Below are 71,512 nucleotides of genomic sequence, written 5' to 3' on the forward strand. Positions count from 1 at the left end.
ATGAGAAATATGCAACTCCCGTTTGCCGAAGGAACACTTTGGGTACTACCAAACGTCACAACGTAACTGGGTGATTATAAAGGAGTACTACAGGTGTCTCCAAAGGTACATGTTGAGTTGGCGTATTTCGAGATTAGGTTTTGTCACTCCGATTGTCGGAGAGGTATCTCTGGGCCCTCTCGGTAATGCACATCATTATAAGCCTTGCAAGCAATGTGACCAAATGAGTTGGTTACGGGATGATGCATTACGAAACGAGTAAAGAGACTTGCCGGTAACGAGATTGAACTAGGTATTGGATACCGACGATCAAATCTCGGGCAAGTAACATACCGATGACAAAGGGAACAACGTATGTTGTTATGCGGTTTGACCGATAAAGATCTTTGTAGAATATGTAGGAACCAATATGGGCATCCAGGTCCCGCTATTGGTTATTGACCGAGAATGGTTCTAGGTCATGTCTACATAGTTCTCGAACCCGTAGGGTCCGCACGCTTAACGTTACGATGACAGTTTTATTATGAGTTTATAAGTTTTGATGTACCGAAGTTTGTTCGGAGTCCCGGATGTGATCACGGACATGACGAGGAGTCTCGAAATGGTCGAGACATAAAGATTGATATATTGGAAGCCTATGTTTGGAGATCGGAAAGGTTCCGGGTGAAATCGGGATTTTACCGAAACACCGGGGGGTTACCGGAACCCTCCCGGGGGTTAATGGGCCTTAGTGGGCCATGAGGGAGAAGAGGAGGGCCGGCCAGGGCAGGCCGCGCGCCCCCTCCCCCCTAGTCCGAATAGGACAAGGAAGGGGGGGCGGCGCCCCCCTTTCCTCTTTCCCCTCCCCCCTTTCCTTCTCCACCAAGGCAAGAGGGGGGAGTCCTACTCCCGGTGGGAGTAGGACTCCTCCAGGCGCACCCCAAGGGGGCCGGCCGCACGTCCCCCTCCCTCCTTTATATACGGGGGCAAGGGGGCACCCCATAACACACAAGTTGATCTACGGATCGTTCCTTAGCCGTGTGTGGTGCCCCCCTCCACCATATTCCACCTCGATCATATCGTCGCGGAGTTTAGGCGAAGCCCTGCGCCGGTAGAGCATCATCATCGTCACCATGCCGTCGTGCTAACGGAACTCATCCCCGAAGCTTTGCTGGATCGGAGCCCGGGGATCATCATCGAGCTGAACGTGTGCTCAACTCGGAGGTGCCGTACGTTCGGTACTTGGATCGGTCGGATCGTGAAGACGTACGACTACATCAACCGCGTTGTCATAACGCTTCCGCTTACGGTCTACGAGGGTACATGGACAACACTCTCCCCTCTCGTTGCTATGCCATCACCATGATCTTGCGTGTGCGTAGGAATTTTTTTTGAAATTACTACGTTCCCCAAGAGTCACATACCAAGCAACAATTCCCTGAAACAGTTTCGGAAACGGAGCTTCGAGCAAACAGATTGAAATCTGCGGTTTCGGGAGCAAGAACACGAGAGAGAGAGAGAGAGCAATGGTGATTTTTTTCTGGAGGAATGTGGTGATGTGGGATGAAGAGATAAGTGAGAAGGCCCACGTGGGGACCACAACCCACCAGGGCGCGCTTGGGGGTCCTGCCCACCTGGTGCATCTCCCTCTGGTATTATTTGCACCAAAAATTCATAAATATTCAGAAAAAATCGTATTAAATTTGCAGAGCATTCTGAGAACTTTTATTTTCGAGTCATTTTTTTGCACGGAAAACTCAGAAAACAAACAAAGCATGGCATTTTATTTTATTTAACTAAGAAAAATATAAAACAAAAGGTAGGGACAGAAGGTAGTGATCACTAAATTCTTCAACTTCGTACCTCTGAAAAATGATCCATTAATAGGGTTTATCAAGTCTTATTAACAACCACTTTCGATTAGCATGAAACCGAAGAACTTTCGTAAATCACTAAGTTACCTCAACGGAGATATGAATGTCCCCAACAATAAGCATCTCATATTTCTTTTTAACAGTAGGTAGAGGTAGTTGAAAACTTCCAATAGTGATTGTTGGAGATTTTTCAATAACATTTATATCATTCACTTGGAATTGTTTCTTCGGAAAGTGCACGGTATGATCATTACCATTAATATGAAAAGTTACCTTGCTTTTATTGTAATCAATAACAGCTCCGGCAGTATTCAAGAAGGGTCTACTAAGGATAACCGACATGTTGTTGTCCTCGGGCATCTCAAGTATAACAAAGTCAGTCAAAATAGTAACATTAGCAACAACAACGGGCACATCCTCACAAATACTGATAGGTACGGCAGTCGATTTGTCAGCCATTTGCAAAGATATTTCACTAGGTGTGAGTTCATTCAAATCAAATCTTTTATATAAGGATAAAGGCATAACACTAACACCAGCTCCCAAATCACATAAAATAGTTTTCACATAGTTTCTTTTAATAGAGCAAGGTATAGTTGGTATTCCCGGATCTCCAAGTTTTTAGGTACTCCGTCTTTAAAAGTATAGTTAGCAAGCATGGTGGAGATTTCAGCTTCCGGTATTTTTCTCTTATTGGTGATGATGTCTTTCATGTACTTTGCATAAGGAGGCATTTTTAAGATATCAGTCAAGCGAGTACGCAAAAAGACTGGCTTCAACATTTCAGCAAAGCGTTCAAATTCTTCATCATCTTTCTTTTTAGTTGACTTAGGTGGAAAAGGCATAAGTTTTGAACCCATGGTTCTCTTTCCTTACCGTGTTTTCTAGCAACAAAGTCTCTTTTATCATATCTTTTATTCTTGGGTTGTGGGTTATCAAGATCAACAGTTGGTTCTATCTCAACAGCATTGTCGTTCTTTATTATTCGTTTGAGTTTCTTCATGAACCTCATCATTATCTTTTTCATTATCAGAAGGTTGTTCACTACCAGATTGAGTTTCAGCATCAGAGATAGAAACTTCATTATCATTACCAGGAGGTTTTTCTACTTCGGGTTCACTAGAGGCATGCGAAGTCCTATTATTTTTCTTGTTCTTTTTCTTTTTAGAAGGACTAGGTGCATCAGTGTTAATTCTTTGAGAGTCTTGTTCAATTCTCTTTGGGTGTCCCTCAGGATAAAGTGGTTCCTGAGTCATTTTACCTCCTCCAGTTGCTACTCTAACAGCAAAATTACTTATATTATTGTTCATTTCATCAAGCAACTCTCTTTGAGATTTAGCAACTTGTTCTAATTGAGTTTGAACCATAGAGGCATGCTTTCCTACACCTCTAACATCATTTGAGATTCTAAATAACAAGTCACTTAAGCGAGCAATCATATCAGAGTTGTATTTCAATTGTTTGATAACATTTGCATTGAAGTGATCTTGATTTCTAGTGTAATTATCAAACTCATAAATGCATTGACTAGGATGTTTATTACGAGGATCATCACTATCATTGAATTTCATTAAAGATTTTACCTCTACCACCTCAGGTGGTGGTGGTGCTTCAAGCCCATGTATTTCTTCAATAGGTTGTAAATTTTTAACATCCTCTGCTTTAATACCTTTTTCCTTCATAGATTTCTTTGCCTCTTGCATATCTTCAGGACTGAGATATAGAATGCCCATCTTCTTTGGAGTGGGTTTAACCGGTGTTTCAGGAGGAGTCCAATCATCATAAATTTTCAATATGTTATTTAATAATTCTTCAGCTTGCTCAATAATTCATTCCCAGATAACACAATCAGCACAACTATCTAGGAAATCCTTAGAAGCATCAATTAGTCCATTATAGAAGATATCAAGTATTTCATTTATCTTAAGAGGATGATTAGGCAAAGCATTAAGCAATTGGAGAAGCCTCCCCCAAGCTTGTGGGAGACTCTCTTCTTCAATTTGCACCAAATTAAATATTTCCTGCAAGGCAGCTTGTTTCTTATGAGCAGGGAATTTTGTTCCAGAGAAGTAATAAATCATATCCTGGGGACTACGCACACAACCAGAAGCAAGAGTATTATACCAAGCTTTAGCATCAGCCTTTAATGAGAACCGAAATAATTTGAGGATATAGTAATAGCAAAAAGGGTGGCTATGTCATTCAACTTAGTAAGATGTGCCACAATAGTTTTAGTTTCATAACCATGAAAAGGATCAGATTCAACCAAAGTAATTAACTGTGGGTTGACAGAGAATTCATAATCCTTATCATCAATAAAGATAGGCGAAGTAGCAAACTTAGGATCACATTTCATTCTAGCATTCAAAGATCTTTCTTTATACTTGCATAATAATTTTTCTAGATCATCTCTATCCCTACAAGTAAGAATATCTCTAGTTGCCTCCTCACTCATAGCATAACCTTCCGATACCTTTGGCAATTCATATCTAGGAAGGTTAGTTCTAGTAGGTGTTTCAAGATTTTCAGTTTCAAGCTCATCATCAGTTTCAACAATATCATGCTGTCCTACTCTAGCAATTTGTTTATCTAGAAATTCACCTAGTGGCACATCATCATCAAGCAAGGTACTAGCATCACCATGAGTAGCATTCATAGTAGGAGTAGCATCATCAACAACTTGTGACATGTCAGAATTAATAGCATGTGGTGGTGTTGCAATTTTACTTATAGCAGAAGGTGAATCTAAAGCGGAGCTGGATGGCAGTTCCTTACCTTCCCTCGTCTTAGAGGGAAAAATCTTAGTCTTAGCATCCTTCAGATTCTTCATGGTGATAATATGATAATAATCCCAAGTGACTCAACAAATATAGCTATGCTCCCCGGCAACAGCACCAGAAAAAGGTCTTGATAACCCACAAGTATATGGGATCACAAAAAATTTCGAGGGTAGAGTATTCAACCCAAATTTATAGATTCGACACAAGGGGAGCCAAAGAATATTTGGAAGTATTAGCAGCTGAGCTGTCAATTCAACCACACCTGGAGATTAATTATCTGCAACAAAGTGATCAGTAGCACAGTAGTATGATAATTTTGATTGTAGTAGCAGCAATAGTAATGGTAACAGTGATAGGAATATTTTTGTAGCAAGTGTTGTAGTAACAACAGTAGTAGTAACTTAGCAGAAATAATATGTAGGAAAACCGTAGGCATTGGATCGGTGATTTGTTGGATGATATTCATATGAGACAGTCATAACCTAGGGCGATACGGCACTAGCTCCAGTTCATAAATATAATGTAGGCATGTATTCCGTAAATAGTCATACATGCTTATAGAAAGAACTTGCATGACATCTTTTGTCCTACCCTCAAGTGGCAGCGGGGTCCTATTGGAAACTAAGGGATATTAAGGCCTCCTTTTAATAGAGTACCGAAACAAAGCATTAGCACAAGGTGAATACATGGACTCCTCAAACTAAGGCCATCACCGAGAGTGGTCCCGACTATTGTCACTCCGGGGTTGCCGGATCATAACACGTAGTAGTTGACTATAACTTGCATGATCGAATCTAGAACATGGATATAATGGTGATAACATAAACGGTTTAGATCTGAAATCATGGCACCCGGGCCCAAAGTGACATGCATTAAGCATGGAAAAGTCATAGCAACATCAATCTCAAAACATAATGGATACTAGGGATCAGGCCCTAACAAAACTAACTCGATTACATGATGAATCTCATCCAACTCCTCACTGACCAGCGAGCCTACAAAGGAATTACTCACTCTCGATGGGGAACATCATGGAATTGGCGATGGAGAAGTGTTGGTGATGACAAAGATCGCAGACCCCCCTCTCCGGAGCCCCAAATGGACTCTAGATCTGTCCTCTCGATGAAGAACAGGAGACGGCGGCGGCTCCGTCTCGTGAAACGCGATAATTCTTTCTTCCTGAATTTTTTCTGAAAAAATAGGATTTTATAGCGTTGGTTTCAGGGTCTGCGGGGCCACCAGGTGGGGACAACCCACCTGGGCGTGCCTGGAGGGGGTGACATGCCCTGGTGGGTTGTGCCCACCCAGGTGCCCCCCTCTGGTGGCTCTTGGCTCCGGAAATTCTCTTTTATTGTATAAAAAATCCTCACAAAGTTTTTCCATTCTGAGAACTTTTATTTCTGCACAAAAACAACACCATGGTAGTTCTGCTGAAAACAGCGTCAGTCCGGGTTAGTTTCATTCAAATCATGCAAATTAGAGTCCAAAACAAGAGGAAAAGCGTTAGGAAAAGTAGATACGACGGAGACATATCAGAGAACCACGGGGTGGCGGCGTTGGGGCCTGACGGGGCAACGCAACGGCAGCCCGTTGCTCGACCGGTGCAGGGGCGTGCTGAACTCGAGGACGATCAGCACGGGACCCGTGGAGGCACGCGCAACCGACGGTCCAGGTCGGTCGCCTGGCGTAGATGAGGCGGATCACGGTGCCGAGTGGATGATCAAGCCAATCACGCGCAAAGTCGGGGACGCCGCTCGATGGAGGCGGGATGGCAGCGGAGTCCAAGATGAGGCCGACGATGACGGACGGCATGGGTCGACGTGCGGACAAGCACATCAGCGCCGGCACTCGGGCCGCCAAAACAGCGCCGGCACCCGGGCAGCGAGGCCTGAGCGACCAACGTAGCAGCAGCGCCCGAGCTAAGGCAGCCGACGAGCCTAACGCAGCCGGGGACAAGGCTGGAGAGGCAGACCGCAGGGCCGCCGTGCAGACGCGGTAGAGGCGGGTGGCCTGGATCGATGGGCGGGCCGGTGCACGTACGGCGACTATGATGGGCCGCCGGGTCGGGGCGATGCAGTTGTCCCGGTCGGAGATGGCGGTGACGGCCGGCGTAGATCGACGAGCGGGCCGGCGAGCGGACGACGGCAGTGAGGGGCCGCATGTCGCGTGAGGCCGCCGTGTCGGTGAAGAAGCCTGTCAGTCGTGCCGGTGTCGGAGTAGAGGCGCACGAGGGTCGACAGTGGCGGCGGGCGATGCAAGCCGATCAAGCATAGATCAGAAGACCAAAAAGAAAACGTCGATCAAAGCGACTGGCGAGAGAGAGAGAAAATCCGGATCAAAGGATCGGGAACAAGACACTCTAGGGCAGCCGGTCAACATGACCAGCGGACGAACCCTAGGTACGGGCGGCGCGGCCCCTAGCAGCGGTTATGGAGGCCGACCGCTCAGGGGCGGCGTGCGGGTGCGGAAGCGGTGGCGGCTAGAGTTTAGGATCGAGGTAAGGCTGATACCATGTTAGAAGGGAAAAAAGAGAGATTGTTGCGAAACATGATGGATGTATTATTGAGCCTCGAGGGCGAGTATATATTGAGTACAAGACTTGAAGGGCAAGACGCCTCTCCTAGAGATAAGGTAGGAGACGGATTACAAATTCTAAGCTACCAAATACATGTATCCCAAATATATCTCTCTCAAAATCATGGCTACGTCACCGCGCATTGGAGATGCCTAGTCACACTTAACCTAAGGGATGACATAAAATCTTAGACATGTGTTTGATTATTGCCACATTTATGGCTTGCCATACTTTTTCTAACAACATGGTTTACATGTCATAGGCTCAATTTTTTGTTAAATCTTGCCACACTTGTGATGGCCATTTTGGAGCTGTGAGGTTCTAGGCCTTGCAGTGCCATACTTTGCTACACATTCTTGGCAAACTTGACTAAGGTTAGTTCGATAAAATGGTAGTCACAAATCGGCAAGGCTAAGGAAATTTTGTCGTACTTTTTCAAGGTATGTGATGTGAAACCCTATTGGCAAAAAAACATCTTGACTAAGGTGAGACTTGAACCAAACATCCTTCTAAGTTGGTCAAACTTGACCAACTTTAGGCGTGACAACCTAGGACAATCTTAGTCACAAACTAAACAGTTCCTTTGTTCGCCACACCTTTTGTGGCAGCCACGGTTTGTCTAAGGTTAATTGTGCAAAATTAGTCATGAACCAATAATCAATTGTTCACTATCGGGTGCAGAGACCACCCGACGGGAAGAGATGCTTTTAAGGCCGGCCATAGTGGTGGTATCTTAGCCGGTACCATGCACTCGAGAATAGCAAACATGCTGATGTGGCAGACAATTAAAGACGAGTGAGGGTTAGAATAACATTGGTAGACACCGTATTATAACTAACTAGTTGTTGGGGCGTCACCCTGTGGCGCCGCTTGAGAGGAAGTTGTGCGCACATTTTCATTTAAAAAAATACAGAGTCCTCGCCTCTGTTTAAAAAAAACATCTCAGAAAAAAAAAATCTTCACTTTCATCTAAAAAAGAAGTAAAAAAATTTATCACCACAGTGTACCAGCGAGTGCCACTTTGCATAACCCTCCATTTAAAAAATACCAGTAGTTCTCACCTTCATCTAAAAAGAAAAAATACATTTAAAAAATAATCCACACCTTTATCTAAAAAAATTCCAAAAGATTTCTCACCGCGGCCAACCAGCTTGCGCCACGTGGCATAGCTGGTTGGCCGCCCTTCACACGTAGCTTAATGGGTTTAATAATATGCTATTATGTGTCATGCATCACAATAAATAATGTCATCTATGATACTACTCTATAATACTATCCACTATAAATGTAGTATTATATACTAGTGTCATATGCATGATACTAGTATATGATACTCCCAGTATCCTAATAATCTAAAACTTATTGTGTATAATAAGATATAACTCTCTTTATCTTAGGATTGTACGAATCTGAAATGTTTTACGACAGAGAAAAATAACCTTGTCTTGAGTTTGACATACGAGCCATATCAAAATTAAGAAACAATATCTGTCTATTATTCCTCATTACTAGACTTGCATATCAGCATTTTGACCAGATGGTATCTCTACTCCTAATGTCTCAGTTGGTAGGTCGCGTTTCGGGTTTTATTTTCGTCCCACCATTTTCGTCTGATTTTTTTTCGCTGATTTTTTTCGACGGTTTTCTCGTCCCTTCCCCGCACGTACCAAAAAAACAGCCAGCGAGGCTCCCCTCGATCTATGTATTCTATCCTACGATCTCTCAAAGACGCCCCAACCCCCAATACGAGCTGCCACCGAGATACGAGTCGATCCGCCGCCGAGATACGAGTCGATCCGCCGCCGCCGAGGACGGTGGCCGCCGCCGCTGGCCAGGCTCTCCACGATGTGCGCGCCGGGGCGCCGCTCCCGCTCCCGAGCATAGCAGCAGCGGCGGAGCCCCGCCGCCGGCGAGCTCTCTCTGGCGGAGGAGGGCGGGGGCGAGCTCGCCGTCTCCCTCGCGCTCAACAATCTCTTCTCCCACGCCGTCGCCCGCTTCACGGCCTACTTCGGCCTCATGCTCCCGCATCGACCGGCTCTTCGGCGCGGAGGACGTCCATCAGGCGGCGGGCGAGATCTCCGGCCGGGATGGGCCACTGCCTCCACCATCACCGCCTCTTCGTTGCCGCCGCCGCCGACATGTGCGAGGGATGCCTGTCTTCTTCAAAGAACGAGATGAATGAAGGATGCAGAGGAGACAGGCTCCATGGCGTGTTCCTGCTGTAAAGCTCTCGACCTCTCGTACAGGTACACGTTTCTTCTTCACGCGAGTTTGAAAACACACATACTACCGCGAGCCGGAGATCCATCCACCCAGTTATGGATCCATCAGGTACAAGCCACTAGCCACCAGGTAATAGAGATTTCCCCTCTGATTTAGTTGGATTGGGGGAGGCTAGAGAGGCTTGCTTGTTGTTGTGTTTTCTGCGTGAGAGAGCAGAGAGAACTGAGAGATCACATGGATCCAGTGTACAGATGAGCTTTTGGTGTGGGGGTGGTGGTGGTGGTTGAGGTAGCAGGGAGAGGATGGTCACTAGATGGAAGAGTGCAGGGAATGTTGCTTGCTACTGCTACTGCATGTGCTATTGTGTTATTTTGTAATATTTCTGAACTGTTAGCGATATTGCCGCAGTGAGATGAGCTTATTTTGTAATATATGGTCTTTTCCAGTGCATTGCAAAACTAACTAATAGTTTGTGATCTGACACCCTGGTAACCTCATGATTGGGTGGTGCATGCAGGGCACACCTCCGAGCTAGCCGATGCTTAGTATACCAGTGTTCTGCTGCATCCGGTGCGACCTCAAAGAATACCTTCGTCTAGCTGGCCGTTGAGCACCTTAGGGACGACGAGGTGCAGTGCCTGGGGTGTAAGCAGTTCAACTACACGATGAAGTGAGTAAAGGGGTTAAGACGGTTGCGTTGTGCGTGCGCTGCTTGCTTGCTGGTGAGTGTCGCCTCTGTGACTAGGTGTTCTTTGTTGTCTATGCCCTCTGTAGTTTAAGGTGTTTGTTCTTTTATGCAATGCTCGCTCGCCCAAAGTATGTACGATCTTTACCATAGTACATTAGCTAGCTATAGGAGATGACATCTTTGTGCTTTTCTTCTTCCTGAACACGCATATGGATGTTTGTGCATTGGAACGGCATGTCTTTCGGATCAACTGTTCCCTGCTCTGACTTCGCCTTTTAATTTGACTGAATATCTACTTACGCTCTCCAAGATTGTTCCTGTGAGTTTCTTTAAAACCTATTTGTGCACCCAGCTAGATCATACAGTTGTTAATGTATGGAGTTTTTTATTGGGTCTGTTTATCTCAGGGCTCTGACGCGCCGATTTCGTTTAGACAATTTTTAGAGCCAGTATTTACTCCAGGGAATACTCTTTATATTGTTCAATCTCGGTGTAGGTCTAATTTCTCGGAAACAGTTTCAGTCAATGCTGGGCCGAAACCTCTTAAACTCATTAAGTAGCGTTCTTGGAGAGTTGAAATCTCATTTCATTGATGATGTATTGCGCTGCGTGTTGGTTAAGATGAAGCAAGGAGAAAACCATTGACGATGTATTGTGATGCATGTTTCAGTCAACTTGTTGGACAACTGTACACGTATGTGTTTTTTCAAGCCCACTGATTTCAGCCTCTCCGTCTCCTTCAAGCCGGTGAGTAATTAATTGGTTAACTGAACATACTATTTGAGAAGGGACAAGGGAAGAAACCTCAACTATTCCCCTTAGTTCATGTTGTCTCTACAATTTACAATTGTATATGTAGTGCTACCTGAATTAAATTCTGGCAACTAAGCTCATGCAGTGCTTAAGATTAAATGGGATATAATGGAAATGCAGATGAGAAGTTCAGGGATATTCCTGGGAGTGCCTATTATGTGGCTCCGGAGGTGCTGAAGCGGATATATGGAGCCGATAATTGCATATGGAGTGCTGGAGTTATACTCTACATTCTGCTGTCTGGCATTCCTCCTTTTTGGGCAGCAGGGCAGGTGCGTTCTCTGGCTGGTTATGTCAATCAATTTTGGGGCTGTGATGGATGCAAAGACTGGAAGGTGAATATAGTTATCCTACAGGAACCCTCCCTTGGTTTTAATTACCTGAGAATGAGTAAGGTCTATTTGATGTTGTTCTTCAAGGTTCTATTCATTTCTCATTTGATCCCTGGCCATCAATTTCTAACGGGGATAAAGAATTACTCCCTCCGTTCCTAAATATAAGACCTTTTAAATATTTTAATATGGACCACATACGAAGCAAAATGAGTGAATCTACACAATAAAAATGTCTATATACATCCATATATAGTCCCTATTGAATTATCTAAAATAGCTTATATTTAGAAACGGAGGGAGTACAACAAACGGGAGAATCAGACATAACTCTGTTATGTGAGTAGAGAACGTGAGTGCATATGCTTATTGGGGTCGGTCAACATGGTTCAGTTGGCATAACAAGCTCCAACGGACACAACTTTTCATGAATTGAATTGATTGAATGCCCTTAGTAAGTTCTCGATAGAATTACCTCTTCTTACAAGGATGAGAAACTTAAGTGTTTTTCATTTATTTTGTGCAGATCCTCCTGTGAAGCATAAATTTCATTGTATCCAAGGAGATATCAAATGCTGAAAACATGGGACTCAAAATGTATAGAGAGTCGGAGACACTGCTAAACTGTTATTTATGGGTGTCTACCAAATTCACTATCAACCACTGTTGTAGGACCGGCGGTATGTTAAAATTTATTTTGGTTTTATTAGTCCATGTAGAGATGCTATGCTCAGCTATTGATTTGACACTTGTGATATCCAATTACACTCCTGTGGCTTGTATGTTGCTCAAAGATGCTCACAAGTCTGATTGGGAACGTTAACCTTACTCTTAGGGACCATTATTTGAAACAGTACTCTGTCTACTACTCCCTCCCATGATATAGCTTAAAAAATGTTCTTATATTATGGGACGGCGGGAGTATATGCTAAGTTGTGTACTGATGTATAGATATCTGATTTTGTTCATTTTGCATTAGGTTGGGAGGACATATACTAAGAGCTATATATGATGATTCTATAAAAGATAATGTACTGGAAGACATGAGAACTTTCAGTATGCTACAGTGTAAAAATATTTGGAATATGGTATGGTTTGCCGGACCGGAACCAAAGCAAGAACGAGAAGGAGCTTAAGTAGGGCCATGTCGGGGTGTCGCCACAATAGGAAATTGTCGCTGGTGCTAGATACCAGGGGAACCAAAAAATCTTTTTTCTACAAAGGTAACGAACTTTTTGGGTCTAGAGGGACCAAGATGAGCAGGCCATCAACATCCTATTCCTGCTTATCTTTGTTTTCTTTGTATCTGTATTATTAATCTTGGTTTCAACTGGCGTGTTGAGTGCAATCTTCCGGGTGCAATCCTCAAATATGGGATGTCGTACTAGCCTTAATTCAACATCTGGAATGGCTTATGATGGCATGGAGTTCCATCATTTCGGCTGCTTGCGGCGGGGAGTGTGGCCGGTGCTTGCGGCAGCAGCGAAGCGGCGTGCGCGAGCGCAGTGTAGGCAGTGGCCAAAGGCTCATCGGCCGCTGCGAGTACGCCGTTGGCACCAGGTTCATGACATTGTAAAAAAAATCTTGATTCAATATTCTTTCGTCATTATTCCTCTTTCATGTTCTTGATCCTTGAAGATACTTGCTAGATTTCTAGCTGATATTTTTTGGTAGTATAAGCTCGATGTATATGGCCTGAATATGACCTGATTCAGAGTACATTGTGTTCTGAAGCTTTTTACTGTATGGTTCTCTCTTGAAAGAATTCAAGCCATTGTTCAATGGGAGAGAACAGTTGTAATCCTGAAATAAATGTCGTACCTATTCAACAGCTGACACAATTGCCACTGAGATCATTATTTTCCTTTTTTTCAGGTTTTCAACATCACAAATTTCATACTAATGGAGTGGAGCTACCAAAATATCTATTGAGGTAAAATCACTATATACATATTGTTTTCCCCCATTGCGTCAGGCGACACGCATCTGTTGCAAAGAAATAGGCATCACCTGCGTGCTTGCTTTTGTTCGTTTCTAGCCGGCAAGAATCCATCGAGTCTTCCTCTATGTGTGCAACCTTGCCAGCATGGGAATCAATCAAGGTAGGGGCAGCCAACGTCAAGTATGTGCAGTCTTGCCGGGATCCAATCTATTGACTCCTTCAGCCAGCTTTGCACTATGTGCACGACGTCCATGCTCGAAAGCACTTTGCAAGTGGACCATGCACGGCTCCACCGGCCTTGCGTCAACAATTCAAATCCTTATCTTATACTTCCTCTGTCTGAAAAAGCTTGTCCCAAGCTTGTCCCTTAAATGGATGTATCTAGCACTAACTTGGTGCTAGATACATCCATTTGAGGGACAAGCTTTTCGGACGGAGGGAGTACTACTAGATAGACACGTACTTTTTTTATGCAATTCTTAATTTATAGAAGCAGAAGAACTGATTATGTGAATTGAATATATAATCCCATGTGTAGGTGCTATCCAAGTGTTGTGATTATTTAGCACACATAACTTGCAGGGAGATAACTCTATAGTATGAAGACTTTAAAATACGAGTGCGTGTCGTTGGTGTTTTTGAAACCATCTTCCATCACGTCTAATATTTTTGTATTTCATAATAGTAATTGTTCAGCCTTTGACTGACATATGGATGATATTTGTAATATATATCTTTCTTCCATATGACGGTAACATTATGATGAAGGTGGAACCATAGAGAGATGTGTATTTTTAATTGAGATATTTTCAGGAGTACCTTTGTGAAGCTGATATATCTTTCTTTTACAAGATATGGTTGCACTTGCTTCATCTACATAGGCTGTCTGGAATGCCATGAGGCCGGGATTGGTGTAGGAAATCTTCAAAGCTATTATATTGGTCTCAAGAAACTTGCAATACATCAATGCATTATTATTTTTAATTTTTTTGCTGACACCACAGCTACCACCTCTTCACTAAATGACAGAGGTTGCCAGCAACTGCACATGGAAAGATTTAATGTTATATTATGTCTACTAATCAATAAGGAGGGAGATCAAATTACTGCTCTCAAATATTCACCTGATTGATTTTGAAAAGAGGGTTAAAAAATGGTGTTATGAATGAAGATGGATGGGGTTGAGGGCTGGGAGAAAGATGTTGTATTGCAAGAAGAAGTTGGTTAAGAAGACTGACGATTATGAGAATGAAGGACACAAACTTTTGAATTAGACCAATTGTTTGATCGATCATTTTTGTTCTCTTGAAAACGATATATGGTCAATTTTAGTATTCTGATGTGATTGAAGAATATAGGAGGGACAAAGAGATGTGCTATTGCCAGGACAGTTATGACTCTCTATTAAGGTATTCAGATATGATTCTCCATGGTCATGCTTCTCCTGTTCACCTGGAAGTTTATTGATGGGAGGGAAGCCACTTCTGCTTTGATGATTTCTTGGAAGTTCAGGTTAAAACACTTTCGCTCTTAAAGTCTGTTTATCAATTCTTTGGATAACCTATTTAATGATTGGTTTTGATTTTCATACAGCTAGGTGAATTTACAATACAAGTCAGATTATTTGCGAGAGAATTTCATTCCCTAGAATCATTGTCATTCTTGTTGCCTACAAGGTACTTGAAGAAAATGCCCGAGACATATTTTAAGGAGTATAATTCAGCACTAAGGCTATTATTACAACGATGGAATCTTTGTTGTGGTAGTTATGTCTCCAAATGCGTCGATCCCTATCGGCTACTGAAGTAAACTTATTTATTTTTTCTGTGTCGATTTCTATTGGCTTACTGATAGCTTATTTATTCTTTTCGAATTTTAATTCCTTGATCTTTGCCTCTGCCCATCTCCATATCACACAGAAGGTGCTCAGTGCAATGCATCATGCAGTGATTCCATGATAGGAATTAGGAACTGCTCATCATTTGAATGTTTCTACAATTTTCCTGCTTGTTAGAACATGTTTGATGTACTTACACATTAACAAAAATGACCTGTAACATTCATGAAAATATTTGGGTTTGGTCATCTACTTTTTTACTGTTTATTTACTCATGAAGATAGCAGATGTTCCTGTTTTTAAATATAGTTATCTGTGCTTCCAGTTGGTAGAGATCAAAGTATTAACTCGCCGATGTAGGGAAAAAGAGCTCTTTTATAGACACTACTAGCAGTGGATACAGGGTGAGCCTTTTTGAAATTGTTTGGGGGGCTTGGGGGGCACGGCTGGGCCATTTTTTGCCCTTTTTGCATCGCCGGCAGAGAAAAAAGGCTCCTCGGGGGGCCGGCTGGAGATGCTCTAAGTATACAGTAGCATATTTGACAGATGAGCATTGGAAACTCTTCTAAATCTGTGTTTAGCATTTAACAATGAACTATGTAATTTAATCAATAGACTCACTTCAGTTGCCATGCTAACTGAAAATCTATAAGTCAAATGATGCGACTGTCAAGTGGAAGTTACTTATATTTTTTCTTACGTCACTTGAGAAGTTTCTTTTTAGCAAGCTTATTTAAGTGCAGCCGAAGTGTACTATGTTTTTTAGACGATCTCCATGTTTTCTATTGAGATCAGAGAGCGGCTGAAGTAGTGATGGGACTACACCATTTTTAGGTTCTGAAGGCAAAGCTTCTTACAGAGTTAGTCACATTTGTCAGTTCTGTGAGTAGAAGAAATCTTGATAGCTTGTTGCTTCTGCTCAGTGTGCTTGGTGCATAAATTGATTGCTTGCTGCAAATGTTGTTTAGTGTCCTATTTCATGGTAGCTGCGGATGCTATATATTTGGTGATTTTGTTGCCGGTATTTGGAGTGCTAGGAGAGTTTCTAAACTACTGTCACGGCATTATAGATAGGATAGTGAACCAATGTGACATATGTATAACATTTCATGTGAGATTCTTTGCAACAAACAGCATGAGCGAGCGGTCCATATATTATTTTCATCAAGCCGTACAATTTTTTGGTTAGGATAGAAGGGTTGTTGGTTGCTTCAAGAGTTAATAACGAGGGCCCCAGCGAGAAATGTCCTGTTAAGACGGGAATCCGAGCGGTAAGTGGAATGTCCGACAAGAAAGGTAAGTGTGCGTCGTGGGGTGGGGTTTTCGTGTTGGGACCGCATGTTGGGATAATATATGGGTTGGATTTGGGGGGGGGGGGGTCCGGACTATCCAGACGGTTAAATTTTGTGGAGCTTGCTTAATGTCCTAACATGCTCGGATGTATGAGGAATAAGATTTTACCTTGGATATGACCATTTGTGTGATTTATTTGTATGCATTGTAGCCCGGGGGGACTATCCAGACGGTTAAATTTTGTGGAGCTTGCTTAATGTCCTAACATGCTCGGATGTATGAGGAATAAGATTTGACCTTGGATGTGACCATTTGTGTGATTTATTTGTATGCATTGTAGCTCGTAGCAACGCACGGGTGTACTACTAGTGTTCATAACTCTGTAGTCACTGCTTTTAGAGTACTCCTCCAGAGTCCGCTTTCTCTTGACGGAAGTGAGCACAAATGCACAATTTTTACATTTGCATCCATCCTGAATGGACTAGTGGAGGAGTCGAGAAATAGAGACCTAACCCGTGCTTATTTTTACAAAACACATTTCATGATGTTTCAGGCCAAATGCAGAATCAATGGCACAATTATGGGATCATTCTCATTCCTGGATAGGTGGCATTCGTTAGATGAATGGAAGCCGGCATGGTTCATCGTCTGTAACCCCAAGAAGCCCTGCTTTTTCATAGGACTCGATACAATCCACGAGTGTCTCCTCCATCTTCCTTGGTTTCCACCCTAAATTCTTCAGCTTGTCCGAAGTGACTCCAACGTTAAAGTCCACATCAACCATCCTGCCAACCCAAAATTTCGTAATGAAAATCCTTCGTAGTATATGATAAGCAAGCTATGACATGGTGTTGATAGTCTTGATGCCATGACACTTACTTGTCTGCATAAGTGTAGCTAGGGTACATGTTCTTCATGATTGCCAGCAAATCCTTTAGGTCCACTTGGTCCAGTGAGCATATGTATCTCTCAGATGGCCCTGCCTTGTTGTACAACAGGAGCAATGCGTCGGTAACATCGCGAACGTCTACGATGGGAAAGAACTTGTTGTTCATCATGTCAGGGCCTCCTGCGATCGGACATATGATGGAACTACATTAGGCATAAGGATGTGTATTTTAAAAGGTCATTCTCTGAACTTCATTAAAACCGGGGGTGTCTTATTACACTATTAATATAAAAGCCGAGGAGCTCCTCCGACGTCAATTTTTGTTCTGAACTTCATCGCTCTGCTGCACTTCGACAACAAAAACAGCAAAATGGAAGGAAAACAACCGGCTTTGGTTTCCAAAAGTACTAACCACTAACCACATGTGATGTGTAGGGCTGGAATTCGAGCCGAGTCGAGCCAGCTCGGCTCGACTCGCTAGAGCTCGTTTCGTTAACGAGCTAGCTCGACTCGACTCGTTGTTATAACGAGCTCAAATCCAAGATTGGCTCGACTCGTATAACTCGCAAGCTGGCTCTTTTAGCTTGTTAAGCTCATTAAAGATATGAACATAAAACGCTCATATATTATAAAATGACTATGTATATATTAAACATATATATCACTAAACAATAGTAATTTGCTTGTAACGCATGAGTCTGGGCCTTCAACGGCTAGGCCTTGTGTTGTGTGCCTGGGACATAGGGTGCTGAATGGCTGATCTTTTTTTGTATTGGGAGTGGCTGATCTTTTGTACCGAGCCTAACGAGTTACACGAGTACTCGTGAGATTGGCTCGTTTAACTTGGTCTATAAACGATCTTAAACTAAAGCTCGGCTTGCCTCGTTATTCTTCGAGTTCGAGCCGATTCGAGCCGAGTCACGAGCTACTCATTTAGCTCGCGAGCTTCGAGCTTTTTTTCCAGCCCCAGTGATGTGCAATGTACAAAATGATTATGTATCCTTGTGATAGATGAGCTGAGGAGTGGAACCTTTTATCATGTAGACGAGGACCTTGCTGCTGGTATTGACCGCCACATGCTGCAATAGAGGGCCGAAGACCAGACCAGGGCAAAGTGCGACGACGTGCAGCCCGTTCTTCTCTCCGTATTCCAGGGCCGAAGACCGGACTATCCAGACGGTTAAATTTTGTGGAGCTTGCTTAATGTCCTAACATGCTTGGATGTATGAGGAATAAGATTTTACCTTGGATATGACCATTTGTGTGATTTATTTGTATGCATGGTAGCATGGGGGGACTATCCAGACGGTTAAATTTTGTGGAGCTTGCTTAATGTCCTAACATGCTCGGATGTATGAGGAATAAGATTTGATCTTGGATATGACCATTTGTGTGATTTATTTGTATGCATTGTAGCCCGTAGCAACGCACGGGTATACTACTAGTGTTCATAACTCTGCAGTCACTGCTTTTAGAGTACTCCTCCAGAGTCCGCTTTCTCTTGACGGAAGTGAGCACAAATGCACAATTTTTACATTTGCATCCATCCTGAATGGACTAGTGGAGGAGTCGAGAAATAGAGACCTAACCCGTGCTTATTTTTGCAAAACACATTTCATGATGTTTCAGGCCAAATGCAGAATCAATGGCACAATTATGGGATCATTCTCATTCCTGGATAGGCGGCATTCGGTAGATGAATGGAAGCCGGCATGGTTCTTCGTCTGTAACCCCAAGAAGCCCTGCTTTTTCATAGGACTCGATACAATCCACGAGTGTCTCCTCCATCTTCCTTGGTTTCCACCCTAAATTGTTCAGCTTGTCCGAAGTGACTCCGACGTTAAAGTCCACATCAACCATCCTGCCAACCCAAAATTTCGTAATGAAAATCCTTCGTAGTATATGATAAGCAAGCTATGACATGGTGTTGATAGTCTTGATGCCATGGCACTTACTTGTCTGCATAAGTGTAGCTAGGGTACATGTTCTTCATGATTGCCAGCAAATCCTTTAGGTCCATTTGGTCCAGTGAGCATATGTATCTCTCAGATGGCCCTGCCTTGTTGTACAACAGGAGCAATGCGTCGGCAACATCGCGAACGTCTACGATGGGAAAGAACTTGTTGTTCATCGTGTCAGGGCCTCCTGCGATCGGACATATGATGGAACTACATTAGGCACAAGGATGTGTATTTTAAAAGGTCATTCTCTGAACTTCATTAAAACCGGGGGTGTCTTATTACACTATTAATATAAAAGCCGAGGAGCTCCTCCGGTGTCAATTTTTGTTCTGAACTTCATCGCTCTGCTGCACTTCGACAACAAAAACAGCAAAATGGAAGGAAAACAACCGGCTTTGGTTACCAAAAGTACTAACCTCTAACCACATGTGATGTGCAATGTACAAAATGATTATGTATCCTTGTGATAGATGAGCTGAGGAGTGGAACCTTTTATCATGTAGACGAGGACCTTGCTGCTGGTATTGACCGCCACATGCTGCAACAGAGGGCCGAAGACCAGACCAGGGCAAAGTGCGACGACGTGCAGCTCGTTCTTCTCTCCGTATTCCAGGGCCGAAGACCGGACTATCCAGACGGTTAAATTTTGTGGAGCTTGCTTAATGTCCTAACATGCTCGGATGTATGAGGAATAAGATTTTACCTTGGATATGACCATTTGTGTGATTTATTTGTATGTATTGTAGCCTGGGGGACTATCCAGACGGTTAAATTTTGTGGAGCTTGCTTAATGTCCTAACATGCTCGGATGTATGAGGAATAAAATTTGACGTTGGATATGACCATTTGTGTGATTTATTTGTATGCATTGTAGCCCGTAGCAACGCACGGGTGTACTACTAGTGTTCATAACTCTGCAGTCACTACTTTTAGAGTACTCCTCCAGAGTCCGCTTTCTCTTGACGGAAGTGAGCACGAATGCACAATTTTTACATTTGCATCCATCCTGAATGGACTAGTGGAGGAGTCGAGAAATAGAGACCTAACCCGTGCTTATTTTTGCAAAACACATTTCATGATGTTTCAGGCCAAATGCAGAATCAATGGCACAATTATGGGATCATTCTCATTCCTGGATAGGCGGCATTCGGTAGATGAATGGAAGCCGGCATGGTTCGTCGTCTGTAACCCCAAGAAGCCCTGCTTTTTCATAGGACTCGATACAATCCACGAGTGTCTCCTCCATCTTCCTTGGTTTCCACCCTAAATTGTTCAGCTTGTCCGAAGTGACTCCGACGTTAAAGTCCACATCAACCATCCTGCCAACCCAAAATTTCGTAATGAAAATCCTTCGTAGTATATGATAAGCAAGCTATGACATGGTGTTGATAGTCTTGATGCCATGGCACTTACTTGTCTGCATAAGTGTAGCTAGGGTACATGTTCTTCATGATTGCCAGCAAATCCTTTAGGTCCATTTGGTCCAGTGAGCATATGTATCTCTCAGATGGCCCTGCCTTGTTGTACAACAGGAGCAATGCGTCGGCAACATCGCGAACGTCTACGATGGGAAAGAACTTGTCGTTCATCGTGTCAGGGCCTCCTGCGATCGGACATATGATGGAACTACATTAGGCACAAGGATGTGTATTTTAAAAGGTCATTCTCTGAACTTCATTAAAACCGGGGGTGTTTTATTACACTATTAATATAAAAGCCGAGGAGCTCCTCCGGTGTCAATTTTTGTTCTGAACTTCATCGCTCTGCTGCACTTCGACAACAAAAACAGCAAAATGGAAGGAAAACAACCGGCTTTGGTTACCAAAAGTACTAACCTCTAACCACATGTGATGTGCAATGTACAAAATGATTATGTATCCTTGTGATAGATGAGCTGAGGAGTGGAACCTTTTATCATGTAGACGAGGACCTTGCTGCTGGTATTGACCGCCACATGCTGCAACAGAGGGCCGAAGACCAGACCAGGGCAAAGTGCGACGACGTGCAGCTCGTTCTTCTCTCCGTATTCCAGGGCCGAAGACCGGACTATCCAGACGGTTAAATTTTGTGGAGCTTGCTTAATGTCCTAACATGCTCGGATGTATGAGGAATAAGATTTTACCTTGGATATGACCATTTGTGTGATTTATTTGTATGTATTGTAGCCTGGGGGGACTATCCAGACGGTTAAATTTTGTGGAGCTTGCTTAATGTCCTAACATGCTCGGATGTATGAGGAATAAAATTTGACGTTGGATATGACCATTTGTGTGATTTATTTGTATGCATTGTAGCCCGTAGCAACGCACGGGTGTACTACTAGTGTTCATAACTCTGCAGTCACTACTTTTAGAGTACTCCTCCAGAGTCCGCTTTCTCTTGACGGAAGTGAGCACGAATGCACAATTTTTACATTTGCATCCATCCTGAATGGACTAGTGGAGGAGTCGAGAAATAGAGACCTAACCCGTGCTTATTTTTGCAAAACACATTTCATGATGTTTCAGGCCAAATGCAGAATCAATGGCACAATTATGGGATCATTCTCATTCCTGGATAGGCGGCATTCGGTAGATGAATGGAAGCCGACATGGTTCGTCGTCTGTAACCCCAAGAAGCCCTGCTTTTTCGTAGGACTCGATACAATCCACGAGTGTCTCCTCCATCTTCCTTGGTTTCCACCCTAAATTCTTCAGCTTGTCCGAAGTGACTCCGACGTTAAAGTCCACATCAACCATCCTGCCAACCCAAAATTTTGTAATGAAAATCCTTCGTAGTATATGATAAGCAAGTTATGACATGGTGTTGATAGTCTTGATGCCATGGCACTTACTTGTCTGCATAAGTGTAGCTAGGGTACATGTTCTTCATGATTGCCAGCAAATCCTTTAGGTCCATTTGGTCCAGTGAGCATATGTATCTCTCAGATGGCCCTGCCTTGTTGTACAACAGGAGCAATGCGTCGGTAACATCGCGAACGTCTACGATGGGAAAGAACTTGTTGTTCATCGTGTCAGGGCCTCCTGCTATCGGACATATGATGGAACTACATTAGGCACAAGGATCTGTATTTTAAAAGGTCATTCTCTGAACTTCATTAAAACCGGGGGTGTCTTATTACACTATTAATATAAAAGCCGAGGAGCTCCTCCGGCGTCAATTTTTGTTCTGAACTTCATCGCTCTGCTGCACTTCGACAACAAAAACAGCAAAATGGAAGGAAAACAACCGGCTTTGGTTTCCAAAAGTACTAACCTCTAACCACATGTGATGTGCAATGTACAAAATGATTATGTATCCTTGTGATAGATGAGCTGAGGAGTGGAATCTTTTATCATGTAGACGAGGACCTTGCTGCTGGTATTAACCGCCACATGCTGCAACAGAGGGCCGAAGACCAGACCAGGGCAAAGTGCGACGACGTGCAGCCCGTTCTTCTCTCCGTATTCCAGGGCCATCTCCTCGGCTTCAGTCTTTGCAAGAGAGTACCAGTTCTGCCAACACAAACACGAATAACACTTATCCCTGACAAGAACTCAGTAAAACTGAAGATGTTACTCTTTTAAGATTTTGGTGGCACCGTGGCAGATTTTAATTAACGATCAATGATTAATTGCTGAGCGCTGACCTCAGTCTGTCTGCAGAACTCCTTGTCTGACCAGCAGCTCTCGTCTTTGATTTTATCTCGAGGCCAGTCCGGGTTGAAGATATTAGTGGCGATGGACGAGACCACAATGAGTTTATGAACTTTCGTAGCTGAGCAGGCCTTGAGCACATTCATGGTGCCCTTGACAGCAGGTTCCATCATCTCTTTCTGCACAATTTTTCAAGTTTATCAGTAAGAACAGCAGAAGGGGTTATCCATATAAGCACAGAGTTTTCTGAATGAATATTTTATTCATTTTTCTATTGAAAAGAATCAGCTCTCAGAAGAAAAGCATCTTGACATCAGTGACCAGTAGCACTCGCAGTCAAACTCTGAGCTCATCAAAATATATTAGTATTTTTTCAATTCCATCCCAAACTAACAGTTTTTTTTTTCAAATCTAGCTTGCATAATACTAACAGTTAGTTTTTTTTTAAGATCAAGCTTGAATAATACTAATGGTTACTCGCATAAATTTCTCTTTGGAATAGTTGCAGTTAAGCGAATTTGCACTTGCCTGTGGATCAACCATCTTTTGGTCGGGCACTGGAGTGGCGACATGGAAGACGCCCTCGCAGCCGGCGAACGCGGCCGCGACCGTGTCGCAGTCGAGCATGTCCGCCTTGAACAGCCGCAGGTTCGCCGGGGCTCCGTCCAGCTCCGTCAGGAACGCGTTCTTCGGATCACCTGCAAGAGAAACCATGCATCGACCCGGAAGATGAACAGTAAGATGCAGAAATTGAGCAGTGAGTGAGTTCGTGAGCCGTGTCGTCAGGGGCGGCTGTCGGTGGTGGTTGCGTACGTGGGTCGCGGACGGTGGCGTGGACGGCGTAGCCGCGGGAGAGGAGCAGCTTGACGAGCCACGAGCCTATGAACCCGTTGCCGCCGGTGACGCACACGCGGGGCGGCGCCGGGGACGACGTCGCCATCTCCTGTTGTTGTGGTGTTCAGAGTTCAGAGAAGGTTGGAGGACGCGAGAGTTTTCGTTATCGTTTCTCACAGGACAAACGGGCCCCGCCATTCTTGTCTCACCGTCTCTCGCCACAAGCGGCTCGTGACCTTGTGTGGATGGCTTCTCGCGCACTGACAAAGCGGGGGCAACGCGGCTGACAAAATTTACGATGACATATCCGGTGTAGGCATAGATTGAAAAACCGGACCGGTGATCCGGTTCTGCTTTTATAACAGGTCGAACCACCGGTTCACCTTTTCAACCGTTGGTTGCTTAAACAAAAAAAATGTATAAAAATAGAAAGTCCTTCATATCTATATTAGTTGTCGCTCAAACAGATGTATCTATCACTGACATATGTCTAGATACATCCGTTTTAGCGTCTTTTAGATACATTCATTTGAGCGACGTGCTAGATACATTCGTTTGAGCGACAACTAATATGGATTGGAGGCCATGAACTTACGCTTCGGTAGATGGTATGTGGGTCGAGCATCTCTACTCCTAATGAAGCAGTTATGAATAGTCCACACGATTAATTTTCGCTGGTTTTATTTTGTCTACCCTCTCACCTCCCTCAAATCGTTGGGTTTTTTTCGTCTATCGTCCCGCTCGCAACCCTCCCGCAAAAAAAAACCATGCCAAAAAAAAAACCCACGACCTCCCCTCCCCTCACTAGCCCTACCTCGTCTCCCGTCTCCAGTCGCAGCCGCCGACACACCTGCCGATCCCTGCGCAGCGCACCCATCCCCGCCGCCCATACCTGCCGTCCCCTGCGCCACCCATCCCCACCTCGCTCCGCCCGCCGCCTCCCCTTCACGCCGGCGCCCACTCGCCTCGCCTGCACCGGTCGCCACGCGCTCGCCCCGCAAGGCAAGGAGCTCCCTTCCCCAGCCCGATCTGATGGAAAGAGGTCCAAGCCTTAACGGTCCGGTGTTCGTTGTGGCCATATCCGGCTGTGGGAGCCACCGTAGAGCCTCCATGTCGGTGGAGCAGAGCAGCCCGACAGAGGTGGGTGCCTGATCTCGTCCCGCAGATCACCTCCACTAGGTGCCCCGGCGGTTCGGACCCCCACCTGGCCCCTCCCTCGAACCCAGCGAGCCTCCGTCCCGGCCTACTTCCCGCGCGAGGTCGCCTCCGCCTCCTCCTGGCGCACCGCCGCCCCCACCATCTGGATCGATGTCCCACTTGAGTTAGCCGTGAACGATATGTTGAAGAGCAAGGGGGCACAGGCTATTTCAGACCCTGATTCGTTTTCTTAGGTTCTTTTCCCTTCTGCAAATTCCACCCTCCTCATGATTTTGTTATTTTTGTTTTCTTGAGACGGGGTGACTTAGATAGCCTTGTACTGTTTACACTTGAATAACTGCGATTCAGATTCAGCAGACATACTAAAAGGGCTGGTTCTCTTTTGGCTCTGCATTGCTTCTTAAACATCAGTCTAATTTAATCCATCCGTGTAAAAACTGGATCCAAATTTGGTCTGTAATGCAACAAGTGTAAACTCAGAGTGTGGACTTTGCGGGTCTAGCTTCAGTGTGTGCTGTGTTCATCATGGTTATGTCCATGCTGCATATGAATGGAGCATCCTTGTGCTCATGTGATCTTGCTTGTATACACCCTTCACATAAGATGGATACAGAGCCTATGATACCTTGCATTTGCATTAAAATGGACAATCTTTTTTCGTTCTGACATGTGCATCTTGAGCTTACGATCTATTGAATCACAGTGGAGATATTATGCCTGGAGGCAATGGCAAAGCTCCGTCAGTGTTATGATGATCTGAAAGAGCGGTATGTAGTTTCTGATGTTACTGTTTCAGTACAGAGTAAGCCGACAACATCCAAAATCCTTTATTCACTTTGAACATAGTTGATGTGTTTTCTGTGGTTGGGGGAAACCCTATTGACGTTCTCTTGAACTGAACACCTTCCAGACGTGGCTTCTCAGCTAGGCTACAGAAGCATCGACTCTTTGAGCCTGGAGGACATGGTCATTGAGGTATGCAATATAAGCTGCCCGCAACCCGATGCCCTCCACGGACACCACCACCATGATGGCGGAAGGAAGAGCAAGAGGGTTCGTCGAGGCTGGGTGCCGCCGTGAGGATGCTGGTGCCCGTGCACGGTGATGGCATTGTGGCAGAAGGTCTTCTTCCGGGGGAGCCGCGCCTAGCCTCCGTCTCCACCCGCAGCCACGCTAACAAGATAGGTACTCCGCCGCGCCCTAGACATATTCCCTACTCCGGTGCACGTATGGTCAAGCATGTATCGCTTATCTTGCCCCATACGGCCTTGGCAGATCTCAATGCTTGCTTGCTAATGTGCGTGTGTGGATGTTGCTGGTTGCTGCTGCTGTGCATGTCTGCTTGGTGTGCCCCTGCTGTTTTGTGTTCTCACCACCACATCCATGACAAATAAAATTTCTTAGTTTTCTTAGAATGGTGTGTGCCATGATCTTCATGCCAGGCAGGGTTTACATTACGCATGTGGACAACAGGATTTTGATGTCCAGTTAAATTATCACATGGTTGTGCATATGCACTATCTATTAAACCGACAATCGTTGTTTTCAGGTTCAGGTTCGATATGTCAGGGCTAAACTAAGCTCGTCAGTTAAAGAAAGACCTCGAGAGACTCTGTAGGTACGGTGCTATTGTTAGTGTGTTGTTGTCAGTACTACTCCAATACTTTGGTGTGTGGTTGCATAGTACTCCAATACTTTGGGGTAGTAAAAAATGTATACGTGGTGGGAAAGCATCAGTCGTTCGTATTTGCAGAATAGGGAAATCAATAAATAATACCATTAAGAAAGCATGCATGGTATAGTGAATACTTAGTATACCAGTCATATTTTCGCGGCAACATGCACCTATTTGGAGGCTTATCCGATATTATTGCAATCTGGTAGAACTGACATATACTCCCTCCGTCCGGAAATACTTGTCATCAAAATGAATAAAAGGAGATGTATCTAGATGTATTTTAGTTCTAGATACGTCCCTTTTAGTCCATTTTGATGACAAGTATTTTCAGACGGAGGGAGTACTTTACTGGAGCTAGCACCTCATGCATAGTTATTGTATCAACCAGAAAGAAACTTCCGATCTACCATTTTACAAAACCAAATTGTATAGTGAGTAATTGAAGTGAAGTTGTTTTGGGCACCCAAAGATAATTCTGTTTGTATATTCCTGCCACTTGTATGGTTACAAGAAGCTAAATGTTGTTTTTCTTTTTTATGTTCTCGGTAGAAACCCTGTCATCCTTTTCTATCCACATGATGCTTAGGGGCCGTTTGGATTACCACCAACGCCGACCCTATCAGTTTTTTGGCATGCCCTTGCGATTTGGACCCTGTTTGGACCATCGCTAAAATATTGGCTCGCCCCAAAGGCTCAGTGTTACTTCTGCCAACTCGTGGGCGCATCGAGGGCGCCGAAATTGGTCGCCAAAAAATTGGCGAGCACATTCCTCGCCGGCTGATACGAGGATCTCGTGTTAGTGTTTTTTAATCTCGTATAGTTCAAACAATCGGTGCAGCGGATTAATTGGCTGAGTATTTCTTTGGGTCGTTGTGATCACTTAGATCGCGCAACTAATTCTGTTTATCACAGTCCAATAGCCGGAGAAGAAATTGTACTACCAAATTACGGTTGTTTGTCTCTTTTTCCTTTTTTGCGAATGAAATTGTCTCTGTTTTCGTAAAGGCAGCTGCAAGTTTCGTTGAGCACAAAAGTTGTATCTTTTCATTGTTTTTGTGAATGACCCATTTCATTTCTTTCTGCATGCTACAGTTAATTAAGTGTCCATATTACAAAAATAAAATTTTGAGTTTATTTGTTATTGGCTCAACATTATAACTAAAAACACAAATCAATTCAAGTTGTCAAACCAAATGTAATATCTGCCAACATTTTGGAAGGTTCAGTGGCTATAAACCAAACAATAACAACTTGCCAATTTTTTGGTCATGCCCTCACTTTGGTCATGCCAAAAATTTGATAGGGCAAATTGGGGCACAAACCCAACACACCCTTACTATTTTTTGTACTTGTTCGTCACCAATCAATAAAACATTGTGTATTCATTACATATGGTGAATGGCCTTCTAGATTTGTGAGTTCATAGGTAGTTATACAACAGCAGAGCCATGTTCTAAAAACAGATTCGAGCCTTTCCTTGGTTTGGAGTTGGGTCCCGAAGAAACGTTCGAGCGCATGAAATCAGTTCTTTTCAAGAATGCAATTGCTTTTTTTCTCTCATAGATTCCACTCGTAACATATCACAAGTATCTTCAGTCTAAGAAAATAGGAAAAGTGAACTTACATGATTTATTTAAATTACTAAATAACTTACTAGATAATGTATATTTCCGTTTGAGCATTCCGAAAACTGAATGCCACTCCATTAAGTTGTAGGATGCATAAGGTAAGGAAAATATAGGAAGCCCAGACATCTGTAGTAATACCAGAAGTGGAAGAACAAGGGCAAGAAAATATGTAAAAGGGCCAATGATAGGCGAAAAAAGATTCACGTGGTTAATATAGTTCATGTTTTGCACCAAGGAAGAACAGAGGAATGGAAGCAAAGAGAAATGAGTGAGCATACACCTTTGCTACTACCTCTCTCTCAGTTTACAGGGCGTGCGCGTATCCCTAAGTCGTCAATTTGACCAACCTAATACAAGTCATATATTACAAAAAGTATACCAATATAAACTTTAGATGTTCTATTTTCAAAAGATATAATTTTTGTGTTATACAGTTTATATTAAGGTGATCAAATTGGCAACCTAGGTATACGCGTAGGACTTGTAAACTGAAACGGAGGTAGTAGATTTTATGAACTGAACTAATGTACAAAAACACATATTGTTATCTTGGTGCATATAGTTATTTAATTTAACAACTTGAATTCCACATGAAGCGTACTGTATTGGACTTCTCTGGGCTTTACATGTGCTCATATTCCATAATTTGGATCAGAAATGAAGCCTATGCGTATGTATAAAGCATTTGCATTATACTAATATTGTGTGTGTTGTTCTCATGAACTCCATAGCAGATATCCCGATTCAAAGTAATATAGCCAGAGATGTTAACATTTGTTGTTGGAAACACAAGCACTAATTTTTTTATTGCATTTGAACTAGATATGGTTGTATCTTAGAGATTGTTGCTTTGGACAGGATTTACTATATTTTGCAGCAGGCTACATGCTTCTCTGAATGACCATTTAAGGAGTGAACATGAATTGCTGATGTATATGTTCCATGCTCCATGGGGAGGGAACAAGGATTGATTTTCGCCAGGAGTAGGGAGAGTATGGTGAGTTACTTCTATGCTTTAAGGGGCTTCCAGAACTACTTGATTGTGAAACAAGTCACTAGGTACTGCTCAGATCAATTATATGGATTGTACCACCGTCTGTTCAAGCTGTAGAAACTCCTATCCCTGAATTTCTATTTATTGGAACCATTAGATTTATTAGTATTTTAGTCATTACATTTCTACAGAGGCTATGTGAAGCAAACAAATTCCTATCCCTTTTAAATTTTAATACATGTAATGTACTACTCCCTCCGTCCCAAAATACTTGTCATCAAAGTGGATAAAAGAGGGTGTATCTAGATGTATTTTAGTTCTAGATACATCTCTTTTTATCCATTTTGATGACAAGTATTCTCGGACGGAGGAAGTACATGTTAGTAAGGAGCTGACACTCTTGGACGGTGAGAAATTATTGACGTTTGGTAATGAGAAATTATTGATGTTTGGTATAGAAATATAATTACATGAAAAACATAGTTTAATTATTGATGTCATAATTCTTTTTGGCCATACCTGCATATTTACAACCCTCTTATCTTTATTACTACACTGTTCTTTGCTATACATGATAGTTCAGCTGTGAAATTGACTACAGCTTACACGCATACTTACCAGACTTGCGTAACAGAAGCACAAACACAAATGGACACTCTGCAGTTGTATCAGACACACCACCACAAGACATGATGTGTGCATCAGAATTCTTAGCAACAACTGTTACGACCGTGCAACGCCAAGATTGCTAGCGACAAGGATTTGAGGAGGACAAGACGGTAGCTATCGACAAGGATTCAAGAAGGACCAGATGCCACGGTAGTGGTTGTAATATTAGTCGAGACGAATCTGAAAAAATTGAGTTGAGATGTGGAGATACGATGGATTTTGCAAAAAAAAATGAGTAAATTTTTGCTACAAAGAACATATTGGTGTGCATGTACTGATTGCACTTGCTTCATGGCGCAATATGTTTATCCTGCTACGAAAAATGCATTATTTTTTATTAGAGAAGGGGGGTTCCAAGGCAGAGATAGCGAGTAGAAGAAAAGTTATCTACCATAAAAGACGACAAGGTCACATGACATGCACTGATTGCATTTGCTTTATGGCGCAATATGTTTATCCTTTTATTAAAAATGTATTATTTTTTATTGGAGAAGGGGGATTCAATGGCAGAGATAGTAGGAAGAAGAAAAGTTATCTACCATAAAAAAGGTCACATGACATGCATGATGATCCTAATGTTACATGTTAGACATGTCTTTAATGGAAAGGGTTCCAACAAAAAAAAAAAATGTCTCGCTATGGCAGGAAAACGAGTAGTAAGGGGAGGGCCCGGCAGAAAAAAGAGAGACCACGTGTTGGTGATAACAGTTGGATAGTCTGGACAACCATATTTCTCCTCCAGAGTAATGCTACATCTAGGGGAAGTTCTTTTACGGGTTCAACGGACTATTGACTGTGGACCAACAGAATTTAAGATAAGGGAAGGATGGGGCCAACCCCAGCTGAAAATCAGGGGGAGAAAGATGAGTTAGAAGGAGATTCTCTATAACTCTCGTAAGGGTCCGTGCGTCTAGGATTATTGTCTCCTTCATATATGGTATGTATTTAAGATAGTTCAGACTGTTTAGATGAATAAATTTTATGAAAACAAATTCATTCTTATGCATTGTGGCCTGTAGCAACACACGGGCATTTTACTAGTAGCTCTACAGCCTGAGCCGCCAGGTGACTTGAGTTTATTCCCCCCGGAGCAAGTCTTTCCTACTCTCTGTGCTATAGCATGACAATTTTCTCCGTTAACATGTCTCTACATTTTTCTCTACGATAGCATTTGTTATAGCATGACAATTTTCTGAGGTGGCCATGGGTCTCCGCAGGAGCTATATCTCGCTTATAGCGAGATGGTAGCTCCCCTAGCCTGAACCGCCCTGCAGCGCCCATGCGTATGGGCCGGCCCACTCGCGTGTTTCTTGGTCATGCATTCGTTCCTTCGTTCTGATCGTTGTTGTGTTTCTTTAAGTCTCTTTCGCTTTTTTAGTATTCTTCGGTTTTTTAAAAAACTTGCTGGTTATTTTTTTCGTTATCGTACTTCAGTTTTCTTTGTCGTTCCACAAGTTTTTGACGTTTTTTCTTTCTTCTTTGTTATTATACTTCAGTTTCTTTCTTTTCTTCTTGTTTTTTCATATTTCTTTGCTTTTTTCGGTTTTCTTGGTTCTTTCTTTTCTTTTTTTTCAAAAAGTCTGACAATTTTTCTTACACATTTAATATTTTCTGTGTATGTCAAGAATATTTTCTTAATAATGGTTGAACATTTTTAAATACATTATTAACATTTTTTTGAAGAGATTGACAATTCATCACCCTGGGCCTGGAATAGTTATTGTTCACTTCTCCTCAATTTTAACATCAATGCACCGTAATCTTACATTTCACAAATTTTATGTTATTTCAGACGAAAAAAGAGACCGTAAGAAAATACATAATCACCATAGAAAAAATTATGTTACCTAAAATTACTAATGTAAAAACATAGTGTAAAATATACATAAAATGCAATTTTTCTGGTCTTATGATCTCAAATTTATTTTATCATGCCAAATTTTACGTAGTGAATCAATATGAATGTAACTATTTGTATTCCAAATGTAACTTATTTATCAAACGATTGTAATATTACCTCGGGTGAAGAATAAATTATTCTGCACCCTGGGTGATGAATAGTCAATCTATTTTCTCAAATATATTTTTTTATGTCTATTGTTATCATATACATTATACATTTTTTATATACATATGAAATGCTTTTCTATACACAATTAACCTTTTTCAAATACATTAGTAAGATTTTTTTGCAAATATATGTTCTGATGTGTATTGGTCTCATACACATTTTACATTTTTGGTATACATCCAAAACATTATTTTATACAAGTTTAAATATTTTTATATACATAAATAATATGTTTTTAAATATGATTTGATGTCTTATGTCTATGTTTTTTCATACACATTGTACATTTTTTCTTATACATCCAAAACATTCTTTTATATATGTTTCAACTATATGTTTTGATGCTTATTGTTTTCATATACATTAAATATTTTTGTTATACATATAAAACAGTTTTTATTTTTCATACACATGATTAACATTTTGTCAAATATATGTTTTGTTGTCTAATTTTTCTGTATGCATTGTACATTTAATTGTACACCCGAAACATCCTTTATAGACATTTAACATCCTTTTGAACTAAAGTAACATTTTTGTACATTCTATAAACTGTTTTTTAAAAACTTCATGTACATGTTTTTGAAACGCATGAACATTTTGTAAATGTCACAAACATTTTTTTAAGGCTATCAACATTTTTATGCTAACAAAAAAATTACACTGAGTTAACATTTTTCAAATTCCTGTTTTTTTTTAATAAATTAAGTTTGGAATATGTATGTATTTAAAATTTAATCTAAAATATTGGAATGACCCATTCTTGCGGCTGGGAATACTGGGCCGGCTCACCGGTGCATCTTTGACGCAAGTGTACGCTAGGTCTCGCGGTAAGCGAGACATAGTCGCACCCATGGGTTTCACTTGTCAGCCTCACATCTATCCCCACTCTTCTTCCTCCCTCCCGCCCTCTCTCCTAAATCCTCTCCCTGCCACTGATGCTCCCCTCCTCTAGCTCCATGTGGGCGACCCCACCCAGCCCCTTCTCCATCAACATAATGTCGCGGCAGTTGGTCCTAAATTGCCACTAGACTGTTATTCCATCCGTCCAATAAGTAACATATGTAGCATACTTTTTTACAGCATATGCAACATATTTTTTTACAGCATATGCAACAGCTTATATTATACTAGGACGGAGGGAGTACTACTTTATTTGCCACTGATGTATGATTTATTCATTTGGAGGAACTTCTTTTTTTTGCGAGAGAAAGAAAAGTGTCATGTTCAACATGTTGACGTCACCTTTTTGTAACTTGCATCAGATGGCGGCATTTAATATCCAGGACCAGGAGGCTCTAAGTTCAAAGGAGAAATTGAGATGATCATCGATCAGGTCATTTGAAAATCACGGATCACAAGTATATGTGGTTCCAGTAATCGCTGAGAGATTTTCTGTTACTTCCTTTTTGCACAATAAGAACATACAAACATACATAGTATTGGCACCCCTGTTAGTTGTTTGTGAAATTAATCATTAATCATGAATCTATTTTTGTTGAGTATTTAACCAAAAACTACCACAGTTGACGGAAACGTGACGAAAAACTACCACTTTACGTTTTTGTGCGAAAAACTACCAAATTTGGACTAAACCGTGGCAAAAAACTACCAACTCGGGAAATCGCTCGCTTCGCCCGCGCTAACCCCGAATCTGACCGGTTGGGCCCGCGAATCAGTCGCCACGCTGGCGAACGGACGGCTGCCGCGCGTTGACGGCCGTTAACGGCCCGTCCGCTGTCGGAACGACGCCTGTCGGTGCGGTGCGGGTCAAGATTTGATCCGTTACCCTCTCGATTCACTCTCTCCCTCCTGTCCCTCTCTCTGAACTAGGATTCTGCCGCCATGTCCTCGTTGATTTCGGAGGGTGGCGGCGACGCGGGCGGCGGCGACGTTGGCGGAGGCGACGCTGGCGGAGGCGACGCTGGCGGCGGTGAGACAAGTTTGGACGCCGCTGCCTCGCCCGCGCCTCCACCGATGGCCAGCGGCTCAGTCGATAATTGGTTGGGGAGCACCAGTTTCTCGACGCAGGCCGGCTCGCAGCAGCCGGAGGCACCGCTCTCCCAGTCATCGCCAATGGGTCACAGGTATGCAAGTATCATCGCCAATGTTTCTGTTAGTTGGACATGTGTAGTAAACTGGAGTCAGTAAACTGTATAGCTCAGTCAATTTCAATTTAATTCATGAGCACTTATTTGTGCAGTTTGGCTGACCAGAAGTGGGAGATATGGTTTCATTTAGAAGGAAGAAACCCTTTGAAAAGGTGTATATTTGAGTCAGATATTTCTTTGCTTACTCTACAATCACTCATTGCTAGTGAAGGGTATGGGGACAGTGATTACATATACTATGTGAAGGAGGAGGAAATTGGATCTGAAAGAGTAAAGTATTTAGGTAATGAAGGTAGTGTTCATGAAATGTTGGACTTTTTTCATCATGTCAAGCTAGTGAACATAAGGGTTGTGAGAAATGTTGAACCTGGAATTAGTATACAGGCTAATGAGAATTACATTAACACTCAAGAGAGTTGCTGTGTGAAAAAGGTTGTGAAGCAATCTGAGCTTCAGAATCAAATAGATGATAGAAAGGCTCAGCTTGAGAGGAGCAGGATTCAAAGAGAGGCAGATTTAAACCACTTTGAAGGAGACACTGAAGTGTCTAAATTTTGTTCTGAGGATTCAGTTCAGTCAGATGGGAGTGCTGAAGCTGTTCAACCAATGGAAATAGTGTGTGCCTCTGAAGAGGATACAACATTGGAAACTACTGCTATTGTCAAACATGTGAAGAATCCTGGTCCAACTAGCAGATGTCACAAAGAGCTAGAGAAAAAATGTTTTGAAGATTGGTTTCCTGAAGCAGATGAGTTTTGTTTTGCTGGTGATGCAGGCATAAGTGATGAGGAAGAAGAAGATGTTGAACTACCATACCTCATGAAGAAGCCAAACACAAAGAGTAGTAAGAAAAAGATGAAGGAAAGGCTATATTTTGACCCCTCGATTCCCAATTCACATTTACTCTTGTGCAAGAACTTGTGTTTTGATAGTGTTTACCAGTTCAGAGAAGCATTAAGAGATTTTCATATAAGGACTTTGAGGTCTTTTCACTACCACAGGAATACTCCAACAAGAATTATTGTTTGGTGTTCACAAAGAGAGCATGGATGTGAATTTTACATGTGTGCCTCTAGGATAGCTCATGAAAGAACATTTTGCATTAAGAAGTGGAGCACAATTGTCCAGCGTCAGCAGAGAACACAAAGGTTACTACTAAGTGGCTTTCCAAAGCAGTTGAACCTTCTCTTAGAGCAGATCCTAGAGTACCTGTGGATTCACTTATTAAAAACAGCAAAGTCAAGTTTTCAGTTGATGTATCAAAGAGTGTGGCCTATAGGGCAAGGAGGAAGGCTATTAAGGTTGTGCAAGGTGACCAGAAGGAGTAGTACTATAGACTGAGGGACTACCTACAAGCAGTTCTTGACACAAACCCTGGTAGCAGGTGTGTAGTTACAACATTTGAGGACCCAGAAAACCCTGCCCCAACACCTAGATTTAAGTACATGTTCTACTGCTTACATGCATCAAAGCAAGGATTTCTTAATGGTTGCAGGCCCTTTATAGGTAAATCTATAACTGCAATTTGTTCAAAATATCTTGTTGTAAATATATGGTAGCTAATTTGGGTATGGATGCAGGGCTTGATGGTTGCTTCATCAAGCTAACCACTGGACAGCAAATACTTGCAGCCACAGGAAGAGATGGCAACAACAACATCTACCCCATAGCCTTTGGTGTGGTTGATAAGGAAGATTCAGATAGTTGGACATGGTTCCTAACCCAACTAAGATGTTGCATTGGAAGTGGTAGCAAATTTGGAACCTACACCATTATTTCTGATAGGCAAAAGGTATACACCCTATCTTAGCCACTAGTTCAGATATATATTGTTATTAGTAGCTTTATTTCCTTTTGTTCATGACCATGGTTATTAATTTACAATCAGGGTCTTCTTAAGGCTATAAATGAGGTGTTCCCTGATTCCCCTCAGAGATACTGCCTCAGGCACATATATGCAAATTTTCAGTCAGCTGGTTTCAGAGGAGCAGAACTAAAGAAGCTAGTAGATCAGGCTAGCTACTCATTCACCAAACATGTCCATGAATTAGCAATGGCAGAGCTTAAAGCAGAGTGTGAGGATGCCTGGAAGTGGCTTAAAAAATTCCAAAGGAGACTTGGTGTAGGTCTGCAATGGATTACAATTGCAAAACTGATCTTGTTGTGAACAACCTTAGTGAGGTTTTCAACAAAATGATCCTTGATGTTAGGGCCAAACCAATTAGGACTATGTTTGAAGGAATTAGGACTAAGCAGATGATCAAAAGGCAGAAGACTAGGGAAAAACAGAGAACAGCAGGTGGATGATCACACCCAACTATTCAGAGAAATTAGAGGAGAATAAGAAGTATGCCAAATTTTGTGATGCATATAAGGCAGGTCCTGACATTTGGCAAGTTAATAGTAAGGAAAATCAGTACTGTGTGAACCTAGCTACTCAATCATGTGATTGCAGGAGGTGGGACATGACAGGTGTGACATGCAGTCATGCAATAGCAGCAATGAGCAAGATTCACATGCACCCAGAGGACTATGTGCATGAATTTTTCAAAAAAGCACTATATATTGAAGCATACAAAGACATAGTGTACCCTGTCCCTGGTCCTGAATTCTGGCCTGACACCCATACTCCTGATATTGAGCCCCCAGTGTTCAAAGAAAAAGCAGGCAAGAAACAGACAGCTAGGAGAAAGGGGCAGTTTGAGGTGTCTGCTCCAAAGGACACAAGCAGGATGGGAACAATTACATGCAGCAATTATGGTCTACAAGGCCACAGATATACAAATTGTGGGAAATCTCTAAAACCTAGTCTTGAGATGAGAAAGAACTTACACCAGGTCATTCAAAAATGATGCATTCTATGTTTAATTATTTTAGTTCTGGTATATTTACTAACTGATTTAATTTTGTCATGCAGGAGAATAGAGAAATTTTTAGGGGTTCCTCTAGTGCTACACATCCACCTCCACAACCACCACCTCAACACCAAACTACACAGATGCCAGCATCATCTACTCCACCTCCTAAAGCAATGAGGAACAGAAAAACAGCAGCAAATAAGAGAGGTTCAACATCAACAGTTTCAGCAGGAGCAGCCAGGTCTTCACCAGCACCTGCAACAGGATATGCATCAACAGAGCTGCAAGAACAAGAGGATCAGTATCTACAAGAACATTCAATGCACCAAGAACATCCACTGGAGAACCAGGGATATTGGCAGGCAAGAGGAAGAGGAAACCTCCTAGCAAGTTTGCATCCTATTTCAATGCTAGTGGAAACTATTGAGTGTATGGTACTTATTTGTGTATGGTACTAAGTTTGTGTTCTGCTACTAAATGTGTGTTGTGCTACTAATTTGTGGACAATGTGACATGTGAACTTGTGGACAATGTTGAATGTATGGTACTTATTTGTGCCCAATACAAATGGGCTAAGTGCTACTGATTTGTTTTGATTTGTTTTTTTTACTTTGCCATTTATACAGTTTAGGTGCATGTTTTAATTGTTTTATTTGCTTTATTTTGCCATTTCTACGGTTCAGAACTTACTGCCAAATTCATTGTAGGAAAAAAAATCTGCACAAAAAAAGTCTGGCTTGGGGCTCGAACCCAGGACCAATTGGTTGTAACTATGCATTCAATACCAATGGGCTAGTGCTGGTGATTTGTTTGACTAGCATCGGCCAAACTTATTATATGTTGTTAGCCACGTCCTCTTTTCAGCGTGCATAGCAGCCGGCTGCGTGGTGAGCGTGCGTTGATTAAAACCAGTCGTTTCGGATTCTACGACTTTATTACGTGTCCACCCACCACGCCCTTTGCTCACTCGCCCACTCGCCGCTCACACCGCCCACTCCACTTCCCCCTCTCTCCTGTCGAAATCACCGCCAACAACCACAGCCACCGCCATCGCCATGGAATGGCAGCTCGCCATCGAAGCTCTCGCCGGCAACAAAAAGGAGATCCGGGCGCAGTACAGGGAGATCGCGCGCTGGTTCCCCAGTATCGCGATGCTCAGGAACCACGCCCGCGGCTTCGTGAAGGTGATGACGGCTGCTGAAAAGCAGTGCGCCTTCCCTGCCGGCCGCACCATCCCGGCGCCGACCATTCTGCTGTGGGCGATGCGCGAGGTGCAGCGCTCCCCCGACCCCAAGCAGCGCGCCAGATGGTGGATGTACCGCTCATCCACCACGCCGCCGGCCGCCGCGAACGACGTCACCGACGCCGTCCTCGTTGTCCCAGCCCCAATCAACAACGCCTACTGGGAGTGGCGCAACCCATGGGTCCTTAGGCTCTCTGACGACTCTGAGGGCGAGTCTTCTGACGACGAGTCCACTGACGACGAGTCCAGTGACGAGCCCTCTGACGACTCTGACGACGAGGTGGATAAGGTAGTCGTCCTCTCCGACGACGAGCCTGAACTGCAGATGCTGGCTCCCGTCCTCGATGCCGTGGAGGGGGATAGGAACCGCCCAATCCACATGGATGCGCTGCCGGAGGTCGCCGATCTCCCAGACGGCGTCGTCGTGAAGCAAGAACAAGATGGCGGCGAGGATGATGTGCTGGAGCCGGCGCCGGGCAAGAAGAAGAGGGCGGCTGTGACTGCGGTGCGCCGCTCACACCGTCTGAAGATGCTGAAGAAGGAGGAGTGAACTTCTGCACTAATATTCAGTTTCGTCAGTCCTGAACTTTCTTAAGTTCAGTAAGTTCCTAGGTTCAGTTTCGTCAGGCACTATCTACTAGTAGTTCATCTTTATGTCAGGCACTATCTACTAGTAGTTGCTATCTATGTCAGACTATGAATGGCAGTACTATCTATCTATGTCAGACTATCTATATATGTTACTTCCTACTTGCTACATATGTTAAGTTATTTGTTAGACTATCTAAGCTAATTGCTATATATGTTACTTGCTACTTCCAACTATGTCACTACTGTCAGTTATCCACACATGATATAAGCAGAGTAAAACAACCTCATCATAGATAAAACATTCTTACTTACTTAACTTAGCATGAGTACTTAGCATAGTAGGTCTTAACATAATAGTCATTACATCATAGGTAAAACCAAATAGTTCTTAAACCATAGCAATACCTCCCTCCCTCATACCATTCTGAAAGCACATGAAACTTTCCCAAAATATACACCTAACATGCATGACATTCCAAGGCCATATATATATATAGGCCTACTAATTACTTAACCCACAAACCAACCACTTCACTCATTCATAATTGCCTTGATCCTCTCCAGCTTATCTTTGCTGGCATGCTCAGCATTGAGCAGATCAGCAATCAGATACTCCAGCTTCTTCTTCTCTTGCTTAAGTAGGTCCCTGTCCCCCTCCACTTCCTTCATGGCCTTCCTCATGTTCTGAATGATCTCTGCTCGGCTTTGAAGAATGCACCTTTGCTCCTTGGCAAGCTTCAGCTTTTCCATACTTAACTCAATCTTTGCCTGATCCTCAAGTTGTTTCTTCTTCTCATTTAGTTCATTGATTGCCTGACTGGTATAGTCCATGTCATGAGACATCTTGCCATCTTGATAGTCAAATAGGTTGGATACATCTTCCACCAACTGGCTGTAGTTATTTGACAGGAAATCAATTTCCTTCTGTAGCTTGGCCACCTCTTTCTCATGGGCTTGTTTGTCATTCACCCTCCCCAAGTTCTGCTCATGATACATGTCCCAAATCCTGGTTAGGCACCTTTGTAGAATCTCTGGCCAAGGACCATCCACCCACTCCACAACCCCACAGTTCACACCTTCATCCTACAGAAGCAATTATTTATAATTAAGCACAAAGCACTTAGTAACAAACTTAGTATAGAAAACTAAAGTCATAAAGTCATTTCATTTAACTGAAACCCTTTGTTTACATCAATATGCACCTGACTTAGCATCAGAGATAAATTCAGTTAACAGCTAGATTTAGCATCAGAGATAAATTCAGTTAACAGCTACATTTAGCATCAGAGATAAATTCAGTTAACAGCTACATTTAGCAGTAGATATAAATTCATTTAACTCTGTTCTTTTTCAGTTAACACCTACTCTGTTCTTTTTCAGTTAACAGCTATATTCTCAGGTTCACAGTACACTAAAGATATCTGCTTGTAGGTGTTATCAGGTTCAGTCATGTATTGAATTCAGTTAACTAAAGATCTACTTTCATATATAGCTTCCACATGCTGCACCACACATCTCTGCACCACATGCTGCACCACACATCTCACATCTCCAGTAGCAAAACACATCACACATCTCCACCAGCAAAACAAGTTAGCGTTCAAGATTTAATACCTGCTGCATAGGACAACCCAGGAAACGCCTGCCAGTCAAAGAACCTTCAAAAGCCACCATCTCCTTCGGCCTCTGATGATGCATCATGCACGTCGGCTCAGATTCAGTGTAAGAACCACAGAAAGATGGTTCCACCACACTGTCAGGGGTTTCCTGCAAAAGAAACTTCGAATCAAACCAAAAGCAAATTGGAATCTCCAATTTGGATGAACTAACCCTAACCCTAACTCTGTTCCACCATTATGCACTTACAAATAGCTGCTGATCCAATGAAACCATGTTGATGTCCTCGTCCGAGCTGTCCTCGTCATACCAGGATGGCATCCTCACCTTCTACCGGCAGCAATGGCCGCGGCGGCGACGACGATATGCTGACCTAGGTCAGAGCACCAGGGAGAGGGAGAGGGAGAGGATGAGGACGAGTGAGAGCGAGCGAGGAGGAAGAGAATGAGCGAGTGGCTGAGCTCGCTCTCACTTATTGGCCCACCGACAGGCGCCGTTCCGACAGCGGACGGGCCGTTAACGGCCGTCAACGCGCGGCAGCCATCCGTTCGCCAGCATGGCGACTGATTCGCGGGCCCAACCGGTCAGATTCGGGGTTAGCGCGGGCGAAGCGAGCGATTTCCCGAGTTGGTAGTTTTTTGCCACGGTTTAGTCCAAATTTGATAGTTTTTCGCACAAAAACGTAAAGTGGTAGTTTTTCGTCACGTTTCCGTCAATTGTGGTAGTTTTTGGTTAAATACTTATTTTTGTTACTTCCTTTTGCCCCCAGTCTGAGAATAACCAACTGTATTTCATTGTGTATGCCCAAAATGCACCTAAAGTGATTCTTCTAACGAAATTGCTTGACATACGATACTTGCCGCCCGATCTGCGAACGACAGTGCCTTCGCGTTCAAATCTCGTGCATGCACGCTTGCTATAGCGTTGCGATGTACTTCCTCCGTTCCAAATTACTCATCGCTGAAATGAATGTATCTAGAACTAAAATACATTTAGATACATACATACGTGCGACAAGTAATTCGGAACGGAGGGAGTAGGATCAGGCACGAGTCAGGCGCAATTTTATCTTGTGTATAGCAGCGCTCTTCTTCTAATCTAGCTGTAGCGTTGCCTGATGGTAATACAGCCTTTAGCTCATCGCAGCAAAAGGCTAGCGATTAGAAAATGTAAGGAAATCTTCCTCCGCTAACCGTGACAGTCGGTAAGTGCCGTTCCCGTTGTCAGTTACTCCCTCCGTTTCTAAATGTAAGTCTTTCTAGAGATTTCAATACAAACTACATACGAATGTATGTAAACATAATTTAGAGTGTAGATTCACTCATTTTGCTCTGTATGTAGTCACTTATACAAATCTCTAGAAAGAGATAGTACTTATTTAGGAACGGAGGAAGTACATGCATTTCGTCTCTGCTCTGCTTGTTTTACACTTTGTCCATTTCCGGAGGTGACAGACAGGGGGCGGCAGATACAGCAGGGATAGCTGCTTATTTGTGGATGCAAAGGAAGAGGTTCGACCATTGTTGCTGTTGCGAGGCTCCGTCCAGCGACACTACAGCTTACAGAAGTCCGACCATATGAAAACAAAGCACCAGTCACCACGGTACATTCACTGATCACCAGCCAGACGGAACAGATGCGGAAGCCGGCAATGACGCGCAGCGGAACCCTGCAGAAGGCCGGCCTTCTCGTAGCAGCCCACGCTGTCCGAGAGCGTCTCCTCCAGCTTCCTCGGCTTCCAGCCCAGATCCTTCAGCTTCTGCGATGACAGCGGCGCTTTACGGTCCGCGTCGATGCTGTAAAAGCAGAGCAGGGTTTCTTCAGATCAAGAACTGGCTGCAGAGATAATTGTGCAGTGTGATAAGTTCTGACCGATGACATACTTGTTCACATAGCTGTACTGTGGGTACATCTTCCTCAGCAAGTCCACCAAGTCCTTTGTGCAGACGCTATTCGGCGCGCAAATGTATCTCCCAGACGATTCGGCCTTCTCGTACACAAGCAGCAAGGCATCCGCGACATCACGGACGTCTACAATGTGCCACAGCTTGTTGCTCATCACGTCAGGTCCTCCTGTGAATTGTGACACAATGTACCAATTTGTGGAGTTTCAGTACAGTCGTGCAAACACATTTCTGCGGCGTGCAACAGCAAGAATAACACAGCACAACATCAAAAGAGTTACTGGAGACTATCATTTATTTCAGGACTAATCGTTTTCTAAAAGCTTACTTCAACAACACGTCAAAGGTGCCGCTTCGACGATTCTAGCACGGAATTTGGCATTGCGTGCTTTTGTCGTCAATCGCTGTTCAGGGCATAATATCGACAATGAATGTGGTATCAAGTGCGCAAGCACATGCAACAGGTTGTAAAGGATCAGCTTATGGATGGTCAGAATGGATGCCCTCATCTCACAGCTGCAGAGCATCATAGAAAGGCATAGCAGCTATCGTTGAAATTTGAGAAAGAATATAAAGGACAGACAGGTGCCAGGAGAGGAACCTAGTTATCATCTGCAAGCAACAAGTTCTAGATAATGACCGGTGCCAAAAAAAAAAAATTGGACTTCTCCACTGATTGAAATTGAAGAGCAGATCGATATAACATCAGGGACTATCAATGTGATTGATCCCATCTATCTTTATCTAACAACAGGAACAATCAGGATGATCTCATCCATATCTAACAGTAGATAGCCGTATGATCCACATCCAAAAGTCTTTTGGTTGGACATATTCCTCAAATGGTAGATAGACTTGGATTAAACCAACTTGCCAAGTTAAACATGATATTTATTAATGTGAATTTCAGGCAATGAAAGAGAACAGATGGACAGAGATCAGCATTACCATTAATAACATAGATTAAGAATTTGCTACTGGTATTCACAGTAGGCTGCAACAATGGGCCAAAAACCAAAGGAGGGCAAAGCGTAACAACATTTAATCCATGTTTCTCTGAATATTCCAAGGATGCCTGTTCGGCCACAATCTTGGCAACAGAATACCAGTCCTGCAAGCACAAATTAGTAAAGGTCACAATTTAGTCTTTGTGGAAATTATCTCTAGGAAGACTTTCTTTCGTTGAGGACACGTATCAATACAGCGAACTGGAAAAAAAAAGAACCGACATGTGTGAAAATATAGTCATGTGTGCCCACCAATGAATTGTGATGTATACATAGTGCTTTGGAATTTTTCTTTACTAAATAGTATCCCTAACCTCATTCTCCTGGCAGAAATCTTTGTCTGACCAGCTACTCTCATCTTTGAGTCTGTCTTGAGGCCAATTCGGGTTAAAATCAACAGCAGCATTGGATGACAAGACAATAACCTTCTGAACCTTCATAGCTGAGCAGGCCTTCAGCACATTTGAAGTACCTTTCACAGCAGGAGCCAATACTTCTGACTGCAAGAATGCATTTAAAATGTGGTGAGAAAAGTACTAGCAATCCTACAGTGTTCAACACTCACAATGCCAACAAGAAAGTATCCTGACACTGACAGCACGCACTTCTAACACTTTGATAATCTAAAATTGTTAGCACACACAGGTGAAAGCACATAACAATCTAGCATTTACATCGCACTAATTACTCCCAGTGCTATAATATGATGTGCAAGTGTTCTTCAGGAGCTAGTATTTGCAAACATACATTACAGTGAGCCTAGCTTTGCAAGCACCAAAAATCGCCAAATTACATGGGACTGAAAAGTGCATTTATCTGATAAAGAGCGAAACGCGTGCCAATTGGTAAAATTCACAATGCTGCTTCACTATCAATACAAGCTCGGTACTATTACCAAATAATGTAGATACAGCACCACACAAACTGTTTTTTCAGACACCGAAGCATTAGTTGGAAAGAACACCTGCCTCAGGATCAGCAATCTTATCTTCAGGCACCGGAGTGGCGAGGTGGAAGACCCCCTCACATCCCTCAAACGCACGTGTTAGCGCGTCGTAGTCGAGCACGTCGGCCTTGAGCAGGTGCAGATTCTCCCGGGCCTCGTCCATCTGCTTGAGGTGGACATTCTTGGGGTCACCTGAAAGAGCATTCAGCCATTAATCAGAACAGTATACAGCTCCCACCTTGGCTTATCCGTGGACTAAGCACTTTGTTTTATGCTCTACATTCGCTTTCGCTCAGGATCGGTTAAACCTTGCTTTCTTCATGCGGACACGGAACTCCGATCGACTAACATTTAACAACCATGAATGAACGCAAAGCACATGACGACACAGAACATTGTTTCGCATTTTTCAACTATGAATGAATGCAAAGCTCATCTAGACACGGAACTCTGATTGATTTACAAGTACTGTATGAATGAACGCAAAGCACATCTATGACACGGAACTGAATCAACTGCGTCCGTACATGGGTCCCGGAGGGTGGCGTGGACGGCGTAGCCGCGGGAGAGGAGCAGCTTGGCGAGCCACGAGGCGATGAACCCGCCGCCGCCGGTCACGCACACGCGCCGCGGCGGTGCCATTTTCTTCCCTCCGCCCGCCGCCGCCGCCACCGGAGTGGCGAGCTCACCGAGATGTGCGCAGCAAGTGGCTAAAGTAATAGCAGAACTGGAAGTGGCAGGTCGTGGCACCAGCAGCCTGGTGTGGAAATCGATTAAGAAATCCGGGCCGAAACAAAAATGGATTTGGACCCGTCCGGGAGAGCGGTGCAGAGAGGAACAAAAACACGTGGAGGGAGCGGTGGAGCGGACACGCACCTCGCGGCCACCTCCGACGCCGCCGCCGCCGTCACCGCCGCCGTCGCTTGGTCTGCGGGGTTCCTGGGGTCAAGAACGCCATCGCCATCGGAATCATTTTTTTACAGCGCCACCTCTGGTCCATGTTTTTTTTTTGAGGCAACCGCTGGTCGATGGCCGCGAAGCCAAGCCGCGCTCTGTCTGCTGGTCGACGGCACGATAATCGTCGGCCCAGTGCAGCCCAACCACATGACTGGGCCTAGATCATCAATCTCGAGAAAGGAGGAGGAACCGGAGACGGGCTAGTGGCCTGCTGCTGAAAATGACCATCAAACTTTCTTTTTGTTTTCCAAAAAAAAAAACATTGTGTTTGTTCGGTTAGAATGCAACGTTTTTTTATGTTACAAAAAACAATGCAATGTCTTTAGACAGAGCAAAATGCAACCCCCATCGACAACAAAAAAGGCATGTATCAAAATGCAACTCCTTGCGAAGGTAACATAACACAAGTTGCTTTCCAACACTCGCAGATCGAATACAAGGGCGCGAGATTAGCTTGAAATTTATGGAACACTAGCATAATGTTCATGCGTCGCCACGGAATAATAAAAATTAATTGAATTTGTTCTAGATTTTAGTAGTATACAACAAACAACGCACTTGCGACATTGTGAAAGAAACTCAATCAAGTCGGCAACACTATACTTGCGCAAGTACAGAACCATAGCACCAATGTAAGATTTGTAGGGCAGAGCCATGGCCACATTTCGAAATTTGAAAGTTAGGAGGACGGAGATTAGAAGCAGGGGTGCTTGGGGGTTGGGTAGGAGCGGTGGTTGGAGGATGCATATATCCGGGGAGGAACCATGGCAGGAAGAAAAAATAATTGCGGATTGAGTGTCTGGTTCATGTCGCAGTAAAAAAACGTACGGATATATAGTACTTGTAAAATGCTTCCCCATTCAAATCATGAGTCAGGTGGTCTGATTTGACCGGGTTGGGTCAAGAAGCAGGTACGAGATTCAAGGCTCCCAAACTATATTTTTATGCGGTTTTATTAATGAGTTCTTTAAAAAACAGAGGGGTCCTCTAAGTTCTACATGGATGAGAGGATTGGGGTGAAGTGGGGATTGAACTCTTTCAAACCGAAGGGGGCGATGGGTTCTGGATGGATAAGTAAAATTGAGGTGAAGTGGGGAGTGAATTTATCATCACCACCGCCAACTACAATTTATAAGGTACTCCCTCCATAAAGAAATAATTAAGAGTGTTTAGATCACTAATTTCATGATCTAAACACTCTTATATTTCTTTACTGAGGGAATAGAAGAGGTACTCGAGTTACAAAGTTTAGAAACTCAATTGGAAAAAACTTAGTTTGGAAACGTCACGGTGTTGTAATATTTTTGCAAATGTTCCACGTGCAGGCGTGAAGGGCGCTTGAAGCCAAAGGCCTTGGCCGAAGATACGAACAAAGGGAATGTCAAATGCAGTCCATGGAGTATACATATGTGCCTACCTTCCTACTACTCCCCCTGTTCCAAAATAATTGAAGTTCTAAGTTTGTCCTAAGTCAAACTTGATTAAGTTTGATTTAATCTATGGAAAATATGCTAAAATAACCGAATAAACATAATATGACTATATATATTTCATAAAAAACCTCAAGAGACTAATTCCATGTTTCAGATGTTAATATATTTCATAGACTTGGTCAAACTTCAATAACTTTGACTTGGGACAAATCTAGGACTTCAGTTATTTTGAAATGGATGAACCAATAGTTAGCGAAATGCTGGTATCTGCTAAAAGAACTAATTAAACGGTGTACCATGTTGTAGCAGGTTAGAGCAACTCTAACATAATCGTCATATGTGTCATCGCCATATGAGATATAGAGTGCGCTTCAATAAGTAATACGGAGCCTGCCAAAGGCGATATGCAAATTTATAATCCTTCCAGAAATTTCTTATATGCAGGTCCTACTTATCATTGACTGTAAAGGTTTTTTTCTCGATTCCCCACCTAAATTTGCAGTTCAGATGCATAATATGCTAGTAACACACACACACACACACACACACACACACACACACACACACACACACACACACACACCATGCACCCAAGAACACGCACATGTGCACACATATGCATGGCGTCGAGGCATCTGAACGCGCCAACGACCACCCAGGCTGACGAAGAATAAGAAAAAAAATCTTCCTCACATGAATCAAACAATAGTTAAATATTTTAACTCGATTTTTTAATATAATTAAGCTTTAGGTGGTGCACCCAAAGATTTCATTGGATGCTCCACCTAATGCTTAGTGTAATTATAACTGAAGCTTCACCAAGACCCCGCTCGTCTCTGAGAGTGGCTGTGAGCGGAGGGGGAAATAGAGGTCGTGGACGGCAGGGAGGAAGTGGAGGTTGTGGGTTATCGATGGTGGGGTTATAAGCTCATGGGCAAGATTTGAAACACTCTTCATAAAATACATTGATCCAAGTCTATATGACAACTCTGTTAAAACGGTTTTTTAATCAAAATTGTAATATCATGTTTATTTGGTGAAACAGTGTTTGATCTTTCCGGATCGGGCCGACGTACGGTAAACACGCACAAGTTCTAAATGTACAAATTACGTGTTGACAAGATACGATAGTAGGTGGCCCTAGCATACACTTATAGACTTAGTCAAACTTAAACAACTATGACTTGAAAAGAAATCCAGGACTTTAGTCATTTTGAAACGGATGACTTTAAGACTGGTTGTGAGTGGAGGGGGAAGTGGAGGTTGTGGGCGACGGGAAGGAAGTGGAGGTCGTGGGCTATGGATGGTTGGGTTATAAGCTCACAACATCTCTAGCAGACCTGTAAAAGGCCCCGACCCGCAAAACAACTGCTTATATACGGGTCGGCGCGGAAAAATCTGCCCGAGTAGACCCCGCAAACACGTTCGACCTGTAAACTTTTTTGCGGGGGGCGGCAAAAGTTCGCCCTCAACTTTTAGATTCAGGTCGACCCGAGCTCGCCCCCTATCCGCAGTGAGATTTGGCGCGAGGGAAATTTTCACGCGGCCGTTCCCACTCCCCCCCCTCCTCGGTCGCCGTAGCCCCGCCACCGCGAGCTCCGGTCCATCTTCCCCACCATACTTCGCCGCCATGGAAGCCTCCCAGCTGTCCCCCGTCCCTGTGGAGGTCGCGCAGGCGCAATCCCCTCTGACAGATCTCGTTGCCGGCCATGTTGCCCTCGTCGTCGCCCAAGGCCCCAACGTAACTGCCCGCAAGCGGCAAGGCAACGTTGTCGTGCATGGCGGCAATCCGGCTGGCCCCGCCGAAAAGGCACACACGCCGGGCGTGGCCACCATTGCGCGATCTGCCCGGCCGCCGGCGGAGAAGGTGAGCAAGGTTTCGGGCGTGAAGTGAAAGAAGATTGCTACGAAAAGGTCGGCACCTTCGTCCACTCCCTCAGCCCCGACGAGATGTTCCCCGACGATGTCGTTCAACGGCGCTGCTTCCACCGCAAGCAAGGTGTTCGATGAAATGGCCGGAAGGTTTGCATCTTCGAGGGCGGCGATAAACTCGATGGAGGCGGTGTGGACTAAAGAGCGACAAGATGATCAAGACGTGGTCGTCGCTTTTGCAAGTCCTTTTGTGTTTGTCCTACAGAACTATGCTTTATTTGCGCATGAACTATGTTTTATCATTTGAATTTGGACCCGTTTGTCGGAATGGCTGTCAAATTCGCTTATTGAGGGTTTTCGGTTTGCGGGTTGACGAGGCGGTGCCCGAGCAGACCTCGGCTAGCCGACCCGTAAAAGAGCATCTTCGGCGAATATCCTTTTATACGGGTCCATTTGCGGGGTCTGATTCTGCAGCCGCCTGCACCGGTCCATAAAGCCGTTTTTTCGCGAACTGTAAACGTCTTTTGTTGGTCGGCGTTATACGGGGTCTGCTAGAGATGACCAGGGCTAGATATGATATGCAACCTTCATAAATTACATCGATCCAAGTCTGTATGATGACCGCGTTAAAGCGGCGTTTTTAACCAAAACCTTAATGTCGATGCTTATTATGCCGAGCGAGCATACAGGGACTCTGCTAGAGAGTTCCTCTTACCTGGCCTGTGAAACAGTCGTTGATCTTTCCAGATTCGACCGACGTCCAGTGAACACGCACAAGTTTTAAATGCTCGAATTACGTGTTCACAAAGATAGTACGCTAGTAGGTGGCCCTAAGCATACATTGCCGTCATGCTTTGGCCGCTTCGCGATAAAAATGTGCTCCTATACAGCTACTGTTATGAAGCATGGTGCAGTTAATTATATATTATGTGGGGTGCTCCGACAGCACGCTTGTTGGCTTCATCGAGCGGACAAAATTACTGTTCTGACCCTTAAGGCAAACTAAATCCCGATTTGACCTCGTTCCGAAAAAAATTCGTTTCTGACCTTTTCTGGTGACGCCAAGGTCCCTGCCTGGCCCCTGGCGTCTGCTTCGTAACCCAGACGCCAGGGACCAGGCGGGCAGGCGGGCAGTGCGGGTCAGGGGCCAGACGCCAGGGACCCCGGCGTCTGCTTCGTAACCCAGACGCCAGGGACCTTGGCGTCACCAGAAAAGATCAGAAACGAAATTTTTTTCGGAACGAGGTCAAATCGGGATTTAGTTTGCCTTAAGGATCAGAACAGTAATTTTGTCCTCATCGAGCGCTCGACCGCTCGTTGTCGCCTTCACCGCAAGGCAGGGACGCAACAGGACATGTCAGCGGCTCGTGGGAATCCACCGACGCGTACGTGTTCCTTCCACCTCGCTTCGCGCGCGTCTGTCTGCGGACGTGGCGTCTGCTACGCGCGGTCGAACGCAGTCTAAACAAAAAAAAAACACGCAGTACGTGTCAGCAGCACCGCTGTAAGTGGGCTGTACCGCTGCAGCTTAGATACTCCAGTGTCCAGGCTCCGAGAGTAGCGCGTACTACGTGCGTAGGCGTGACGGCGACGGCCGTGCCGGTGCGCGCGCGGCGGTGGTACTCTACTCATGTCTCGTAGGTCACTGACCAGGCCACTCATTAAAATCCTTCCGTCGTGTTTCGATCGCCCCCCGGCCGGCCGTCGCCCCAACTGCCCACGGCGGTTTGTCCACGGCGGCCACATGCACGCACGCACGGCCCCGGGCCGGATATGGCGCGCGCCGGGTCGGTGTGGGTGTGGCCATGCAGCGCCGAGTCCGCCGGCCCACTGTATTAGGAGTAGACTGCTATCCGTTTATCCATCGATGCACACATGCATGTGCATCAGTAGTGAGCAGGGTGCCACGGGTCCACGCTCCACGGCCTATGTTCAGTCAGCAGAGTGCATTCATGCGTGCGTGCACAATTATTGGGCATGGGAAACGAGTAGATCCGTCGATCAGGTTGCGTGAAGTGGGGGGAGGATGGAAGTTACGTGGATACTCTGTCTCGACACACAGTAGTGCCGATGAGTTAAGCCCTGTGCATGTTTGTATGTACGTGTCTGAAGCCGCGTCTGTGTCGCCGTCAGGCACCCTGCTTTGGAGCATGGGGTCGATGGATTTTTGTCGTCGTCGTGAACACACACGTATACACGCAAACATTGCCAAAGGTAATTAAGAAGCTGGGAACGATCGGGATACCATCCGCGTTCGATCGATTGTCCAACATTTCGGCGAGGCGAATCTTGACGATACGTACTTCGACCCTACACAGCATACCTTTTCTTCCGAAACGGAGGCTACACAGCATACCGATGGATACGGCAAGCTTGTGCATTAACTGATCGTGTGCGCAGTGTTCTGCCTACATGAAAGGAATGATTCATATACACGACGATCATGCACTCCATCCATCCTAGCATACGTTAGTGGGCGGGCCGCCTAGAGAAAGCCGGCCGACCGATCTTGATCCATCATAAAATCTGCCATACCGATCGATATCGACACGACCACACAATCCATGCATGCATCTGCACTCCACAGTTGCACTATTGTATCGTATGGTGCACATGCATGATGCATGCACGTTGCACGTGCATCAGCGTATCCATGTGCATTCGGGCCTGCCCATCCCGAGTTTAATTGGGTCTCAGCAGAAGTCAGCGGCGAGGAAGAAGAGGCGAACTGTCCAAGGCGGGGCACTAGGGTTCCTTGCACGTACCTAGCTAGGTGCGCCCGCCGCCCGGCTGTCATGAGGACGTTGGTCAAACATCACTATCATGATCGATGCCCATGTTTTGGTACCAGCCACAGCACTGCAAGTTGACTAAGTCTCTCCATGGCGTACGTTCTGTCGGAGAAGTTGTTAATTAACAGCACTTAAACGTCAGGTACTCCCACCTCAGAAACGATTCACGTTAGTCACTTGTTTCCTGGCCATCAGATCAACATTCAACGGCTGATAGGTAGATAGATACGGTCAATCTGGTATGGTCGACGGCTGGCTAGTGCACTGTCAAAAAGAGACTCGTGACTGATGGTCACACCGGTATTTAGCTTAGGCCGACCAATCTTTTTTTTTTTGAAACGAGGCAAAAGACATGTCATTTTTATTGATCAAGAAGAAGAGAATTGCCCGGTTAATTGACGTAAAACCAGACTAAAACTGATACAATCCAACCCATACGACATGGGCACCACCTTTCAACCTAACCATCGACATGAAACGCAAAGCTGCAAAGAAAAAAGACATCTGCCGATAAGTTGCAAGCGTCATCATCGTCCCAGCTGGTTGCCTCGAACGAGCGACTCCGACTTCACTATAAAGCTTCATTAAAGAAGCCAACCCGCAAACAACTGCCGACTGCTATACTATGTCAGTATGTTATATGACGTGCCAGCCGGCTGCTATATAGTTATATGGATGTGCTAGAGACTTTGTAGTGGAAGCTTTGCAAGGATTAATTACGGTGAGACTCACGGGTTTGTAGAATCGGCCATCCATTCTAGGGACGTCAGAAATGCCAAACATGCATTGCTGTTATTTCAATGATTGATCGTGGTAAAATCCTGTCAATATTGACAAAAATCCAATACAGTTTTGAAAGTGGCAAATGATGATATTTCCTGTCATGTAAAACTATATGTGTTTATGATAACTTATTTGTTTTCCTCTTTTGTTCATCTTACCATTTATTTTATCATCTTACCATCAAATAAGTTCAACACAATTTCACAGCCTAAATTGATTCTAACTTTACACTACTTTAAATAGAGATGGTTATATGCATTGCAATTATGGGAATCTCCAACACCGACCTCCATCCGATGGTCTCTCGCATTTGTCCGCGGACCTGTCCGGGTAACCGTTTTCCCGTAAAGGGAAGCAAATCAGGGAGGCTTTGCCGGAGTCCAGACACCAGTCACATCAGACTTCGGCACCCCGGCACTCCCAAAACTGAGACGGAGCCCACTCATTTGGTGTTGGCTGCATTATTTTCGCGACAACCCCCATCCTTTCTCAACCATTTCCTCTACCATCCTGATGCTCTCCACCCCAATTCCCGCCATTTTTCGTCGTCGTCGCCGCTGCATGCATGGACCCGTGCGAAAGCTTTCAGAGACAACATTGGGGGAGGATCCGAGGAGGCGGTCGTCTGAAAGATCAACTCAGTGACACGATAAGCCAACCGCCTCAAACAGAAGGCAAAGGAGGCGGCGCCGCTCAAAAAGAAGGGTGACTGGGGTGACTGATATGGTGATGGAAGTTAAGGGTGCGGTCGTGGTGCAGACGGCGTGCATGGTACAGGGGCTGGTGAGGCCTGGTATATATGCGGACCATCGCCGCCGCTGTCGGATGTGTACACCTTGATCCGGATGAATTTCCGTCTGATCCAAAGAAAAAGGGCAGAGGAGAAAGTTTCAACATGCAGGAGGACGAGTTATTGCACGATGCGTACTTGGCCACCAACATTGATCCGATCCAGGGTTCCTTGCTAGATTTTATCAAAGGCATTGGGGTACTCTGAAAAATGAGGTGATCAAGGCAGGAAAAGAGTTCTTTACTTCGGGTGTCATGCCGGAAGGAGTCAATAATACTGTTGTAGTGTTAATACCGAAGAAGGAAAACCCGAGCTCCCTAAAATATTATAGACCTATTAGCCTATGCAATGTAGTGTATAAAATTGTTTCAAAATGTTTGGTTAACCGATTACGACCATGCTTTCATTCCAGGCGAATGATTACGGATAACGCTTTGATTGCATTTGAATGTATCCATAGCATCCAAAAAAGTTTTGACGCAAATGGAAAATTTTGCGCATACAAATTAGACCTCGCAAAGGCCTATGACATAGTTGACTGGAAATACCTAGAAGGGGCGATGAGAAGATTAGGTTTTGCTGATAAATGTATACAATGGATCATGACGTGTGTCAAAACAGTGAATTATTCTAGCCGCTTCAACGGGAACTAGTTGCATAGCTTCACTCCTACATGCATGTGGTTTGAGACATGGAGATCCACTTTCCCCCTTTTTTTTGTCTTTGTCGCTGATGGGCTCTCACGTCTAATACGTACATAGTAAGGTGGAAGCTGGTGAAATACAGGAGCTGAAAATTTGTCGACAAAGCCCTGGCATTTCACATCTTCTATTTGCGGATGACAACCTGTTATTTTTTAAGGCAAACGGTGATCAGGCCAATAAGGTGAAGAGCATCATGAACAACTATGAAAGAGCCACTGGACAACTAATCAGTCCATCTAAATGCTCCCTGCTCCTTGGTAACAAATGTTCACAAGAGGACGGACAGGAAGTAATAAATATCCTGAATGTAGTGACGGTGAGTTTTGAGGCGAAATACTTGGGCTTATCGGTTCCAAAGGACGTATGATAAAAGGGAAACTCAAGCAAACAAAGATAAAGCAAGGAAAAGAATGAATGATTGGATCGAAAAATATTCTTCTAGTGGAGCCAAAGGGGCACTAATTAAATCAGTGGTTCAAGTGATCGCCACCTTTCCAATGAGTGTTTTCAAGTTCTCAGCAATCCTTTGTGAGGAGCTCATGCACATATCCAGAGAGTTTTGGTGGGAGATGATAAAGATCGCCGACACATCCAATGGTCGAGTTGGGACAAACTTACAAAACGAAAAAGGCAAGGAGGTATGGGATTCAAAGACCTTACAGTTTCTAACCAGGCTCTCCTCGCTAGGCAACCTTGGTGACTTGTTGCACGTCCCGACAGCTTGCGCGCGAGAGTATTTAAGGCAAAATAATGTTGGAGATATGCCCTAGAGGCAATCATGTATGATGATATTTTCTATGTGTTTATGAATAAAGATAGTCCTTGGACATTATCAATGATGTGTATCAGCAAGTACATGATTTGTTTGTGGGACTATGCATTGTATGATGACTGTCCTAAAAGGTCCCTAGTCAAAAGGGTTGTGTGGACGTGCAACCGACTAGACTAGCATATGACACGGTCGATGGCTTGGTCTCACTAGCCATGGATCATTGGATGCTAATTGGATAATATGGACTCGGAAGGATCTGGTCAGATTCGACATAGTCGGATCTGAGTCGAGATAAGGCCCGAGTCAGACAGACCTGACTGTGAGACGCGGAGATATGTCATCTGTGAGTCTCTAGTACAACATGCATTCTATGTCCTAAGACCTGAGCTGGCGCATGTACTCGGGATGGTGACAGACTTGCTTTGGGCCAACCAAACGCTACTCTGTGACTGAGTAGTTATAAAGGTAGGTTTCGAACTTGTCCAGACCCATGCTACGAGACATGGTCGAGCAAGATGGGATTTGCCCCTCCGGTCAGGAGAGATATATCTGGGCTGCTCGTGTGACCCGACCAAGATAAGCATGTCCATGCAACATGGATTATGAGATAATTCGGTTTGTGGTCGGCATGACAGGAACGAGAAAGAGGTCGGGCTAGCACAAGGATGACAAACTCGCCTTGAGCCCGATAACATATATGATGTGGCAAAGAGAACATAAGTGTGAAATGTTGTACAGGTTCGCCAACCGGCTTCATAGTCTATTTGGTGGTCGACACGCCTTGCTAGAAGCCGCTACCAGCCGAGCAGGTCGGAGGTGATCCGACCTGCGACCAAGCCGACTTAAATCTAAGGGGTCACATGCTTAAGGAAATTAACCTACGAGGTTGGATCCAAGGACACTGGTCAGATGTTATCCGAGCTAGACTTGGATAATGACCGAGTAGACTTGGGGGCTTTAGGGTTCGTGCGAGGCCCAAGTGTTGAGCCTGCGATAGATGCCTATATAAAGTGGGGGTGCGGCACACTCATTTTGTTGATCACTTCGGCGTTGTACTATGGTTTGCATGTGTTGTGAATAGCCACCTCCACTCGTCGCTGATTGTGTGAACGGACCTAGCAGTCTACCGCACGGTGTTCCTCCTGCACGCGTGGATACCGTTAGAAGCAGTGTGCTTGTGCCTCTCCGGCGAACCTGTACGTGGGATCCAAGGACGTGTTGTTTGAGGTAGATCAGACAAGGAGGAGACGGCCCCGGACGCGCCACCCCAACTCTATTTCCGCTGATGGACTGCACGTCTAGTGGTAACATCTATGATCCATTCCCGTAGCATGTTCCTGGATGTTCTACACGTAGAATTTTTTTTAATTTGGAGTCGATGCACCCTGCTGTAGAACCCAACAGTGGTATCAGAGCCTCTGGTATAGGATTTGGCTTCAGATCGTATGCATATTAGATATGTGGAGGCGACAGATTAGATCTGTTGTCTTTTATGAGATCGGCTATGTGCATGGTTGATGAGATCAACTGTACATGGGGATCGTTGAGGCTATGTTTTCTGTAAATCGAAATCAATGAGGTCGTGACACAACCTACCCTGTCGGTCGGTATCTGATGTCTACTACACAACTTTCTTCTTGTATACGTTGTTGGGCCTCCAAGTGCAGAGGTTTGTAGGACAGTAGTAAATTTCCCTCAAGTGAATGACCTAAGGTTTATCAATCCGTGGGAGGCATATGATGAAGATGATCTCTCTCAAACAACCCTGCAACCAAATAACAAAGAGTCTCTTGTGTCCCCAACACACCGAGTACAATGGTAAATTGTATAGGTGCACTAGTTCGGTGAAGAGATGGTGATACAAGTGCAATATGAATAGTAGATATGGGTATTTGTAATCTGAAATTATAAAAACAGCAAGGTAACTAATGATAAAAGTGAGCGTAAACGGTATTGCAATGCTAGGAAACAAGGCCTAAGGTTCATACTTTCACTAGTGCAAGTTCTCTCAACAATAATAACATAACTAGATCATATAACTATCCCTCAACATGCAACAAAGAGTCACTCCAAAGACATTAATAGCGGAGAACAAACGAAGAGATTATGGTAGGGTATGAAACCACCTCAAAGTTATCCGTTTTGATCTATCTATTCAAGAGTCTGTAGTAAAATAACATGAAGCTATTCTTTCCGTTCGATCTATCATAGAGTTCATACTAGAATAACACCTTAAGACACAAATCAATCAAAACCCTAATGTCACCTAGATACTCCATTGTCACCTCAAGTATCCGTGGGCATGATTATACGATATGCATCACACAATCTCAGATTCATCTATTCAACCAACACAAAGTACTTCAAAGAGTGTCCCAAAGTTTCTACCGGAGAGTCAAGACAAAAACGTGTGCCAACCCCTATGCATAGGTTCATGGGTGGAACCCGCAAGTTGATCACCAAAACATACATCAAGTGGATCATGTGATATCCCATTGTCACCACAGATAAGCACGATAAGACATACATCAAGTGTTCTCAAATCCTTAAAGACTCAATCCGATAAGATAACTTCAAAGGGAAAACTCAATCCATTACAAGAGAGTAGAGGGGGAGAAACATCATAAGATCCAACTATAATAGCAAAGCTTGCGATACATCAAGATCGTGCCATAGAGAGAACACGAGAGAGAGAGAGAGAGAGATCAAACACATAGCTACTGGTACATATCCTCAGCCCCGAGGGTGAACTACTCCCTCCTCGTCATGGAGAGCGTCGGGATGATGAAGATGGCCACCGGTGAGGGATCCCCCCTCCGGCAGGGTGCCGGAACAGGGTCCCGACTGACTTTTGGTGGCTACAGAGGCTTGCAGCGGCGGAACTCCCGATCTATCTTTGTTGTCGATGTTTTTAGGGTATATGGGATTATATAGCTGAAAGAAGTCGGCCGAGGGGGGGGGGTGCTCGAGGGGCCCATGAGGCAGGGGGCGCGCCCTATAGGGGGGAGTCCTCCTATCTCTTGGCCTCCTCGAAGCTTCTCAGATGTGGACTCCAAGTCTCCTGGATCATATTTGTTCCAAAAATCACGCTCCCGAAGGTTTCATTCCGTTTGGACTCCGTTTGATATTCCTTTTCTTTGAAATACTGAAATAGGCAAGAAAACAGCAATATGGGCTGGGCCTCTGATTAATAGGTTAGTCCAAAAATAATATAAAAGTGTATAATAAAGCCCATAATCATCCAAAACAGATAATATAATAACATGAATGCTTCATAAATTATAGATACGTTGGAGACGTATCAGCATCCCCAAGCTTAATTCATGCTCGTCCTCGAGTAGGTAAATGATAAAAGAAATAATTTATGAAGTGTGAATGCTAGTAGGTGCACAAGTTTGATCAATGATAATTTCAATCACCTTATCTAGCATGTTTATATGTCATAACAGTAGTTCATCTCATAAAACTTCTCACGATCAAGTAACAAGCTATTCACATGTTAAAGTATAGACCATAAACTTTCTTGAAAACTAGCGAACTTCATTCTTAGTCATCAAACAATTACAATTCATCTTATTTTCAGGAAGGGTCTATGTCAGAGCTTTGATTTAGCAAACTCCACATACTCAACTATCATATAGTCTTCTACAATTGCTAACACTCACGTGATATTAATGGGTCCAAAGTTTTAATCAAACACAGAGAAAGATAAGGGCTTATAATTTCGCCTCCCAATGTATTCACCTTTGGGTGATGTCAACAATAATAGTTCATGCTAACTTACATCCAATTGGATATATATGTCAGGATATTTTCAACACGAGGTGCTTGCCAAAGGATAAAATGAAAAAGGGAAAGGTGAACATCACCTTGATTCTTGCATAAAGTAAAAGACATAAAGTAAAAGATAGGCCCTTCGCAGAGGGAAGCAGAGGTTGTCATGCACTTTTATGGTTGGATGCACAAAATCTTAATGCAAAAGAACGTCACTTTATATTGCCACTTGTATATGGACCTTTATTATGCAGTTCGTTGCTTTTATTGCTTCCATAAGAAGATCGTATAAAGCTTATTTTCTTCACACTAATAAGTCATACATATTTAAAGAGCAATTTTTATTGCATGCACCGATGACAACTTACTTGAAGGATCTTACTCAATCCATAGGTAGGTATGGCGGACTCTCATGGCAAAAATTGGGTTTAAGGATATTTGGAAGCACAAGTCGTATCTCTACTTGGTGCAAGGAATTTTCGCTAGCATGAGGGGGAAAGGCAAGCTCAACATGTTTGAATGATCCATGACAATATACTTTAACTGAGATGTGAGAAAACATAACCCATTATGTTGTCTTCCTTGTCCAACATCAACTCTTTAGCATGTCATACTTTAATGAGTGCTCACAATTATAAAAGATGTCTAAGGTAGTATATTTATATGTGAAATCTCTCTTCCTTCAATATTCTTTTATGAATTATTCAAATGACCAATACAATGCTTGCTAACCTTCAATAAATTTACAACCTCTACTTCTTAGATGTGAAGTCATTACTCCCCATGGGATAAGCAAATGAGGCATATATAATTTCAGGTTTATGACATTCAACTCATTCAACCATTTACTCATAGGATATAAGTGAAGCACACGAGTAAATGACAAGCTACTCCAAAAAGATATAAGTGAAGATCAATGAGTAGTTAAATAATCATATACCTATATGAAGACTCTTTCTCATTTAAGAATTTCAGATCTTGGTATTTTATTATACAACAAGCAAAGCAAAACAAAATGACATTGCAAGGATAGCACAACTCATGTGAAGAAGCAAAAACTTAGGTTCGACCGATACTAACCGATAGTTGTTGAAGAAGGAAGGTAGGATGCCTACCGGGGCATCCCCAAGCTTAGATGGTTGAGACTTCTTGAAATATTTTCTTGGGGTGCCTTGGGCATCCCCAAACTTGAGCTTTTGTGTCTCCTTAATTCTTTTTATATCTCAGTTTCCTAAATCTCGAAAGCTTCATTCGCACCAAACTCAACAAGAACTCGTGAGATAAGTTAGTATAAAACGATGCAAAAACCTTATCATTTTCTACTACAAAAAATCACTAAAATTATTATTTAAAATTGAATACTAAATGTCTCTGCATGTTTAATACTCCTATCCTCAAATAGAATCATTAAACAAGCAAACATATGCAAACAATGCAAACATAACAGCAATCTGCCAAAACAGTATAGTCTGTAAAGAATGCACGATTCACCATACTTCCCTAACTCCAAAAATTATAAGAAAAATACTATGCTGTAGTAGATTTATCAGAGATAATTATGCACAAATATTCAACATTATATCACTCTCTGACTTTTCTAGGGAATTTTTGCAACAGCGGTAAACTTTCTGTTTTGAAACAGCAACATGTATACTAGCAAAATAAGCATGGCAAAGGCTATCCTTGACATTTTTATTGAAAATAAAGATGAAAACATTATTCTAAATAACATCAAGCAAATACTAACAAAATAAAATGATGCTCCAAGCAAAACACATATAATGTGGTGAATAAAAATACAGCTCCAAGTAAAGTTACCGATGAACGAAGATGAAAGAGGGGATGCCTTCCGGGGCATCCCCAAGCTTAGTTGCTTGGTTGTCCTTGAATATTACCTTGGGGGTTCCTTGGGCATCCCCAAGCTTAGGCTCTTGCCACTCCTTATTCCATAGTCCATCGAATCTTTATCCAAAACTTGAAAACTTCAACCACACAAAACTTAACACAAAACTCGTAAGCTCCGTTAGTAAAAGAAAACAAACACCACTTTAAGATACTGTAATGAACTCATTCTTTATTCATATTGGTGTAATATATATTGTATTCCAACTTCTGTATGGTTCATATCCTCCTATACTAATCATAGATTCATCAAAATAAGCAAGCAACACAATGAGAACAGAATCTGTCAAAAACAGAACAGTCTGTAGTAATCTGTATCAAACGTATACTTCTGTAACTCCAACAATTCTGAAATAAATTGGTGGAACTGAGTAATTTGTCTATTAATCATATGCAAAAATAATCAACCTAAAAGCACTCTCCAGTAAAAAAGGCAGCTATTCTCGTGAGCGCTAAAGTTTCTGTTTTTTTACAGCAAGATCACAAAGACTTCACCCAAGTCTTCCCAAAGGTTCTACTTGGAACAAACACTAATTAAAACATGAAACCACATCTAACCAGAGGCTAGATGAATTATTTATTATTAAACAGGAACAAAAAGCAAGGAACAAAAATAAAATTGGGTTGCCTCCCAACAAGCGCTATCGTTTAACGCCCCTAGCTAGGCATGATAATGATAATGATGCTCACATAAAAGATAAGAATTGAAACATAACGGGAGCATCATGAAGCATATGAATAGCATATTTAAGTCTAACCCACCTCCTATGCATAGGGATTTTGTGAGCAAACAACTTATGGGAACAATAATCAACTAGCATAGGAAGGTAAAACAAGCATAGCTTCAAAATTTTCAGTAGCATATATTCCTCCCTCATAATAATTTTCAGTAGCATCATGAATGAATTCAACAATATAACCAGCACCTAAAGCATTCTTTTCATGATCTACAAGCATAAAAAAATTACTACTCCCCACATAAGCAAATTTCTTCTCATGAATAATAGTGCGAGCAAACTCAACAAAATAACTATCATGTGAGGCATAATCCAATTGAAAACTAAAATCATGATGACAAGTTTCATGGTTATCATTATTCTTTATAGCATACATGTCATCACAATAATCATCATATATAGCAACTTTATTCTCATAACCAATTGGAACCTCTTCCGAAATAGTGGAATCATCACTAAATAAAGTTGACACTCTTCCAAATCCACTATCATATTCATCACAATAAGATTCAATATCCTCCAAAATAGTGGGATCCATACTACCAAAAGTTGACACTCTTCCAAAGCCACTTTCATCAATATAATCATCATAAATAGGAGGCATGCTTTCATCATAATAAATATTCTCATCAAAACTTGGGGGACTAAAAATATCATATTCATCAAGCATAGCATCCCCAAGCTTGTGGCTTTGCATATCATTAGCATCATGGATATTCAAGGAATTCATACTAACAACATTGCAATCATGCTCATCATTCAAAGATTTCATGCAAAACATTTTATAGACTTCTTCTTCTAGCACTTGCGCACAATTATCCTTACCATCATTCTCACGAAAGATATTAAAAAGATGAAGTGTATGAGACAAACTCAATTCCACTTTTTTTATAATTTTCTTTTATAGACTAAACTAGTGATAAAACAAGAAACAAAAAGATTCGATTGCAAGATCTAAAGATACACCTTCAAGCACTCTCCTCCCCGGCAACGGCGCCAGAAAAGAGCTTGATGTCTACTACACAACCTTCTTCTTGTAGACATTGTTGGGCCTCCAAGTGCAGAGGTTTGTCAGACAGTAGCAAATTTCCCTCAAGTGGATGACCTAAAGTTTATCAATCCATGGGAGGCATAGGATGAAGATGGTCTCTCTCAAACAACCCTGCAACCAAATAACAAAGAGTCTCTTGTGTCCCCAACACACCCAATACAATGGTAAATTGTATAGGTGCACTAGTTCGGCGAAGAGATGGTGATACAAGTGCAATATGGATAGTATATATGGGTATTTGTAATCTGAAATTATAAAAATAGCAAGGTAACTAATGATAAAAGTGAGCGTAAACGGTATTGCAATGCTAGGAAACAAGGCCTAAGGTTCATACTTTCACTAGTGCAAGTTCTCTCAACAATAATAACATAACTAGATCATATAACTATCCCTCAACATGCAACAAAGAGTCACTCCAAAGACACTAATAGTGGAGAACAAACGAAGAGATTATGGTAGGGTACGAAACCACCTCAAAGTTATCCGTTTTGATCTATCTATTCAAGAGTCCGTAGTAAAATAACATGAAGCTATTCTTTTCATTCGATCTATCGTAGAGTTCATACTAGAATAACACCTTAAGACACAAATCAATCAAACCCCTAATGTCACCTAGATACTCCATTGTCACCTCAAGTATCCGTGGGCATGATTATACGATATGCATCACACAATCTCAGATTCATCTATTCAACCAACACAAAGTACTTCAAAGAGTGTCCCAAAGTTTCTACCGGAGAGTCAAGACGAAAACGTGTGCCAACCCCTATGCATAGGTTCATGGGTGGAACCCGCAAGTTGATCACCAAAACATACGTCAAGTGGATCTCGTGATATCCCATTGTCACCACAGATAAGCACATCAAGACATACATCAAGTGTTCTCAAATCCTTAAAGACTCAATCCGATAAGATAACTTCAAAGGGAAAACTCAATCCATTACAAGAGAATAGAGGGGGAGAAACATCATAAGATCCAACTATAATAGCAAAACTCGCGATACATCAAGATCGTGCCATAGAGAGAACACGAAAGAGAGAGAGAGAGAGAGAGATCAAACACATAGCTACTGGTACATACCCTCAGCCCCGAGGGTGAACTACTCCCTCCTCGTCATGGAGAGCGCCGGGATGATGAAGATGGCCACCGGTGAGGGATCCCCCCTCCGGCAGGGTGCCGGAACAGGGTCCCGATTGACTTTTGGTGGCTACAGAGGCTTGCGGCGGCGGAACTCCCGATCTATCTGCGTTGTCGATGTTTTTAGGGTATATGGGATTATATAGGTGAAAGAAGTCGGTCGGGGGGTGCTCGAGGGGCCCAGGAGACAGGGGCGCGCCCTATAGGGGGGGGCTCCTATCTCCTGGCCCCCTCGAAGCTTCTCAGACGTGGACTCCAAGTCTCCTGGATCATATTTGTTCCAAAAATCACGCTCCCGAAGGTTTCATTCCATTTGGACTCCGTTTGATATTCGTTTTCTTCGAAATACTGAAATAGGCAAGAAAACATCAATATGGACCGGGCCTCCGGTTAATAGGTTAGTCCCAAAAATAATACAAAAGTGTATAATAAAGCCCATAATCATCCAAAACAGATAATATAATAGCATGAATGCTTCATAAATTATAGATACGTTGGAGACATATCAGTATCCGCCATCAGGGTTAACAGTGAAACGTAAATCTGAATCAGATTCGTGATGATCGATCAGATCAGAAAATTCGGCGTGATCGGAGTTTAGATGGGACTACTTTGTGCGTAGCGTCTTGTATTTCGTACACGATCACTCAAACTGGTAGAATGTGATTCTATGCGTAACTTTGTTTTGCAGGTTTGGTGTGAATAGTATGGCTCATGTGTATGTCATGCATGTGTGCAATTTATACACGGCCTGCGTGTCATGTTTGTCAGCCGGCAGGAGCCCAAGTGTTGTCATTATAATGTATAATGTCCTGCGTGTCGACTTGTGACTCTATGTAAAATTTGTTACTAGTTGTAGTAGTTGGAGAATAGAGATCAGGTTGGTGGATTGGCGTCACGGCATGACAAACAAGATGGATTTCCTAGATGGTCATCGGAGTCAGAGCTGACCTAGAAGAACATCCTTGAAGGAGTCATACTTTTTCACAATATATGTTTATTTGTGATTGTTATGCTTCTTTTTTTCCTATGCATGTTAGAATGGTAGAAATACCCCACATTTATATCAAGCAATTTGACATTCCGATGTTGCACCTTCGCACGTCAAGTCTGTCTAGTAGTGGACTCATAAAATTGGGGTGCTACTAGGTGTCCTTGAAAACTGAAGGATTCGTGTCGAACACGGACATGCACTACATTAGGTTAACATGACAAGGCTATCAAAACGGTTTTGGGCCTTGTGGCAAAGAAGGTTGGAAGCTGGGGGTATGAGATATCTTACCGACCGATGGGAGTCGTATAGAGATACGATTAGCAAGGAGTTGCTTACCTGATAGGTCTGCTGGCTAGTGATGTCTACTACGCAACCTTCTTCTTGTAGACGTTGCTGGGCCTCCAAGTGCAAAGGTTTGTAGGACGGTAAATTTTTTTCCTCAAGTGGATGACTTAAGGTTTATCAATCCGTGGGAGGCGTAGGATGAAGATGGTCTCTCTCAAACAACCCTGCAACCAAATAACAAAGAGTCTCTTGTCTCCCCAACACACCCAATACAATGGAAAATTGTATAGGTGCACTAGTTCGGCGAAGAGATGGTGATACAAGTGCAATATGGATGATAGATATAGATTTTTATAATCTGAAAATATTAAAACAGCAAGGTAGTAGTAAAAGTGACCGAAAACGGCATTGCAATGTTTTGAAACAAGGCCTAGGGTTCATACTTTCACTAGTGCTAGTTCTCTCAACAATAATAACATAATTGGATCATATAACTATCCCTCAACATGCAACAAAGAGTCACTCCAAAATCACTAATAGCGGAGAACAAACGAAGAGATTATTGTAGGGTACGAAACCACCTCAAAGTTATTATTTCTGATCAATCCATTGGGCTATTCGTATAAGTGTCACAAACAGCCCTAGAGTTCGTAGTAAAATAACACCTTAAGACACAAATCAACCAAAACCCTAATGTCACATAGATACTCCAATGTCACCTCAAGTATCTACGGGTATGATTATACGATATGCATCACACAATCTCAGATTCATCTATTCAACCAACACAAAGAACTTCAAAGAGTGCCCCAAAGTTTCTACCGGAGGGTCAAGATGAAAACGTGTGCCAACCCCTGTGCATAGATCCCCAAGGTCACAGAACCCGCAAGTTGATCACCAAAACATACATCAAGTGAATCAATAGAATACCCCATTGTCACCACGGGTATCCCACGCAAGACATACATCAAGTGTTCTCAAATCCTTAAAGACTCAATCCGATAAGATAACTTCAAAGGGAAAACTCAATCCATTACAAGAGATAGAGGGGGAGAAACATCATAAGATCCAACTATAATAGCAAAGCTCACGATACATCAAGATCGTGCCATATCAAGAACATGAGAGAGAGAGAGAGATCAAGCACATAGCTACTGGTACATACCCTCAACCTCAAGGGTGAACTACTCCCTCCTCCAGTAGGATGCCGGAACAGGGTCCCGATTGGTTTTTGGTGGCTACAGGGCCCCACGGAGAGTCCACGAGGCACAGGGGCGCGCCCCAGGGGGTGGGGGCGCCCTCCACCCTTGTGGTCCCCACGGGACTCCCCTCCGATGACTTTTTGTTGTAGTATTTTTTATATTTTCCAAAAAATCTCTGTTGATTTTTAGCGCATTCTGAGAACCTTTATTTCTGCACAAAAACAACACCACGGTAGTTCTACTGAAAATAGCGTCAGTCCGGGTTAGTTCTAACCAAATCATACCAAAATCATGTAGAAATATTATAAACATGGCGTGAATACATCAAAAATTATAGGTACGTTGGAGACGTATCAACTAGTAGTGATGCTAAAGCTCACTAGTCGCATGCGCTAGTCGGATCCTGAATCATTGAGAGTTTGCGGAGGGATGCTGACTTCAGTGGGAGTATTCTATTTAAGGCCTGAATTACTCTACATAAACACAGTGCTTAGTCATTGCATATTTTTCTGTTGTAGATCAATGGCACCACCTGCTCAACCCAACTTTGCATTGAAATCAATTTTGAAAAAGGATAAACTGAATGGAACAAAATTTACCACCTGGTATAGAAATTTGAGAATTGTTCTCAAGCATGATAAAAAGGAACATGTTCTAGAGGATCCACTTCCAGAGGAACCTACCGATAATGCCGATGCCACAACCAGGAATGCCTCCCAGAAGCTCACTGATGATCAAATGAGATCAGCTGTCTCATGCTGGCTTGTATGGATCCCGATTTGCAGCAGCATTTTGAAGATGTTGGGGCTTTCAATATGATCGAGAGCCTCAAGAGCATGTTTCAGGTGCAGGCTAGGACCGAAAGGTTCAATGTTTGGCGATCCTTGATGGATTGTAAGCTGAAGGAAGGTGATCCACTGAGCCTGCATGTGATCAAGGTGATCGGATATGTGCAAGCTTTGGATCGGTTGGGCTTCCCGCTCTTAGATGAGCTGGCTACTGATGCAGTTCTGGGTTCTCGTCCACCTAGCTATGGGACATTCATCTTGAACTATCATATGCGCGGCATGGATAAGAGGCTCACTGAATTGCATGGGATGCTCAAGGGGGTAGAGCAGGATATAAATAAAGGCATGCATCAAGTGTTGATGGTGCAGAACTCGGGTAAGTTCAAGAAGAGTTGGTCCAATAAGAAGGCTATGGTAAAGGACACGAAGATGGTAACCTCCGGCGCTGTGCCGAAGTCAGGACCGGACTCGAAGACCATTTGCTATAATTTCAAGGAAACTGGTCACTGGAAGAGGAATTGTAGAAAGTGGCTTGCTGAGCATGGCAAGAAGGCTGGAAATGCTGCTTCAGGCAAAGGTGCACTTGGTACATATGTTATAGACATTTACCTTGCTGACATACCTAGTAGCTCTTGAGTATTTGATACCGGATCAGTTGTTCATATTTGCAACTCGATGCGGGATCTGGTAAGAACTAGGTGTGTGGCACAAGGGGAGATTGACATCAGGGTCGACAACAAAGCAAGAGTTTCCGCATTGGAGATCTGCACGATGCAACTCTAGCTTCCTTCTGGATTTATTTTGGAATTGAATAATTGTTATTACATTTCTGCACTTAGTTAGAACATTATTTCTACCTCATGCTTTATGAGACAGGGTTATGAATTAAATTTAAAGGACAATGGTTGTTCATTTTATTTGAATATAATGTTCCACGGCTATGCACCCATTGTTGATGAGCTTTTTATATTGAATCTGGAACAGGAACCAGTCTATAACGTGAATGTCAAGAGGCATAAGACTAATGAAATAAATCCGACATACTTCTGGCATTGCCGGCTTAGACACATTAGACCGAAACGCATGAAGAAGCTCCATGATGATGGGCTCCTAACTTCGGCCGACTTTGGGTTGTTCGAGACATGCGAATCATGCTTGATCGGCAAGATGACTAAGTCTCCTTCTGCAAAGAGTTGCGAGAGGGTGTCCGAGCTGTTGGAGCTTATACCTAGTGATGTGTGTGGTCTAATGAGAACAACTACCAGAGGTGGCTATCGATACTTCATGAATTTTACTAATGACTTGATTAGATATGGGTACATCTATTTGATAAGGCAAAAGTCGGAAACTTTTGAAAAGTTCAAAGAGTTTTAGAACAAGGTTGAGAATCAACTCGGCAAGAACATAAAGCTTCTACGACCTGATCGTGGAGGTGAGTACATGAGCCAGGAGTTTGATGATCATCTGAAAAACCGAGGTATAGTACCTCAGCTCACACTTTCCGGTACGCCACAGAGAAATAGCGTGTCGGGACGGAGGAATAGGACCTTGTTGGACATGGTTCATTCCATGATGAGCAAATCGGATTTACCCTTGTCATTCTAGGGATACTCCCTAGAGACTGTAGCTTTCACACTTAACAGGGTACCATCAAAATCCATAGACAATACACCACACGAGATGTGGACCTGGAAGAGTCCCAGTTTGTCTTTTCTAAAAGATTTGGGGTTGTGAAGCATTTGTCCAGCGACTTATGTCAGATAAGCTTACACCCAAGTGCATATTCATGGGATATCTGAGGGAAACCTTGGGATATAGCTTCTACAATCGGGAAGAGAACAAAGTGTTTGTTGCTCGAAATAGGGTTTCCCTTGAGAAAGAGTTTCTTAGTTGTGAGGCCAGTGGGAGGGCGGTCTGACTCAAAGAAATTTGAGGACCACTCGGGGACGACTCAGCTGGTGACGAGATCATACCTGAATCAGTCAGGGAACCCGTAGTGGAAGCGGCACAGAAACGATGGAGGTCTGAAAGATTGCGCATAGTGCGTGATGTATTGTTCCTAGAAAGTGACGAGCCAGCCACGTATATGGAAGCGATGGTGAGCCCATATTTAGAGGCATGGCTGGAGGCCATGAGATCTGAGTTAAAGTCCATGGATGAGAATCAAGTTTGGGACTTGGTTGATTCGCCGCCCGGCGTAAAGGCCATTGGCTGCAAATGGGTCATTAAGAAGAAAACCGATGTGCACTACAGGAATCAGCTACTTTGCCATCTGCCATGGCGAACGGCAAAGGCATGAACGGCGGACGGCAAAGGCCTTTGCCGTCAGCCGCGGACGGCAAAAGGCTCCGGCAAAGTGGGCTTCGGTAAACAGCTACTTTGCCGTCTGCCACTGATGGCAAAGTCTTTGCCGTCCGCCGCAGACGGCAAAGAGAGCGCGGCAGACGGCAAAGAAGGCGGACGACAATAATTGCGCTGTCAGTCCGTTAAGTGGCTAACGGCAGGTCTTTGCCGTCTGCCACTGATGGCAAAGTCTTTGCCGTCTGCCACTGTAGGCAAACTGACCAAACGGGTCAGCTCCCAGGAAGCACAGCTGGATGCCACGTGCCTTCTTTGCCGTCCGCGGCAGACGGCAAAGAGCCCGTTGCCGTCGGTGGCAGACGGCAAAGAGCCTGCATATTGGCTCTTTTATCTGTTTTTTATTAAATCCAACAATTTTCATCACAAATATAGATGACATATATAGATATATTTCAAAAGGCCATTACAGAGCAAACATATAAGATATCCAACACATAATTTTCGTGGATGGAAATGTTCAGATCCACAAAGCTCGGCTTGTCGCTAAAGGCTATGGACAAGTTCAATGAATTGACTACGATGAGACTTACTCACCGGTAGCGATGCTAAAGTTGGTGAGGATCGTACTAGCTATAGTTGCATATTTCGATTACGAGATATGGCAGATGGATGTCAAAACGGCTCTCCTTCACGGAAATTTAACCAAGGACGTGTATATGATACAACCCGAGGGTTTTGTCAATCCAACTAGCGCTAGTAAGGCATGCAAGTTCAAGAGATCAATTTATGGGTTGAGTCAAGAATCTCAGAGTTGGAACATTCATTTTGATGAGGTCGTCACTGGTCTCGGTTTCATCAAAAGCGAAGAGGGCGCTTGTTTATACAAGCAGTTAAGTGGGAGATCCATTGTGTTTTTGATCTTGTATGTGGATGACATACTACTGATCAGAAATGATGTTTCGATGTTGAACTCGGTCAAGGAGTTATTGAATGGCAACTTTTTGATGAAGGACCTCGGTGAAGCAGTTTACATATTGGGCATTAAGATCTATAGAGATAGATCGAGGAGGCTGATCGGCTTAAGCCAGAGCACGTACATAGATAAAGTGTTGAAGCGGTTCAACATGAGTGAGGCCAAGAAAGGGTTCTTGCCTATCTCACATGGTATATGGCTAAGCGAGACTCAGAGTCCTTCGACATCTGATGAGCGAAGCAGGATGGGTCGAATTTCATATGCCTCGGCAATCGGATCCATCATGTATGCCATGGTATGTACATGACCTGATGTTGCTTTTCCAATAAGCCTAACAAGTAGATACCAGGCAAACCTAGGTGAGAGTCATTGGGCAGCGGTAAAGACTATTTCGAAGTACCTGAAAAGGACTAAAGAGATGTTCCTAGTTTATGGAGGAGAGGAATATGTCGTCATAAGGGGTTACGCCGATGCAAGTTTCCAAGCCGACAGAGATGATTGTCGATCACAGTCCGGATTCATGTACATCATGAACGGAGGAGCGGTGAGCTGGATGAGTTTCAAGCAAGATACGGTGGCCGATTCTACCACAGAAGCCGAATACATTGCGGCTTGTGAAGCTGCAAAGGAAGGTGTTTGGATCCGGAACTTTTTGGATGATCTTGGTATTTTCCCAGCCTCGGTAAAACCGTTGGACCTTTATTGTGATAATTCTGATGCCATCGCACAACCAAGGAGCCGAGGAATCACCACAAGGCCAGACTTATAGATCAGAAATATCACCTAATACGAAAGATCATAAAGAGTGGTGATGTATAGTTATGCAAAATTCACACGGGTGCAGATATTGCAGATCCGTTGACTATGCTGCTTCCACAACCCAAGCATGAGGGGCACGTTAGAGCTATGGGCATACGTTGTCTATTTGATTGGCTCCACTGCAAGTGGGAGACTGTTGGAGATATGCCCTATAGACAATCATGTATGATGATATTTCCTATGTGTTTACGAATAAAGATAGTCCTTGGGCATTATCAATGATATTTCCTATGCATTATGTGATGACTGTCCTAAAAGGTCCCTAATCAAAAGGGGTGTGTGGACGTGCAACCGACTAGACTAGCATATGACACAGTCGATGGCTTGGTCTCACTAGCCATGGAGCATTGGATGCTAACCGGATAATATGGACTCGGAAGGATTTGGTCGGATTTGACATAGTCGGATCCTAGTCGAGATAAGGTCTGAGTCGCACAGACCCGACTATGAGACACAACAATATGTCATCTGTGAGTCTCTAGTACTACATATGTTTTATGTCCTAAGACCTAAGCTAGCACATGTACTCGGGATGGTGACCGACTTGCTTTGGGCCAACCACACGCTACTCCGTGACTGGGTATTTATAAAGATACGTTTCGGGCTTGTCCAAACCCATGCTGTGAGACATGGTCGAGCAAGATGGGATTTTCCCCTCCGATCAGGAGAGATATACTCTGGGCCCCTTGTGTGATCCGACCAAGATAAGCATGTCCATGCAACATGGATTATGAGATAATTCGGTTTGTGGCCGGCATCACTGGGACGAGAAAGAGGTCGGGCTAGCACAAGGATGATAGACTCGCCTTGAGCCTGATGATATGTCTCCGTCGTATCTACTTTTCCAAACACTTTTGCCCTTGTTTCGGACTCTAACTTGTATGATTTGAATGGAACTAACCTGGACTGACGCTGTTTTCAGCAGAATTGCCATGATGTTGTTTTATGTGCAGAAAACAAAAGTTCTCGGAATGACCTGAAACTCCACGGAATATCTTAGAATAAATAATAAAAAATCCTCGCCAAAGATGAAGACCAGGGGGCCCACACCCTGTCCATGAGGGTGGGGGGCGCGCCCCTCCCCCCTGGGCGCGCCCCTACCTCGTGGGCCCCCTGGATGCCCTCCGACGCTAACTCCAACTCCATATATTGGCTTTCGGGGAGAAAAAAAATCAGAGATAAAGTTTCATCGCGTTTCACGACACAGAGCCGCCACCAAGCCCTAATCTCTCTCGGGAGGGCTGATCTGGAGTCCGTTCGGGGCTCCGGAGAGGGGGATTCGTCGTCGTTGTCATCATCAACCATCCTCCATCAC

General features: G+C 43.5%; 4 protein-coding genes and 1 long non-coding RNA gene across 13 annotated transcripts; 2 read left to right on the top strand and 3 right to left on the bottom strand.

The window, feature by feature from the left end:
* Positions 1-9,049: 9,049 nt before the first annotated feature.
* LOC123116422 (calcium-dependent protein kinase 15) lies at positions 9,050-11,945 on the top strand. 4 transcript variants are annotated; one of them, XR_006457067.1, is made up of 4 exons: positions 9,050-10,153; positions 10,790-10,866; positions 11,053-11,267; positions 11,791-11,939. XR_006457067.1 is itself a non-coding variant. In XM_044537381.1 (2 exons), the coding sequence occupies exons 1-2, from the start codon at positions 11,031-11,033 to the stop codon at positions 11,800-11,802; spliced, it is 249 nt and encodes an 82-aa protein (XP_044393316.1). In that variant the 5' UTR covers positions 10,901-11,030; the 3' UTR covers positions 11,803-11,939. The 4 variants fall into 4 exon arrangements, 1 of the variants encoding a protein (XP_044393316.1); XR_006457068.1 differs by having other exon boundaries at positions 11,053-11,204; XR_006457066.1 differs by lacking the exon at positions 10,790-10,866 and having other exon boundaries at positions 9,061-10,153; positions 11,053-11,204; positions 11,791-11,945.
* Positions 11,946-18,823: 6,878 nt separating this feature from the next.
* On the bottom strand, positions 18,824-23,883 carry LOC123112448 (cinnamoyl-CoA reductase 1). The gene is made up of 7 exons (XM_044533429.1): positions 23,635-23,883; positions 23,350-23,519; positions 22,815-23,000; positions 22,522-22,680; positions 21,450-21,456; positions 19,181-19,370; positions 18,824-19,086 (listed from the first exon to the last, which is right to left on the bottom strand). The coding sequence occupies exons 1-7, from the start codon at positions 23,759-23,761 to the stop codon at positions 18,894-18,896; spliced, it is 1,032 nt and encodes a 343-aa protein (XP_044389364.1). The 5' UTR covers positions 23,762-23,883; the 3' UTR covers positions 18,824-18,893.
* On the bottom strand, positions 21,642-22,468 carry LOC123112447 (cinnamoyl-CoA reductase 1). Its single transcript, XM_044533428.1, has 2 exons — positions 22,020-22,468; positions 21,642-21,925 (listed from the first exon to the last, which is right to left on the bottom strand). The coding sequence occupies exons 1-2, from the start codon at positions 22,193-22,195 to the stop codon at positions 21,733-21,735; spliced, it is 369 nt and encodes a 122-aa protein (XP_044389363.1). The 5' UTR covers positions 22,196-22,468; the 3' UTR covers positions 21,642-21,732.
* Positions 23,884-24,430: 547 nt separating the features above from the next.
* On the top strand, positions 24,431-30,052 carry LOC123112449 (uncharacterized). Of its 4 annotated transcripts, none has more exons than XR_006455492.1 (4): positions 24,438-25,998; positions 26,363-26,431; positions 28,978-29,116; positions 29,735-30,052. It is a non-coding gene; the product is annotated as an uncharacterized lncRNA (long non-coding RNA). The 4 variants fall into 4 exon arrangements; XR_006455491.1 differs by lacking the exon at positions 26,363-26,431 and having other exon boundaries at positions 24,442-25,615; positions 25,724-25,998; XR_006455489.1 differs by having other exon boundaries at positions 24,431-25,998; positions 26,363-29,116.
* An 11,509-nt stretch (positions 30,053-41,561) lies between these two features.
* On the bottom strand, positions 41,562-45,145 carry LOC123112450 (cinnamoyl-CoA reductase 1). 3 transcript variants are annotated; one of them, XM_044533431.1, is made up of 7 exons: positions 45,007-45,141; positions 44,658-44,887; positions 44,153-44,322; positions 43,499-43,684; positions 43,126-43,288; positions 42,157-42,346; positions 41,562-42,069 (listed from the first exon to the last, which is right to left on the bottom strand). In XM_044533431.1, exons 2-7 carry the CDS (start codon positions 44,770-44,772, stop codon positions 41,883-41,885), a joined length of 1,011 nt encoding a protein of 336 aa, XP_044389366.1. In that variant the 5' UTR covers positions 44,773-44,887; positions 45,007-45,141; the 3' UTR covers positions 41,562-41,882. The 3 variants fall into 3 exon arrangements, with proteins under 3 accessions (XP_044389366.1, XP_044389367.1, XP_044389365.1); XM_044533432.1 differs by lacking the exon at positions 44,658-44,887 and having other exon boundaries at positions 45,007-45,145; XM_044533430.1 differs by lacking the exon at positions 45,007-45,141 and having other exon boundaries at positions 44,658-44,907.
* Positions 45,146-71,512: the final 26,367 nt, after the last annotated feature.

This window comes from Triticum aestivum, chromosome 5B (genome assembly GCF_018294505.1).
Source record: "Triticum aestivum cultivar Chinese Spring chromosome 5B, IWGSC CS RefSeq v2.1, whole genome shotgun sequence".
NCBI classification, from domain to species: domain Eukaryota; kingdom Viridiplantae; phylum Streptophyta; class Magnoliopsida; order Poales; family Poaceae; genus Triticum; species Triticum aestivum.

Bases quoted from the DNA above. Each gene is read 5' to 3' on its own strand.
- LOC123112448 (XM_044533429.1), bottom strand. From the start codon at position 23,761: ATGGCGACGTCGTCCCCGGCGCCGCCCCGCGTGTGCGTCACCGGCGGC. The intron at 22,681-22,814 runs GTCAGCGCTCAG...TTGTGTTGGCAG, and splicing joins AGTTCTGCAGACAGACTGAG to AACTGGTACTCTCTTGCAAA. The intron at 19,087-19,180 runs GTAAGTGCCATG...TTGGGTTGGCAG, and splicing joins AGCTACACTTATGCAGACAA to GATGGTTGATGTGGACTTTA.
- LOC123116422 (XM_044537381.1), top strand. From the start codon at position 11,031: ATGGGATATAATGGAAATGCAGATGAGAAGTTCAGGGATATTCCTGGG.
- LOC123112450 (XM_044533431.1), bottom strand. From the start codon at position 44,772: ATGGCACCGCCGCGGCGCGTGTGCGTGACCGGCGGCGGCGGGTTCATC. The intron at 43,685-44,152 runs GCAGGTGTTCTT...GCATTCTTGCAG, and splicing joins ATAAGATTGCTGATCCTGAG to TCAGAAGTATTGGCTCCTGC. The intron at 42,070-42,156 runs GTATGTCATCGG...CTGCTTTTACAG, and splicing joins CAGTACAGCTATGTGAACAA to CATCGACGCGGACCGTAAAG.
- LOC123112447 (XM_044533428.1), bottom strand. From the start codon at position 22,195: ATGAACAACAAGTTCTTTCCCATCGTAGACGTTCGCGATGTTACCGAC. The intron at 21,926-22,019 runs GTAAGTGCCATG...TTGGGTTGGCAG, and splicing joins AGCTACACTTATGCAGACAA to GATGGTTGATGTGGACTTTA.